At 37.5% G+C, this 60,347-nt stretch overlaps 1 protein-coding gene across 5 annotated transcripts; it reads right to left on the reverse strand.

Annotated features, from left to right (window-relative positions):
* Positions 1-2,394: 2,394 nt before the first annotated feature.
* Positions 2,395-54,646, reverse strand: STIL (STIL centriolar assembly protein). 5 transcript variants are annotated; one of them, XM_065877426.1, is made up of 17 exons: positions 54,603-54,646; positions 50,892-50,999; positions 48,389-48,501; positions 47,881-48,068; positions 46,887-46,929; positions 46,682-46,745; positions 44,075-44,158; positions 42,457-42,543; positions 36,105-36,255; positions 33,479-33,588; positions 27,284-27,398; positions 25,169-26,137; positions 19,421-19,586; positions 17,985-18,209; positions 13,418-13,581; positions 11,882-12,132; positions 3,108-3,897 (listed from the first exon to the last, which is right to left on the reverse strand). In XM_065877426.1, exons 1-17 carry the CDS (start codon positions 54,644-54,646, stop codon positions 3,108-3,110), a joined length of 3,672 nt encoding a protein of 1,223 aa, XP_065733498.1. The 5 variants fall into 5 exon arrangements, with proteins under 5 accessions (XP_065733463.1, XP_065733498.1, XP_065733489.1 ...); XM_065877417.1 differs by having other exon boundaries at positions 13,418-13,631; positions 17,981-18,209; XM_065877391.1 differs by having other exon boundaries at positions 2,395-3,897; positions 13,418-13,631; positions 17,981-18,209; positions 46,682-46,929.
* Positions 54,647-60,347: the final 5,701 nt, after the last annotated feature.

The following is a 60,347-nucleotide window of genomic DNA, read 5'->3' on the forward strand; positions in this document are numbered from 1 at the left end:
GCAACGAGGACCCAACGCAGCCAATAAATAAATATATTAATCTTAAAAAAAAAAAGAGAGAAATGTCTAGAAAACAAGGGCACAGAAAACTCTTGCTCCACTAACTTCCTGGAGCCGTTACAGTATCTCAGTAGAGGTTACCACGATGTAAAATCATTGACGTGAACTCTTTAATATTAACAGAGCTGGGGTTCCCTTCTTTAGGACTATTGACTAAAAAACCAGTAGTTTCTGGTCTTGGCTAAAGGGCAGGGGGACTTCTTGGCAGAAAATAAGGCCGGCAGCTTGGAGGACAGCACATACCTGAAATAGCACTGACTGTAGTATTCAAAATCATTCATTCAGCTCAAGATCTGTGTCTCGTAGGCATGTGAAGTGCTCTGCACAGCGCCCTGTGAGCATGTAGTTAAGTCTTAAAAGATGGAAGCTATCGTGATTACACTGTTGTGGCTCCTCATAGTCCGAATCACTCGTTTTGGCTTTTCATCATACACTGTCTCATACGGTTGTGCCACTGTTTCCAGTGTGTATGTTTTCCCTAGAGCCTTTACAGCTGGCAAAGGCAAGACTTATGTCTAACATGTCTACATCCACTTCTCTGGAGCTTATTTAGCACAGGCAGGGTAAGGCAGAGGACAAGTGAGCATAGAGTAATTAACCATCAAGGGGCTCAGAGGTTGAGTGAAGGGACATTTGATGAAGGGTGTGGAGGTGCCGACTGGCCAGGACCTAGACTAACAGGTTTCTTTCCCAGGTAATAGAAGCTCCATCATTTCCTTATTCCATTTGACGTAGCACCCACATATCTATAAACAGTATTCTGTGGGACTGGATGAAAAAAAAAATTCAGACAAACGTCACTTGAGAGGCAATCATCTCCAAAGTCTTTTCATCCAACTTTTCCTCTATTAATGCTGTTTCCAAAGATGCCGAAAAGCTATTGTAGATACTAATTTGTCAGATAACTTCCAGAGTGAGTTATCTTCTTAGAGAACTTCTAGAGAGGCTTCAGTGATGGTCCCTCTTCTCTGGATGTTAGTAGGAGACATGTTTTGTTGAATTAATCTACAGTCTAAATTCAGTCTCCAAAACTGCTTAAGTGTCTTATCAGAGGCCTTGAATTAGATGTGCTAACAGCAGTGATGGAATTAAAAGCCTTGGGTTCAGTTTTTATTGCTCAGATAGAGAGCTTCTTGTTTAGTGTGAAAATTACAGGATTCCCAGAGATAATGGTGTAGTTAATGAGGCTGTCAGTGAATCAGCATTCTCTCAGTTTTTTAAATAATATGCAATATAAATTGTACTTACACTCACTTCCTGGGTGAAACACTGAGGGCTAAAGTTAAACAGAACACACTTGAAGTGGCGATGACAATTCCATTACTTAAAAATTTACTCCAATGAAAGCTATAAGTGGATTTTAAAAATATTTATTAAAATAACCGAAGCCCCAGACGTTGCCAATGGGAACAAAGGTAAACACAGAGAATCACCATCAGTGACACTTCTATATCTTGATTTTAACCTGAAAGGGCAATGTAACAGGGAGGTGTACACTAACTGGTGCCTAGCTCCAGTGGGGAACAGCAGAGAGCATCATGTTGCCATACTTTGGCTGGCTAAGTATAAATTGTTTCATCAGATTATTACCTTAGAAGGCCCCAGCTGGGTATTTAGAGACCCAAAGTCCATTTCTCTCCAGTTTACATATCAAATTTTGATATAAGGCAACGACGTCTTAATTTAACTTCAGCAGAAGAGCTTTCTCTCTCAAGTGAATGAGGACTTTTTCATTTACATTCAGAAATAACAATTTAAAACTTATTTTTTAAGAAGGTGAGGAAAGGAAGCAACTACTGATGCACTAAACAAGTTGGATGGATCTCAAGGATATTATGCTGAGTGAAAACCAATTTCAAGAAATTACACACTATGATTCCATTTATATTAGCATTCTCAAAATGACAAAACTTCAGTGATAGAGAACAGATCATTGGTTGTCAGGAGTTAGTGTTGGAGGGAGGCTGTATTTTAAAGGAGTAGAACTAGGGAGTTTCTTTGTGATGATGGGACAGTTCTGTATGCTGATTGTAGTGGTGGTTATGCAAATCTATAAGTGATAAATTTTCATAGTTATACACCAAAAAGTAAATAAATGAGTGCAGCAACTTGTGAAACCTGAAGTCTGTGGTTTAGTTACGAATATTGTACCCAATGTCAATTGCTTGGTTTTGATCATTTACTATGGTTATATAAGATATTATCATTGGGGGTTGCTGGATAAAGGGTACACCTGAACACTCTGTATCATTTTTGTAATTTTTGGGGAGTCTAAAAAGTTTTTTTTTTAAAAGTGGAGAAGGATATGCTACAGCAGAGGACAAAGGAAAGGAGTCCATCTAGACATTTTTATTAAGTTCCATTAAAAAATATTAAAACATCTGAAAAACTCACAAAGTTTATAAAACACACTCATACTCAGTAATTTTCTTATTATGTGATAGCTAGTGTTATATGTTGAAAATGTTACATTAACACCAACCCACAAGAGTGCAAAAGTTTTACTTCCACAGTATTTAACAAACATGCATCTTAAGACAACATCTATACTCCTTGTATAAAAGATCTTAAGTTACTTTTAAAAATAAAACTTTCCCCTTAAATTCAATAGGGGTTGATTTAGCTAATTTACTCAGGGTCATGATAACTTTATATTCTTTTGGTGATACTGGGTAGATGCAAAATGCTAGGAAAACAGACTCACTTTTCAAAATGTACAGTATAAAAGAGCAATTCAGATTCATAGTTGGATAGCATCTGCTTATCTAAATTTGTTGAAATAACTGATCTTAGGATTTGTTTAAAAAAAAAAAAATCCAGTGATGCTGAACGCCACTATTTGAACAAAGGGCATTTAGCCCTCCTAATAGCCAGCCATCTCATAGACAATCAGGTCACTTGTTCAGCTCTTTGCCATCAGCTGCTACCAAGAAAGAGTGATCCCTAGAATGACTAGGAATTCCAAAACTATCAAAAGGCTCTGGCTTCCATAAGTATCTTCAGGAGACATCCCATCCTCATATCAGGAAGGCGGGGGAATTAAAAGTTTAAAATAATTTTGGCAACTGTCTGAGACGCTTCACGTCTAAGAAGGTGCCTACTGAATTCATACTATTCATTTGCTTTAAAGTGTCAGAAGGTTTCAAGCTTTCAGGAAAAATCGGAGTGTCCCTTACATTTTCTTTCTCAGGATGTTGGATGAACTCTGCTTTTCCAGTTCGGAGTTTCACTGCAGGACTTGATTTAAGGTTCTTTAACAAGAAATCTGGGTTTTCATTCAACTGTGGTGTTGCTTTTGGCTGAACAACTTCATTTGTAATATTTCTCAATACTGGCATATCTGTGTGGGTGCCCATGGAGTCACAGTTACAACAAGTAGTTACCTCACAAGCATTGCTAGAAGGCTCTTTCTGACAATCAAGTTGTTCAGCTATGCATGTAAGGTTTTGATTCACTAAGTGTTCACTCTTGGTATCTGTATTGTTTGGAGGCTCCTCTTCATCTTCACTATTGTCACTGCTTTGAATCAGTCCATATCTCTTCATGTATTTTTTGGTTGCAAATGACATGTTGTTTGGTGAAATTAAACTAAGGCCCACTGTGTTTCTGTCTGTATTAATATGTAGAAGACTAAAAGATGAGTCACAGTTATTTTGGTTTGATCGAGTGAGAGACAGTTGTGACAGCTGATTTTCATTTAAATATTTCAGAGCTATAGCATTTGCCTCCATGCTCAAATCCACACCGTTGGGGCTTAAGCCACTCATGCCAACGTTAGCAAATGACATGCAGTTTAATCCAGAGATCACTGCTTCAGGGCTGATGCATGCCAACACACTGAAAGACAGAACAGAGCAAGCCATCATTTATCTTATTTTGAGTACTAAACAGTGTAATTGTAAATATGTTCCATTCTATGAAGGTAACAGTAAGTCTTCAGCTTTAAGCTTGATGGTGCTTTTTATCTGAGAGCTCAGACATCTAAGTCTTGATGATCCAGATACATTCAAGGGGTAACTATGATAACCTAGAAGGTAATCCATGATGCAAAGACTGAAAGTGGAACACAAATTAATTTTCCTAAATTTATATCAGTTATGGTTTTAAGACCAAATATAAGACCCCAAAATGTAAAGCTTTTTAATATTGGTAAAATAAAAATAAATAAAATCAAACAGAAAACACATCTGATAATATAACATTACAAGATTTGGTGAGTAGCTCAGAATGTTACATTGTTCATAGTTGAAGAGATTCCATTTGTAATGAATGAAAAATATCAACCAGTCTCTGGATATGGACATGTGTGCGTGTGTGTGTGTATACACCAATTTTCTTTTGTTAGATATAATCCTCACTCACTTTGGTTGGTTTAACTCATTAACAGTAATCAACTGACTTGCCTTTTCCTGTATATCACATATACAATAATAGCTGCTAAGTTTTATTGATGCCTTATTATGTGCCAGGCACTCTGCTAAACATTCAGTGCCTTATTTAATTCTTGCAGAAACCTTTCTCTGGGAGGTTGTCCCTATCATGTATTTCAACCTTATTCTCCATTACAACAATTCACATTTCTCTTCCCCTACTCTTCTGTTTTCTCCTTGGCACTTATGGCTACCTATATATTTAACTCACAGTTCTTATTTATAGTCTAGCTCCCTCATGAAAATCCATGAGGGCAAGGGATTTTTTGTCTCCTTCCCCCACCACTGCAGTATCCTTGGTGCCTGGAACAGTGCCTCGCACAGGGTAGGCATTCAATAAATATTTACTGAATGAATAGGTATTATTTTACAGTTGAGAAAACTAAGGAATAGAGATTTTAACTAATTTCCCTAAGTTGAACAGCTAGTAACTGGCAAGCTGAGCCCAGGTCTGCCTTACTCTCTGGGACTCTATAACCACTGTTTCACTACACTGTATTCAGCAATTTGTATTTTGCTATCAGAGTTTTTCTATTCCCTAAAAATCAGAGTCCTCTGTGTACTATTATATTATATATATAATACATATATAATATACAATATATTATTATTATATTCCAGTCAAACAATATGCTATGACTTTCCATACCATCCAACGAAGAAATTCAGCTGTTTTATACATGCCAGCCACTGCCTGCATCCCTACCCTCACAAAACCCAAATAACTATCAAGTATTTTTATTCTCAAAAGTACCTGAAATTCTGAAGAAACTATTTTCAACCATCAATATCCCCTAAAACCAGTGATGTCATTACCAAACAATGGAAGAATGTGCTTAATAATGCTGTTCTTTATAACTACCTTGGAATTCTTCCTCAACCTTCTTGGTATTTACTGCTTTGGAGACTGTCTTAATAAGATGGAAGAGATAGTACCAATCTATCTAGATATTATTCTTTTATGATATATTCATAGTGCTAATATCTTCTGAATATAAAGTCATTTTTCTACTTTCTTTGCCTATTTCCTCAAAATTATAAGCAATTTGCATATTAAATCAGACTTGTACATATTAAAAATATATATCTATAGATAATATTAATGTAAATAATATGAAGGCAAATAAAAACTTCTAATTCAAAATGTTAAATATTAAGAAAAAGTAGATCTAATTTGAATTAGATCTTTTTTTTAAAACCATTTTTAAAAATTGAAGTATAGCTAATTTACAATGTTGTGTTATTTTCAGGTGTACAGCAAAGTGATTCAGTTATTTATATATATATATTCTTTTTCAGAGTCTTTTCCATTATAGGTTATCATAAGATATTGAATATAGTTGCCTGAGCTGTACAGTAGGTCCTTGTTGTTTATCTATTTTATATGCAGTAATATGTATACGTTAATCCCAAACTCCTAATTTATCTCCTCCCCCCAACCCCTTTGGTAACCATAAGTTTATTTTCTATGTCTGTGAGTCTATTTCTGTTTTATAAGTAAGTTCATTTCTATCATTTTTTTTAGATTCCACATATAGGTGATATCATACGACGTTTGTTTTTCTCTGTCTTACTTCACTTAATATGATAACCTCTAAGTCCATCCATGTTGCTACAAATGGCATTATTTCATTCTTTTTTTATGGCTGAGTAATAATAGATCTTTTATAGAACGGTTAAAAGATCCATATAAATCCATGAAAACAATCAGTATCAGTTCAAAAGGTTCTTCAAGTTTCATTGTCTAACACAGCTAGCTAGTTTCGATTTGGGGTCTGGAGGAAACACCATTACTTTGAAAACAAAACAAATCAATAATACTCAGGACAAATGCATATAAACACTAGGGTTATTAAGATGAAAAGCAAAAGTAGGCCATCCCACTGATCAAATCCTAAAAGCCTTGATCACAGATATACTATATTAGAATCTCATTAGATATACAGTCACAAAAGGATGATGAGAGTCCATTTATGTTTAAATATGAGAGTCACATGCCATCAATTAAGGGAATTATTCCAGCTTACTTAAAGATGAAAACCAACCCTGACTACTGTCCTGTTTGAATCCCAATTAGTTACCTCCTACTTATCCTACATAGGGTTTTCAACTAGAGAAAACATACCATTTTCAAGTAGAGAGCAAGGAAATAACTAGAGAGACTGCTAAGGATCTGTTTTGAATTCAAAAGGTCACTCCAATTGGGAATATGCCTGTAGAGGCTGCTGCCAGTCCTCCATCTTCCCTACAATTTCTAGGTATGTCTGGGACCTTCTTTCATTGTTTTCCTGTTTTTGGACCTTCTTAATCTGCAGTGTTACGGAACAGGAAAACAGAAAGGAAATCTTCCTTTCCCTGTCTCAGCTACTCTTCTGGCTAGAAGATATGCTCCTGCAGTCCAGAACTGGAACGTGAAATAAGTTTTCACATAGCTACAATGACAAAGGTAGCTGGTTTATAGAACTAGGACAACAACAGGCATTACAAGGATTACAAAGATTACTTTTCTGGAATACCAAACTACAATTTATACACTATTTCTATAGGAAAAATGGGTCTTAAATTCTAAACAACTGCCTTATGAACTTTCAGCACACCAACTATATTATACCAATATCTGTTAAAAGATAGCAACACAAGGCCATAAATACTGACAATAAGTATTACAGAGGAACTTATAAAAATAAGGCATTCATTGTAAACTTCAGTGATGACCCGAGTAGTTTGGATTTCCTTCCTTTATCAATCCATGAAGACCCACCAAATGTGGTAGAGGCAATGAGGATTCACAGATAAAACACAATCTTGCTGGAAAGGCTATCACAAGAACATGCTATATAATTTATTAGAAACAAGGTACTCTGAGAGTACAAAACATCAATATTCTGGTGAGAGGTCCCAGAAACATTGACAAAGGAGGTGACGTCTGAGTTCAGCTTTGAAGGATAAGGATTCTGGCAAGCAGAAAGATAAAAAAGAGCATCCCAGGTAAAACTAACAGCAAGGAACTTTGCAAATGCCAAAGATGGGTAAACTGGAATTTGGTAGTAGAGAGTGGTAGGAGATTATACTAAAAGAACTAAGTTCAAGACAAACTGTGAAACAACGTGAATTAATTAGGTAGGCTTTAGATAGTCTTATGCTTGGAATCTCCTCTCAGCCTAAGACTACTGACAACAAAATATGACTTATATGTGTTAGAGAAATAGTTTCAGTGCAGTTTCATTTTTAATCACAGTAATATAGAGAATCCATTAATAATGCATAAAATATAAATTAAAGATAATTTAAGAATTTTTGGTCTAATTTAGCACAGATCTTTAAAATGGTCAATTTTAATATAGGGTAATTATAATACAGTATGAAAATATGCTAGGTACCTCTCCTATGTGCTTCCATGATATACTATATCCTTCCTTTTCATAGCGGGTATCAGAGTATTTTATAATTGACTATTTATTTGTGCATCTTCTCCACTGAACTATAAGATCTATGAGGGGAAAGATGTCTTTCCTAGGTTATCTTGTATACCATGATATTTCTCATAGCTGGCTCACAGTAGCAGCTCATTATATATTTATTGAAGTAAAATGAGTAAAAGTATTGGTGAACTACTAACACATATAGCTGGTAGGAAGGTAAAAATCTTACTCTTTCAGAAAGCAATGTAGTGACGGCCTTAAAATTTTCCTACCATTTGACTTAGTCTTTCTACTTCTGAGATTCTAGTCTAAGGAAATAATCCTAAACCTAAAAAATGCAATCTTGGCAAAAGGATGTTTATCATAGCAATATTTAAAATAGTAAGACATTGAAAACAATTTGACTCAGTTCTGACAAGAGGGGAAGGGTTAAGTAAACAAATACTATGCCCTACTTACTGGTTTATTAGTTCCCCACTAAAGATGATGCTTAGAAGACGTTACAACAACTTTGAAAACATGATTATTTTCCAGTGTAAAACCAAAAACACTTTTTTGGGAGGGTATGTACAGTATGGTCAAAACACAAAGCAGCAAAATATACACCACCGTTAAGACCCCACCAAAAAATTAAACAAGCAATAAGCATAGAGCAAAATAGTAAAAAAACAAAACAAAACAAAAAAACTATGGACTTTGGAGTTAGAAGAGTAAGTTTAAAATTACAGGTGTGGGGTCTTGAGTAAACTGGTACTTAATTTCCTCATCTATAACACATGTATAATAATAGTATCTATCACATAGATTATTGCAAGGATTAACTGAAATAATGTTGCATAAAACTTCAGCACAGTTCCTCATACATTATGAGCATTCAATAAATGGTTGCTGTTAAAATTATTTTAGAAAAATAAAAGGAAATACAAAAGCAAAATTTTTAATAATAAATGAAGTTGGTTGGTATGAATATGTTTTGTTTTGGTTTTTTTTGGCCTCGCGGCTTGTGGGATCTTAGCTCCCCGACCAGGGATCGAACCCAGGTCCTCAGCAGGGAAAGCACATAGTATTGTTTTTGTTTTGTTTTGTTTTGTTTTTTTTTTGGCGGTACACGGGCCTCTCACCGTTGTGGCCTCTCCCGTTGCGGAGCACAGGCTCCGGACGCTCAGGCTCAGCGGCCATGGCTCACGGGCCCAGCCGCTCCGCGGCATGTGGGATCCTCCCGGACCAGGGCACGAACCCGTGTCCCCTGCATCGGCAGGCGGACTCTCAACCACTGCGCCACCAGGGAAGCCCCGAAAGCACATAGTATTAACCACTGGACCACCAGGGAATTCCCCTGAATATGAGTTTTCCGTGTCTACTTTTCTAATTTTTCCAAGGTTTCCAAAATAAACATATTACTTTGACAATGGAAACAAAACAAATATCAAACTCTATTTCCAAAGCTCTACAATATTTTACACAATTTATAACATAAAATAAAGCTTTTTTTAAAAGTTTTCATCTGAAGATATAGCTATATCATTGTAAAATTTAGCCAGTTTACCCGTCTATGGAAATGATTAATTTAATATATTGTTTTGAACTGAAAACAATTTTTTTCACATCAGCTTTTACTTCCTTGAGAAAATCATCTTACATGAAACTAAAATCCTATCTATGAATGTATATCTATGGATTTTTCAACTCATATAGGTAATTGAATATTAAAAATGGGAATAGCCCACAATATTAAATGAAAACGTCTATTTTGTAATGGTAAGTAAAGAAAAATAAACAAAATTATATATATAGTAAAACAGCAACTTTGTTTCCTAATTTTCTTTGGGTGTTATTAGTTCAGATGACATTTTCTTCACTTTGTAAAATTCCAACCCCGAGCATGTACTATTTTTATAGCATAAATATATAATATAAACTGTCCTTTAAATAAAGAGAAGAATGTGACTACTCCACACTGATACATCAAAAAGGCTTTACTTTCCATTTCATTATAGGCATTTAAAAACAGAATCAAGTTCATTATATACTGAAAATTTATTCATTTCAATGTTTCACACTTAAGAGATTAAAACAGGGTGGCCACTATGAAGAAATACATTACTTAGAAACTATTCCCGGGCTTCCCTGGTGGCGCAGTGGTTGAGAGTCTGCCTGCCGATGCAGGGGACATGGGTTCGTGCCCCGGTCTGGGAGGATCCCACATGGCGCGGAGCGGCTGGGCCCGTGAGCCATGGCCGCTGAGCCTGCGCGTCCGGAGCCTGTGCTCCACAACGGGAGAGGCCATGAGAGTGAGAGGCCCGTGTACAGCAAAAACAAACAAACAAACAAACAAAAAAACTATTCCCTACAGGCAGCCATACCAAAACGTAAGGGCTCCACACAGATGACAGGGTGATTTATGCATTTTAACAGATGTATATAGCCTCTATCCCAAGAGTATTGAAATAAAACCTTCAGAAATGCTAGACTCATTCCTACACTGGTGGTAGGCGTATAAACTAGTAAAACTATTTTGGTGGGCAATGGCAACATCTACCAAAGCTTCAGATGCACATATCCTTTGATCCTGCCTATTTCCAGGAATTTATCCTACAAAGACACTTGCACAAGTATATGTAGAATGATGTTCACTTAGCATTGTTTGAGATAAGAAATAAGAGATTCAGCCTCAAAGTCCAATAACAGAGAACTTGGGTTCACTATATTATAGTACATGGGCACAACAGAATATTATCCAGCTGTTTAAATGCATGAGAAAGAACTGCATATACCTATAAAGAAAAGTACCTAAGATATAACGTTAAGCAAAAACCCCAAATTGCAACACTTATCACACAGATACATACTTGAACATGCCTAGAGCATTTCTAGAAGAATACCAAATTAACAGTTAAGAGAAATAACCTAGGAGGAGTCAGACTGAGGAGTCTGGGACGTGGGGGCTTTTGCATTCTATCTGATATTCTTGCATGTTATTTGATATTTTTTTAAATCATGAAATTGTATTATTTTTATAACTAGAAAATGACATCAAAAATAATTAATAGAAAGCACACTAGCCTTAATAACATAATTTCCAGATTTTATCCTCTTTAAAACAAGTATGTGTTGAGGTGATCTTTGATGAAGAGGAATCTAAACAGAGGAACATGGCCAGTTGGAACTGGTGAGCAATAAGTAAGGTTCATATAACTATATTCTTCAAAACACATTTCTACAAAAAGGAATTTTTTTTAAAGGAAATAATCTTTTTTTAAAATTTATTTATTTTTGGCTGCGTTGGGTCTTCGTTGCTACGTGCAGGCTTTCTCTCTAGTTGCGGCGAGAGGGGGCTACTCTGTGTTGTGGTGCGTGGGCTTCTCATTGCAGTGGCTTCTCTTGTTGCAGAGCATGGGCTCTAGGCGTGCAGGCTTCGGTAGTTGTAGCACACAGGCTCAGTAGTTGTGGCTCGTGGGCTCTAGAGCACAGGCTCAGTAGTTGTGGTGCACGGGCTTAGCTGCTCCGCGGCATGTGGGATCTTCCCGGTCCAGGGCTCGAAGCTGTGTCCCCTGCATTGGCAGGCGGATTCTTAACCACTGCGCCACCAGGGGAGTCGCACAAAAAGGAATGTTTTTGCCTTTTAGATGGCACAACTGCATTAACTGTACATCCAGTAGCTGGCGCAGACTCCATCACCTCCAGGAAAACTTTTCCAGACATCAAAAATGAGCAAAAGCTCATTTCTCTTTCTATAAGACTCCCAGAGCATATTGTTGGCCAATATCCCTCAAATTACTTAGGTATATAACCTTCTCCTCTACTAGAAAAATCTAAAGGGTAGAAACAATCTCTTATATTCATCATATAGTAGACCCTGAAAAAAGGATAAGCCAATTGAATTGAGTGGCAAGCTTATACCTTTTTTCATGAGACAGCTGCAATACATTTAAATTTTTCTTTATCTTTTAAAACAAATTTTAAAGTTACCTGGCATGATCCACTTTATGTACATTTTTCTTCATTTTAGTAGGAGAGTCAATTTTTACTCCAAGGCTTCTTAGTTGCTTAAGGGTTGCATTAAGAACACAATCTTTGTCCACTGGTTCTGAATCATGGTTTTTTTTTTTAGTATGGTAAACATTCTGCATTCTGGTGCATTCGTGACTGATGATTACTGCTTTGGTAGATGGCTGCTCAGTTTCCTTGTGGGAGTTATTCAATAGGTGGTTCCCTTGACCCTGATGAAAAAAGAAAAAGGACATATTTGAAAAATCACTATTAACAGTCTTAGGAAACAAAAATGCAAATAATAGTGGTAAGTAATGCCAGAGAAGAGCAAAATATTATCCTGCTAAATTCTACAAAATATCAAATACATTTGCCAAGTTTTATGGAGTTTTTATAAAAGAAGCCCATCTTAATGAATGAATGATTTCATCAGATCCTACAGAAAACTTAGAATGTTTGTTCAGAATTTGTTCATTTTAAAACCAAAAGATTTAAAATCATTTGAGTAACATTTCAAGTATTTTTAAGGATTTATAGTAAATTCTTTACAAACAAAAGTTTAAAATCATGCCTTCATTTGAAAAATGATAATGTTTCAGAGTTATAAGTTTGATCTTTATGTTACTTTGAGAATTTGACTCCTCTCTTTTCTCGCTTTGAATGAGAATGACCTGTGATCCTATCTCTGCCTTCCTGACATTAAATCATATTTCATTCCCTTGAGCACACGGCTGCTAGCACCAGTCTAGGACCTAGCAGGCAAATAACAAATATGTGTTAACTCATGAATACTTAGGGCCCTATGACGTATGTTTAATTAGCCTTCAATTATAAATGGAGAAATCAAATGTTCCAAAGTCTACAATTGGTAAGTGACAGCCACGGTCATTCGACCTTCAAGTCCCAGTTTACATTCTAGCTTTTCCAAGATGACTATTTCCTCCAACCAGAATTACCCCTTTTTATTGTGTATTGCCTTTGCTTACAGCACTTCTCAGCCTGTCCTATAGTTATTTGTTACTGGTATCCATGGGCTATTTCCCATAGGTTTTCAAAGGCAGAGATGGTCATATTCATCTGTATATTATCCACTTAGTTCATTTTCTTACACTAAGCTAAGTATTCAATAAAAATCTGCTTATCTGAACTAAAGTCAGTAAATATTATCATAAATATTCTACTACTTTCCAATTTTCAAGTTTCCTGCAAACTCTCGCTTATTTTTCTGGTACTAACTTTAGTTTGAATTTGGCATAATGTCAACATACTTTTAAAACAAGACATTTTTTTCCTGGCTATCTAAGTATCTGATGACTGGCATGCTTACAATGAGTTACTGAATTTAGGTTATCATAATTTATGAAAAGCTAAAAGAAATAAGTGACATATCATTAATTTGGGGAAAAACTTTTTATATCAAGGTCCCAATCAGTTTAAGGATAGGAAAGGCTTAACTCACATACCCCAGACTAAATAACCATCACGCAAAAGATGAAATGCTTTACATTTTCTTACCAACACATCCTGGAATCGTTTCTGGTTATCAGATGGTTGATGAGGCAAGGGTTGCATTACTTGCTCAGTTTTGGGTTCCCCTGATGTTACAGAGCTATTAGTGGCGCCCTCTGTTGGTCCATTTTGGAAGCACATGCTTACACTCTCCGCCAGCAGAGGATTTGGAAAGAATACAGGCACATCAGGTTCTTTTCTCACAAGTGGAGAAGAGCTGCTTGAAAGGACATACATATATAAAGTAAGTGTTAGTTATCAAGGTATCTTTAATGTATATTTGAAGTGCAGTAACTTTGGGAGAACGGGGTAAGACTTGGCAGCATTCTGGTTTGTACCGTCAGCTCTCAGTGGTACTAGATAAGCATTTCATCTTGATTGGCTGTATATAAATGGTTAAGATGGTAAATTCTATGTTATTTTGTTTTACAACAACAACAAAAAAAAACAAGCAAAAACCTTAAAAGGTTTATTAAAACAAACACAATTCCTTATACTGTCAGTCAAAGCTCTCTGAAATTTGGTAGTCAACTTGGCTTTTCAGCCAATCTCTTTCAATGCCTGTTTTATTTTATATTCTGAACAAGCTGGATTACTAACAGTACTCTGAATTCTGCCCATAAATTTTGTCTACAACAGAACAGTTCTCAATCTTGGCTACACATCAATATCACTTGTAAAGTTTTAAAAAATACAACTGTTTGGACTTCTCCCTTCAGAGATTCTGAAGTGGTGAAGGGCCCCAATTTACCTGTATTTTCAAGTGCCACTGAGCCAAGACTTACTGTTCTAATGCCTTTAAATTGGCACACTCTCACCAAAATCCTGTCTACTGCTCGAGGGACATTTTAAAACTTTGCTTCCTCTATGATGTTCTAAAACCTTAACTGGGTATGTCCTCTTGCTTCTTTCAACCCCCATTAGCACTTCCTTTTATCTCTTAGGTCACATATATTCTCATTTATAATATAGTTTGTTCATTGTGTCTGGGGCAAATTTCTTAATCTCTCTGGGCCTCAGTTTCCTCATTCATCAAATGCGAAAAATGATATCCACCTCCCTGGGTTGAAAAACATGAGACAGGATTAAAGGAGATACAAAGTACCTAGCATAGTACCAGATAAACATAGTGGGTGGTCCATAACTGCTAGTTCTCTTCATCTCCTGCTGCTATCCCCTTGCTTCCTAAATATCACATTGAACCTTTATCTTCAACCATGTTAACTAATTTCACTTTAGTGAAAATACCAAAACGCAAATGTAGAAGCAGAAATCCAGCCTTTAGAGATTTTATGGCTTTTTGGGAAAGTACTTGTACTGAGCAGGATTTTTATCATGCAGACATTTGCAAAAGCACTTTATAAGGAGAGTCCATGTCAGTTACTGAGTTTGCCTTATTCTACCTTTAGTTAAATGATGACAATAATTAGGTACTAATTCTGGTACTATTCTATGTGTTTTAAATACATTAACTCATCTAATCTTTACAACAATGCTGATAGGTACTACTTTCACCGTCTCCATTTATAGACAGGAAAACAGAGTCATCCAGACATTATGAGACCTGCCCATGGTCACACTGCTGTTATTCAAATCCAGGCAGTTTGGCACCATGCTCTTAATCACTCTACTATATTGCATTTTCAAGAATTTAAAAATATGTGTCTTGGTGTCTAACCTATCAAACAAAAATAAAAGCTAAAAAAGAAGACAAGAACCAAAACATTAAAGATTTCAAATTAAAAAAAATTGTTTAAAGATGATTCTAATATGGCAAGTATTAGTAGGTATGTCCAAAGCACGACTTCTTAAAAAAAAAAAGCAAGCTTGTGTCAAAAGAAATATCATCTACCACTCTCCCCTGGGAAAAAGCAGCCAATTACCATATATACTGCAAGCCAAAAACTTTATCTGTCACAAACTGCTTTAACATTAGACTGATTCAGCAAGACATCCAAAGAGGGCAGGGAACCCAAGTGGCCAGGTGCCATGTATGAATACTTAGCACTGGGAACCACAGCATGAATCAGACCAGATGTTTGGGAAGAATCTCCTAAAGAAGCACCCAAACCACCACATACAACACTGGAGATACTATTTAATCCAAGTCATATATTATGCTGAACAAAGATCAGATTTACATCTGTTATATGTTGGAATCAACAGAGTTCGTTAATTGCCCTGAAAAAGCAATTAACTGCATTCTATCAATGAACTCAGATCTGTTTCTGAAGTTAAAAACCACAATGGCTTGGAGATTTTTTTTTTGATGTGGATCATTTTTAAAGTCTTTGTTGAATTTGTTACAACATTGCTTCTGTTTTATGTTTTGTTTTTTTGTCCAAGAGGCATGTGAGCTCTTAGCTCCCCAACCAGGGATCAAACCCACACTCCGTACATTGGAAGGCAAAGTCTTAACAAGTGGACTGTCAAGGAAGTCCCTGGATTGGAGACTTTTTAAAGTTCTGACTTAAAAACTATTTCAGGGGTAAAACCTCCTAATTCCTGATAGTCTACAGTTTACAGAAGTTAGGGAGAATAAATAAGGCTAACCACAGTTCATGCCTCTTTGTTCTCAGTTTCTATAATTATTCCAAATAAAATGTGGACTTATTTTGGGGCTCACCCCAAATTGCTCTTCCTATCACTGAACGTTTATGAAGGAGCTAACATGGGGAACCAGACACTGGGTCAAGTCCTAAAGATATAGAAATGAGTAGGATCCCTATCCTGTAGGAATTCAGTCTAGTCGGGGAGACACATATACAGATCTTTTTAATACACTTGTGGTACATACTATGAGTACTTAATTGAATTGTAAGGTTAAGACATATACTCTACTGAGCAAAGCAGATAAATATTTCTAGTTTTCTGGAGGGGTGTATTTATTGTTTTAATCATTATTGTAACCAGAATAATTTAAAATGTCAAATATTATCAAAAGGCTTATAATTTTAAAAAGTAATCAACTGCCTGCCCCATGCCCCCCCCACCACTGAATTCACCTCTTTTAAAACTGTTTCATGTGATATTACCCTGTAGTGTTTTAACTTACATTATTGCTCTACCTTTAACATTTATTCTACACCTGATCCCTTCCACCACAGTCAATTCCAAGGCACCTTCACCTCACTTGGTCTTTAGTCTATTAACGAGTCTCCCTACTTCCACTCTTAATCCTCATCAGTTCACTTGCCACAAAACAGCTAGAATGGCCTTTAAAAAATGAAAATCAGATCATACCAGCCCATTATTTAAAATCCTCCCTGGTTCTAACGAACACAAAATAAATTCAGAACTCCTTTTTACAACCTACAAAGCCCTACATAATTTGGTTCCTGCCTGTTATCTCTGACCATATTTCCTGTGCTCTCTCAGTCACTAAGTTCAGCCACAATGGCTTTCCTGCTTGTTTCTGGAACTCTCAAGCTCAGGCACACCTCAGGATCTACACTTGCCATTTCCTCCACCTGGAACACTCTTTGCCAGATATTGTCATGGTTGGCTTCTTCTCATCATTCAAGCCACTGCTCGAATGTTACCCCCTCAGGGAAGGCTTCTTTCACCACCCTACTTAATAATGCTCCCTCACTCCCATGCCACTATCCCAGTTACACTCCACTTGGTCACCCTGGTTTATTTTCTTCAGGCAGTTGTCATTATATGATTTCCTGCCGATGTAGTTACTGTTTGTCTCTACAACTCATGGAAATTCCATGATGTCAGGAGCTTTGTCTGACCTACAGCTCAATCTCTAGGGCCTAGTTCTGTGGCAGCACATACCAGAAACTCAAAGAATATTTGTTGAATTTATTTCCAAATTTGCTAAGGATCTAAATTACTTCACAACCCTTATCTTTTTTTAATGAAAATTTCATAATGAAAAATTTCAGACACAAGAGGGAATAGTTTAACAAATCACTATGTACCATCACTTTTAAAAATTACCTACTCAGTCTACCTTACTTCAACTATACCCCTAGCCATTTCATCCCCACCAGCTTATTCTGAAGTATATCTCAGGTAACAGGTTGTATCTCTCAGAAATAAAGACTTAGCTATACATATATAATTGCAATATGGTAAATCTTTAAAAATTTACAAAATTCAGGACCCCAGCTCCAACTGGGATCTAGTGTTATCAGAATCTCTACAGTGAGGCCTGAGCATACATATTTTTGAAATTTTCTTCAAATGTTCTGATTCAGCCAGACTGTTTTACACATCCAATGAGCGACATCTGGGAATGGTTCTAGAAGGCTCAGAATTATCTGTTACAGGGAATTCCCTGATGGTCCAGTGGTTAGGACTCCTCGATTCCACCGAAGGGGACACAGGTTCAATCCCTGGTCAGGGAACTAAGATCCCGCATGCCACGCAATGCGGCCAAAAAAGAAAATTCAAAAAAAAGAGAAAAGAATTGTCTGTTACATAGGAATCACATTAGGAAAGACACCAATGAAAATACTTTTAGAAAACAAACAGTTTCTGAGTTAGAGTACCAGAAGAATATTAGAATTTAAAAAGAAAAAAAGAGGTAAGATGAATACTGAATCAAAGAGATCTTACTTGGATATAGAAAGTTGCTGATTAAATTCTTCCACAGCAGTGTTGCTCTCTTCAAAACTGGGAATATCAACAGCTTTTAATGAAGATGCACTACCAGGAGTACTTGTGACTTCATTATTAATATCGACAGAAAAATTCATGTCCTCACTGGAAATCTTGGTATCATCTTGTCTCAGCTGAGATTCAGGCTCTTGATCATCACCTGCCGCATTCCAAAACAAGCTGGCACCTAGACGTTAGATGATTTAACAGATACTGAAACAAACATTCACTTATAAAAATAATTCTCTGACAAACCTTTGTTAAGTAACACTAGCTATATTAGTTTAACACAATTACCCAGAACTGTTTTCAGATTATATTTTCTCAGAAATGCCATGAAGAGGTAAGTGAAAGGTGAAAAGAGAGAAAACTGGGGTACAAAGGGAAAGAGGACATTCTGGGCCCTACCTCTTCAAGAGGTGTGGCTCTCAAATAATGTGTTTTACCTATCAAGGTTCTAAATACGATTTGGGGTGTATATGTGTTTTGAAAACTGCTGTTCTGAAAAACAGGAGAAAAGATATAAAATGCAAATCCCTAGGCTCTCTGATTTTGATTCTTAAATACAATATTTATGATACTATATTAGAGATGTATCAGACATACATAATATCAGGCGAGTATTTAAAAATCAAATGTCGGGACTTCCCTGGTGGCACAGTGGTTAAGAATCCACCTGCCAATGTAGGGGACACGGGTTTAAGCCCTGGTCCGGGAAGATCCCACATGCTGCGGAGCAACTAAGCCTGTGCGCCACAACTACTGATCCTGCGTGCCACAACTACTGAAGCTCGCGCGCCTAGAGCCCGTGCTCCACAACAAGAGAAACCACCGCAATGAGAAGCCTACACACCGCAATGAAGAGTAGCCCCCACTCGCCGAAGCTAGAGAAAGCCCGCGTGCTGCAACAAAGACCCAACACAGCCAAAAATAAATTTTTTAAAAAAAGGCCTTCTATTTTGCTTACCAAATGAAGTAGACATGGCTTTGTGAAATATGCAGTAAAGCCTCTCCATGACATAGTAATGTGTAGAGTACTAGACAACTCAGAACTCTGTGTTTTCCCACTGAGCCCTATTTTCTCTATCATCTGTTCTGCCATCTCTCAATTCCACCAACTAAGATTCTACATTCCCTTCAAAGCCCAGAATCAATAACACTGCATAGATGAAACCTTCCCTGATCCCTCAAAACCACAGATGACTTCTCTCATTAGAACTGGGGGTTCATCTTGAGAAAGCAGCAAAAACAAACAATATATTATGTTATATGGTTTCCAATCTGTTTTCAGGTATAGTTTTCAGAAAGAGTAAAATTACACAAAGACTTAAGTTATACTCTCATCACCTTGGTTTTGACATTATGTGTACCATGTACAAATTTAAAAAATGAAATTACCTGTGCTTACAGCAATGCTTACACTTTTTCTCATGTGCAAAGCAGGGGGAGACTGTGCTTCCATGGAAACCAACTCCGTTTGTCTGGCAGCTTGCACTGTGTCTTCAACAGTGGTTGTCTTAGGGGAACAGGGCTGCAGAGACTGTGCTTCCAACAAACGCTGAATCTGTATCAATTAAAAACATACTTTACACTGACAGTGAAGTAATCAACCAAACTGGCATAAGAGTTTAAAAATGAATTACAAAGTGACCCCGTTATAAATAACTGACTTTTAACTATATTTTCTCACATTTCAACTACATTATACCATAAAACTTACTCAATGTCGAAAATCATTGTCATTAGTTATTAAGAACTTAAGTGGGCTATCTATAAATTTAAAAATAAAAACATACAGGTGTTTAGATTAGCATTCATAAATTGACACTCACATAGAAAAGCCTTAATGTTAACACTTCAAACATTTTATGCCTATTTCACTTACAAACCAAAAGTAAGATAGGAGGCATACTCTAACTCCATATACCAAATTTGAACAATTTTTTACAGAAGATTCATCTTATAAAAGTTAACCAGAATTGCCCGCATTTGGTCATGCTGAAACTGGAAATATTAATAACAGTCTCTAACACTGAATGCTTCCTGTTTACAAGACACTACAATAAGAGCTCTTATGTATGATTTTTACAATGACCCCATGAAGAATGTACTACTATTAAGCACACTTTACACAGAAAAAAACTTGAGGCACTAAAAATAAAGTTACTTGCCCAGATCACATAACTAACAAGTAGCAAAGCTGAAGTTCAAACACCAAAAGCTTCCCCTCCTCCTTTTAAAATTGAGATGTGATTCACATACAATAAAACTTATCCCTTTGAAGTATACAATTCCATCGTTTTTAGGATATTCACAAAGTCTGCATCCATCACCACCATCTAACTCTACAATATTTTCATCAACCCCTGAAAAATCTCTGCACCCACTAGCTGTCACTCTCCATGGCCCCAGAACCTAGCCTTTGGCAGCAACTAATCTACTTTCTGTCTCTGTAGATTTGCCTATTCTGGACATTTGATATAAATGAAACCAAACAATATGTGGCCTTACATCTTGCTTCTTTCACTTAGCATAACGTTTTCAAAGTTCATCTGTGCTGTAGTACCTACCAGTACTTCATTCCTTTTGATGACTGAAATATTCCATTGTATAGATAATGTCACACTGTGTTCATCTATTCATCAGTTGATGGACTTTGGATTATTTCATCCTTGGCTATTATAAATAATGTTGCTATGAACATGTGTATACAAGTTTTTGCGTGAACATATTTTTTCATTTCACCTGGATATACACCTAGGAGTGGAAAAGCCTCCCTTTTTAAACACTGTAATTTTCCATTTCCCTGTAAGTTATACTGTTGTGTTCAACTCATTAACTTTAGTAGATTAACTTTATTAATATAGGAAAATAAGTATTATCAATAATTGTTGAGATCAATAGAAATACGACCTGCATTAATAATACAAAGTGGCATATGTACTTATAGTGGTTTGGAGCGTGGGCTTTAGTGTCATGAGGATATAAGTTTAAATCCTACTCTGTTACCTTTTGGAAAAGCTATTTAGCTACTATGAGCTTCAACATTACCTAAAACTAAGGTTGTTATGAGGACTAAGAGATAAACAAAATAACTGTAATTTGTTGAGTGTTGACTATAGCCTCATCCTACAGTAAGCACTTTATCTAGACAGACAGGTGTGTGTGTGTGTGAATATATATACATATACATATAAATTCATTTAACCATCAAATCTACATATAATACCAATCACTGCCCTCAATTTACAGCTGAGAAAAGTGAGGTTTAGAGAGACTGCCTAGGAAGTACTCGATAAGAGATTTATTATAAAGCTATAGAGATTAAACTGAATGGTAATAGTGCTGGAATAGACAGGCAGATCAATGGGGAACACAGTACAGAAACAGATACAAACACATGATACTTTAATTAGACAATAAAAAATGCATTTCTAAATCATTAACAAAAAGATATATTACTCAGTAAATATATGGAGTCAGTCATCTAAGGATTAAAAATAAAAAAATCTTTTATCTTATATACCAAAATAAAGCAACAAATATAATCCTGGGGGCGTGGTGGTAATGAAGACTAAATTTTTTATGATCTTAAAGGGAAGAGGCTCTTCTAAACATAATACAAAACCCAAAAAGAAAATGACTGATAAATCTAATTATGTCTAAGCTGGAATATTCTGTACAAATGATTAAAACACAAAACACTTAAGACAAACTGTAAGAAATACCACATACAGATGATAAAGAACCAATTTCCTTAATATACAATAAGCTCTTATAAATTGATTAGAAAAGGACTTAATAGAAAAATGGGTAAATAGCAGAGACTTTATAGTAAGAAAATACAAATGGCCAATAAACAATAAAATGATCACTCATAATAATACAATGCAAATCAAAAGTTTCTATTAATAAAGACTGATAACAATTTAAGAGTAGATATGTCCAGTATTAGAGACATGGGAAAATTTTTGAAGTATTAAATTGGTATAGCCTTTCTGGTGGCCTTTTTCACTCATTCAAGTTACAAAATATGTATTAAACAACTGTTTTTTTTTTTGCAGTACGCGGGCCTCTCACTGTTGTGGCCTCTCCCGTTGCGGAGCACAGGCTCTGGACACGCAGGCTCAGCGGCCATGGCTCACGGGCCCAGCCGCTCTGCGGCATGTGGGATCTTCCCGAACCGGGGCATGAACCCGTGTCCCCCGCATCGGCAGGCGGACTCTCAACCACTGCGCCACCAGGGAAGCCCTAAACAACTGTTTTAAGTGAAGTACTATTCAAGGTGCTAAAGAATACAGTGACGAATCTTTTAAAGAATACAGTGATGAAGCTCCCTGCCTAGAGCTCCCTAGAGACAAAAAACTAACACATGTAATTAAGGCCTGACTGAATGATGAGAAAGAGCTAGCCATTAGTAGAATTAGAAGAATGTTTCAGGCAAAGGGGACTAGAAGCTTAAGCACATAAAGTGGAAAGATGTTTGTGTTTTTGAAGAACAAAAAGCATACCACTGCAGCTGAAGTGTAGTCAACATGGAAGACAGTGGCAAGAGATGAGCGAGGAGAGGGAGACAGAAGATGAACCCAAAGGGTTTTGAGGGTCAAGGTAAGAAATTTTGATTTTATTTTAATTGCAATGGAAAACCATTGTGTTTTAAGCAGGATCCCTATGATCTGACTTGGGCTTTAAAAAGATGGCTCTCATGTTTCCAACTGCAGGAAAACATGAGGGAACAGTACTGGAAGCAGCATGTATGGAGAAGAGAAAATGATGGTTTGAATTAGAGTGGTAGCAGGAAAGATGGTAAAGAATAGTTAAGTTCAGGATACAGCTAGAAAAGTAAAAGCCTTGGTTTTTATGCATAGGATTTTGGCCTGAGCAGCAGGATGAGAAGTGATGTCATTAACTGAGATAATAACGATAATGAAAATAATAATAATAGTTAACATTTACTGAGCACTATATGCCAGGCACTATTCTTGGCCCCTACCCAGTAACTCATTCAGCCCTTAGAACTCCATACACTTATGTATATTCCTCTTTTGTGGATGAGAAAACTTAAGTCAGACACATAAAGTAACTTGCCCAAGATTGTATAACTTATGTCACACCAAAATTGGATTAGAACCCAAGGAGCTCACTCTCTTTAACCACTACACCAAAATAAGACTTTGAATATTAGAAGAGGAGCAAGTTTGGGTACCGTTGAACATTTAAATGTGTGTTCCCTTTGACTTCAAAATTTTACTTCTAGAGATCTATGCCACAGTGGTACATGCATATATACAGAAGATACAAGTATAAGGGTGTTCACTGCTGCACTGTTTGCAAAAGCAGAAACTTCAAGCTGCTGAAATAATTGATGAGACCAATTAGACGATTTCTTGTACATAACAAGGGAAGCCTATGCAGAATAAGAAAGTTCTATAGAAACGTATATAGAAAATGTTATGATACTCTCAAAAAATTTAAATAGGGACTTCCCTGGCAGTCCAGTGGTTAAGACTTTGCCTTCCAACGTAGGGAGTGCAGGTTTGATCCCTGGTCAGGGAGCTAAGATTCCACATGCCTCGTGGCCAAAAAACCAAAACATAAAACAGAAGCAATACTGTAAGAAATTCAATAAAGACTTTAAAAATTGTCCATATCAAAAACATCTTAAAAAAAAAAAGTTAAATAAGATGTTACCGTAAAAAAGTTTTAAAAAATATGTTAGCAAAATACTATGTGAATTTATCATAGAAGCATTTTCTACATCATCTTTTGTGTTCTCCAAGTATGACTCATAATCTACACCAGAGCCAGCAGTCTATAATTTATATTTTAAGTATATAAATCCCAAGTATTAAGATTTCTAAATAGCTTAGAAGACCTTTTTAGCCGCTATTATCTTTTTTAAAAAAACAAGATCAAGGGCTTCCCTGGTGGCGCAGTGGTTGAGAGTCCGCCTGCCGATGCAGGGGATGTGGGTTCGTGCTCTGGTCCGGGAAGATCCCACATGCCGTGGAGCGGCTGGGCCCGTGAGCCATGGCCGCTGAGCCTGCACGTCGAGAGCCTGTGCTCCGCAATGGGAGAGGCCACAACAGTGAGAGGCCTGCGTACCGCAAAAAAAAAAGACCAGAAAGAAAGAAAAATTTCTTTTCAACGTGAAATATTTAGCCACATTAAAAATTCTGCCAAATGTTTATAATCTTTTGTTACATTTTACAATTTCAGAGGATATACCTGGGTTCAAAAAAACAGCTAAGCTGAATTTTTCTTGGGTGTCTTAATCTAAAGCATTTTTAAGCAGAATTTGAAAAATGTCATTATCTTGTTTTTGCAAAATGCGAACACTATGACCCCAATTTTATAAAAGACTTTTTTAAAAAAAAATCACACATGTATATATGTCCATTTTACATATATTAGTATAGTTATAGGGTCATGGAAAAAACTATGAAAGTATCTACTTCAGGTTGTTTCCATTGGTACCAGGGGGAAAGGAAGGAGTGGGGGGTTTGCGGTAGGTATGTGGAAGAAGGGTGTCAGTTAGCAAAGAAAGAAAAAGACACAATACAATAAAGACTAAACTGTGCAAGCATATAATTAAAAGATTAAGAACTTTGTCATAAAGGCCTGAAGAAAGGAAGCATTTCAGAATAAAATGAGTAGAACAAGCCTAGTATAGATACACAGAGGAGGCACTACATGTACTCTGTAAGGGTACACTGGCTAAAGGTTAGTTTACACACTATAGGGTTGACAAACTACGGAGTATCAGAACCTACTGTGCAGGCTTTATATTTAGTTGTATATAAAGTTTAGTAAATTATACAGACTTCTCATTAGAGGCAAAAAGTGAAAGAAAAATACAGTTATGTTGTAGGTTAGGATATGCACAAGACAGAGAAGAGAGGATTTGCTTTCTAGGCCTAGTTCTACTCCTAACTAGCAATGTGTCATTGGGTAAATTATTCTTTCTCTCTAATCCTCATTTTACTTACCTGTAAAACAACAGGGACTAGAATTCAGTTTCCAAGGTCTCTTCTAGTTCTGACATTCTACAATTCTACTCCATAAACTATAATTACTGAAGAGTTGCCAGTTATTTTTTCAAAACCCTATTAATACCAAGAATTTAACAGAAGAAAGCTAGCAAACCTGTGCCTGAAGTAGTCGCAGCTGTCTGTCTTGCTCTGTGACGAACCTGTACGCATCCGGAGATAGTCCCATCATTCCATTATCTGACCCAGTCTTGGGTGTGTGCACGCATACTGCACAAGGCCATGGGTTACATGAGTCCACGTGTGGAGGTAGTCTTGCCACAGGCGATGGTTCTACATTGCTGTGGGAAGAACAACCCCCCATGTTTCCCTGAGGTCTCAAGGCTACAGGACTACTTGAGGAACAGAATGCATTATGATCCTGAGCTGGACATCCACTTGGATGAAATAATGAATGTTTTTGAAGGGCTTCAGACTGGAGGTCTTGAGTGGATCCTACTGTATTCATTCCTTGCCAAGAATTTATTGGGCTATATTGAATACGGCCATGATGCTGAAAACAATTGCAAACACTTGTGGAATAGTAAGATGGTGGTGGGGGAGTAGGTATCTGAAATTCCATTGGTCTTCCTGAATTATGGGGTGAAAAACCAAAATTGTGTGGGTGGGACTGTGGGGCAAAGGAAGACTGCCTGGAATTAAATGTGGAGGATCTTACAGGATACTCTTCTTTGTGTACATTTCCAGCAGAAACTGTTTGAAGCTTTTCAGATGCCTCAAGAGATGGTCCATTAAAAGAAGATGGTTTAACACTGCTCCTGATATGGGGGTTCCCTTTCTTACAGGTAGATGGCCGTCTTACTTTGCAGTGTCTCAAAGGAGCAGTGTCCTGGTTTAATTGATTTGGTAGCCCTCTCAAGGAAGGCTCTCCAGCTTCAACTTCTGGGCTGTGTTTCTCATCATAAAGCTGCGGCTGCAATGGCTCAAAGTGTTCAGAATGGTTAATCAATAAAGGAGGATTTTCATTATTCACCATTTCCAGTGGGTTAGGCACAGGGTTTGATTCTATGAAGTTGCCATCCAATACAAGTGAAAGTTCAGGAACTGATGGCTGGATCTTAGAAACCTGTAAGTGGGAAAGAAATTAAAGAGGAAAAAGTACCTTTTAGGATAATGATATATGCTTCATTTTCCTTTGATTAGTATTTTCCAAATTACATCCAGTTATTTATTAAAAAGTGTTTATTCTTTATTTAGACAGTTAACAAATATTTTCTGGGCATCCATGTGCTAGTACTAGAAATGCAACTGTGAACAAAATAAATAAGGTCCTTGCCCTCACAAACTTATTTAACAATGAAACTCCTTTCATTGGAACACTGATTAATGTTGCTTAGATCACAGAACACAATATGAGAAACTATGTTATAACAGACTTCTTTTTACCCTCTCTGAAAAAAAAATTATCAGACCTGATGCTTCAACACATCTAGTAAAGAATAATGTTTCTGCATCTTAAATAAGGGTCTTCCAATAAGTATTCAGAATATTCTACTAAGTGAAATTATTCACTGCTATTCTTTTTACTGATACCAACTGAAAGAGTTGGAAGAGAGCCAAAAAGAATAAACAAAATACTAGCTGTGGCGAATTTGGTTATAATTTAATATTAATTTTAAAAAGCCTTTCTCATTCCTTTTCTTCTAATAAGTAATTAAGACACAACAATTCTAAAATAACCCACTAGTTGGCCTCAATAAAAAAATTATGGCAGGTTATTAGCAATCTCCAAAAGGAAATAGAATGTTTTCTCAGAATATGGTAATAAGAAACGATGTTGAGCTCTGGTTAATGTACAGAATGTTGAGTCTATATGGGTTAAAAGCACCAGATTCTGAAACTAAACCTCCTAAATCACTAGGTTTACCAAATCCCAAACTTCCTGAATTCCAGCTTTACTACTTAATAGTTATATAATCCTAGGTAGGTAACTTAACCAATCTGTTCCTCAGTTTTCTCTGGGAATAATAATTATATATACTTATTACAATATGTGCACATATTCATATATATTATTACATATAATAATTACATGTACCTGTGAGGAATATATATATATCTTTTTATATACAGTCAAAGCCATATACATATAGATAGCTATAGATATCTTAGAATGAACTTAAGGAAGTTTTAGGTAATATTATTGAGTGCTTTAACATGAAGAGACTTCTAGGTTTCTAATCACAAAGGTGAGTTCTAAGATCAGTGATACCTTCTGACTCACTGGATGAGGACTAGGAATTGGTCTTGGAGAAACATCTTCATCTTCAACACCAGAGTCATGATCACTTATTGGCATTTTCCCTGGAGGTAACTTTTGAGAAGACCTAAAGAACAGAGGGGAGAAAATATAAATCTTCAGTAATTTAGTTTTCATTTGTTCTTTCTTTCTGAAGCTGAATAAAGTCCTTTAATAAGCCACAATAGTATCTGGATCATTTAATTTAGTATCTGACAACCAAAAATTATTTTATTTTTTCAGGCCAGTGCCAGATGATCAGGAAAGCTGAGCCAGTCAGACTCATGCTTAATAATCTACCCTCTTCTCCTGATCATGGCAAGTTTAACCCAGTTATTCTTTTTTTTAAATTTATTTTTAATTGAAGTATAGTTGAATTACAATGTTGTTAATTACTGCTGTACATCAAAGTGACTCAGTTATCTATCTATCTATCTATCTATATATACACACACACACACACACACGCACACACACACGCACTTGCGGGCACACATACATTCTTTTCCATTATAGTTTATCACAGGATACTGAATGTATTTCCCTGTGCTATACACAGTAGGATCTTGTTGTTTATCCATTCTATATATACCAGTTTGCACTGATAATCCCAAACTCCTAACCCAACCTTCTCCCGCCCCCCTCCCCCTTGGCAACAAGAAGTCTGTTCTCTACGTCCCTGATTTTGTTTCTGTTTCACAGGTAGGTTCATTTGTGTCATATTTTAGATTCCACATATAAGTGGCATCATACGGTATTTGTCTTTCTCTTTCTGACTTACTTCACTTAGTATGATTATCTCTAGTTGCATCCATAACCCAGTTAATCTTAATGTCATAATAAAGCAATAGTTACTGAGCATTTTCTGATTAACCACTTAGGGGAGTATAGAAATTAATAAGATACAGAGCTTGCCATCAAAAATTTATTATCTGATAAGAGAGATGTATACTCACTGTATTAAACATACTGCATTAAACACTGTGTTAGAAAGAAAAATCCAGTAAGGAATTACATTTTCCTATGTACTTATATCTGTGATGGTAAAAAACTCTGAGACATTAATTGAAATACCTCCTTCCATTTAGTCAGTTGAAGTTATTGTGTCACAGGTGCCATGTCCCAATAGAACACAGAAAAATTTTAAGTGCTGGTACTGAGTTTCAAAAGCTGAAATTAGAGTTTAAGACTAAAATTTGAAAGACTATATGCATCCAGTTTTTTTCCATCCTAAACTAAATAAAATCTCAGTAGATGAGGTAAGGAAGACAAAAGAAAAGCCAGAAGGAAGCTAAGAGAGCTTAGACATCAATGGAACTCCTAAGAAAGGGTCCTGTCTCCTTAGCAGGAGAACAACAGAAACCCCCAAGTAGATATGGAAGATTTGACAGCAGAATAGACCTTAGTCCCAAACCCTGATAGTCTGTAGAGGCAAACACAGAGTTCTTTCTGTGCCAAGGTGCTGCAAGGAAACAATCTTACAAAGCTCTCCTCCCACACCCAAGAAGGACATGGAGAACACAGAGTGATATTCCATATGCCTCAGTGCAGCATGGGATTGAGCCAGAGAGCCAGTGACCTGAATAGGGTAAGGAGGTTGCAGCAGGATCCTGCACAAACCAACTGCTAAAAACCAGATGCAAATGAAGACACCTCAGGGACTTCCCTGGTGGCGCAGTGGTAAGACTCCACGCTCCCAATGCAGGGGGCCTGGGTTTGATCCCTGGTCAGGGAACTAGATCCCACATATATGCCTCAACTAAGGAGCCAGCAAGCGGCAACTAAAGAGCCCACAAGCCAGAACTAAGGAGTCTGCCTGCTGCAACTAAGACCTGGTGCAACCAAAGAAAGAAAGAAAGAAAGAAAACACCTCAGCAGATGGCTGAGTGGTGTGGATGGATGATAATCATGTCACCCCACATCACCAGTAGTGGCAGAGCATTAGTCCCCTCTAAATTACATATAATCTCAGAAGAAACAGACCTTGAATTAACTGAAATTTGGCTTCTATAACTAAGCAAAATGAATAGGGGCTCAAAATAGAAATTAATTTCAATTACTTTTTTTTTTGGCTGTGGCACCACGCGGCTTGTGGGATCTTAGTTCTCCAACCAGGGATCAAACCCAGGCCCCAGCAGTGAAAGCACGCTGTCCTAACCACTAGACCGCCAGGGAATTCCCTCAATTACTTTTAAAAAGAAAAAAAGTAGGGGACTTCTCTGGTGGTCGACTGGTTAAGACTCTGCACTTCCAATGCCGGGGAATCGGGCTCGATCCCTGGTTGGGGAACTAAGATCCCACATGCTGCACCAAAAAAGAGAAAAGAATAAAAACAAAAAAAGTTACATTTTGGGTACACCTGAGTTTGTGGCAAGGAATCAATATTTGCTACATACTTACTTATGATAAACATATACAAATATACACATAGATACACACATATAAAATTTCCCAACGCTGAGCAATAAAATCCATTTCTGAGGGACTTCCCTGGCCATCCAGTGGTTAAGACTGCGCTTTCACTATAAGGGGTGCAGGTTCAATCCCTGGTCAGGGAACTAAGATCCTACATGCTGCGTGGCACAGCCAAAAAAACACAAAATATTCATTTCTGAGCTTTTTTAGCACCCAAGACAAAAAGAAAAAAATGTTGTATAATTTTAATACCAGTTATCTAGGTAAGATAAACATTTTATTAAAATTAAAATCTAAAAATAAGTGATCCTTGGGGCTTCTCTGGTGGCGCAGTGGTTGAGAGTCCGCCTGCCAATGCAGGGGACACGGGTTCGTGCCCTGGTCCGGGAAGATCCCACATGCCGCAGAGCGGCTGGGTCCGGGAGCCATGGCCGCTGAACCTGCGTGTCCGGAGCCTGTGCTCCGCAACGGGAGAGGCCACAACAGTGAGAGGCCCGTGTACCGCAAAAAAAAAGAAAGAGTAAAAATAACTGATCCTTATCAAAGCTTTGGTCAGAGTTGAAAATAGACATGGCTGGACTTCCCTGGTGGTGCAGTGGTTAAGAATCCACCTGCCAATGCAGGGGACACAGGTTTGAGCCCTGGTCCCAGAAGATCCCACATGCCGCGGAGCAGCTAAGCCTGTGCACCACAACTACTAAGCCTGCGCTCTAGAGCCCAAGAGCCACAACTACTGAGTCCATGTGCTACAACTACTGAAGCCCGTGGGCCTAGAGCCTGTGCTTGACCACAACAGAAGCCACCGCAATGAAGAGCAACCCCCACTCGCTGCAACTAGAGAAAGCCCATGCGCAGCAATGAAGACTCAATGCAGCCAAACATAAATAAGTAAATTAATAAATTTAAAAAAAGAAAATAGACACGGTTTTTCAACAATGTTAAAGAAATTCCAAGTGTCCCCTTAATTTGGCTTTTTCTTCCATAAACATTCAATAAAAGCTTGAATAAAACCTTAAACCTTAAGACAATGAAGGTGGTCCTGCAAGTCTGTAAGAATATAGTTTTCTGCTGATCTAACCCGCTTCAAGAATAACTTAAGGGCTTCCCTGGTGGCGCAGTGGTTGAGAACTGCCTGCTAATGCAGGGGACACGGGTTCGAGCCCTGGTCTGGGAGGATCCCACATGCCGTGGAGCAACTAGGCCTGTGAGCCCCAACTACTGAGCCCGCGCGTCTGGAGCCTGTGCTCCGCAACAAGAGAGGCCGCGATAGTGAGAGGCCCGCGCACTGCGATGAAGAGTGGCCCCCACTTGCCGCAACTAGAGAAAGCCCTCGCAGAGAAACGAAGACCCAACACAGCAAAAATAAATAAATAAATAAACTCCTACCCTCAACATCTTCTTAAAAAAAAAAAAGAATAACTTAAAATGCCCAAAGATAGCATATACCTCAGACATCTTTCTAATCCCCAGAACCTGTGAATATGTTAGTGTAAAAGGAAAAAGGGAGTTTGCCGATATGATTAAGTATCTTGAGATGTGGAGGCTCAATGTAATCACAATGGTCCTTATAAGTTGGAGGCAAGATGGTCAGGCAGAGAAGGAGATATGAGGAGGATAGAAGAAGTCAGAGAGAGATTTGAAGATGCTATGCTGCTAGCTTTGAAGATGGAGTAAGACAAGGAATGCAGGTGGCCTCTAGAAGCTGGAAAAGGGAATATGGATTCACCACTAAAGCTTCCAAAAGGAATGCAGCCCTACCATCACTTTGATTTTAGCCCCAAAGATCCATTTTGGACTCCTGACCCCCAGAACTAGAAGATAATAACTTTGTATTGTTTGAAGTCACTTAAGTTTGTGGTACTTCGTTAGAATAGCAATAGGAAACCAATATGGATATAGTCATAATTCCCATTTTACAGATGGGATAGTGATGTTTACAACCAAGACTTGAACACATATATGTCTTATACCATAACCTGAACTCACAACTATTATGTTATGTAGCCTCTATAAGTAGTTGGCATAGCTGGCACTTATTTTAAAACTGTATCATAGTTAACTTCCACCTACAGAATCAAGTGTTAAGGACAGATGAATGAATGCTATTTAAAAAAGGTCAAGGGGCTTCCCTGCTGGCGCAGTGGTTGAGAGTCCGCCTGCCGATGCGGGGGACACGGGTTCGTGCCCCGGTCCGGGAAGATCCCACATGCCACGGAGCGGCTGGGCCCGTGAGTCATGGCCACTGAGCCTGCGCGTCCGGAGCCTGTGCTCCGCAACGGGAGAGGCCACAACAGTGAGAGGCCCGCGTACCGCAAAAAAAAAAAAAAAAAGGTCAAGCTAGGGACTTCCCTGGTGGTCCAGTGGTTAAGACACAGTGCTCCCAATGCAGGGGGCACGGGTCTGATCGCTGTTCGGGGAATTAAGATCTTGCGTGCCAGGCGGCACGGCCAAAAAAACAAAGCTATTTTCTCAATAATTGCAATAATCTATAATGAACCTTATACCTGCTTGTTTCTCATACAAGATACTAAACAGATAGTATTAAAGAGGCCCAAAGATAGGTTAAGGTTATAATGAAAAAGTTGAGAAAAGGACAAATCAGTTGTAAGTGCAAGTTAAAAATAACAATAGTTTCTGAGCTACAGAATCAAAGAATAAACCAGCATTCCAAAGTAACTTTTAAATGAGGTTATTAAATACTTGGCAAATATTAACTTAATTTAATGGACCTCTCAAATAATACAGAGAATTCAACACTACATTACTGAACTATAAATTCCATGAGGAAAGGGATCGTGTCTGCATCTGTTTTTAATACCACTATATCCCCAGCTCTTAGCACATTATCAGGCACATAGTAAAATAAATGAGAAAGCTAGAATAGGGATATGAAGGGTTAATTTTATGTGTCAACTTGGCTAGGCCACAGTAGCCAGATTTTTGGTCATACATTATTCTAGATGTTTCTGTGAAGGTGTTTTTAAGATGAGATTAACATTTAAATCGGTAGACTCTGAGTAAAGCATATAATCCTCCATAATGTGGGTGGGTCTCATCCAATCAGCTGAATGCCTTAATAGAACAAAGACTGACCTCCCCAAGAGGAGGGAATTCTGTCAGTTGACTACCTTTGGACTCTAACTGCAACTTTTCTCAGGCTGCCAGCCTACCCTGCAGAATTTGGCCCTGACAAGCCTCCCCAACTGCACAAATCAATTCCTTAAAACAAATCTCTCTATGTATATATATCCTGTCGCTTCTGTTTCTCTGGAGAACCCTAATACAAAGGAAATATCTACTTTACCACAAAAGGTATATATGGACCCAAAAATTCACAACCATTATTTAATATTCTCCAAGTGCATTTGCTTTAAAAGTTTTTTTAGGTAGAGGAGTTATTTTTTATAGTAGTTTATCAGATAGGCCTAGGTTTAATACTACAAGGAAGGGAAGAAGAGAAGGCAAACTAAACAAAAACAGGATGCTTCTTCTTAAACAAGATAATGTCTCGACAAATACTTTTGTTCCCCTATGTAATAAATCAACTCAAGTGAGAACCATATTAGAGTTGTCACTTCATTAAAATTATCATCCAACTTCTGAGTATGAAGCAATGCATTTAAAGCAATGATACCTATGGTAAAAGATTTACAAATAGTTTCCTCAGAAATATTTAGGGAGTTACTTTAATTACTCACCAAAAAACTAATAAAATTAATTTAAAAAGTACACATGACAATAAATATCTTTTACCTCTTAATTGAAAGATTCTTGGAAACTTTGTTAAAAAACTCTCTTTCTGCATTCTGGCCTTCAGCACTCAGTTCAAAATAGACTGGGTTTTTGTCAGAAGGTTCAACATTCTGAAATAAAGTACGTCATACTTTGAGATGTGACTTACATAGACACCAGAGAATTCTATTTAGATGACAAGTAGCTCTGAAACACTGGGGGGAAGGCGACTTCTGATTTCTGAAACTATAATCTTTTTAAAAAAAAATCATTCTTTCAACTGAGATATAATTGACATATGACATAATACTTTCAGGTGAACAACGTAATGATTCAATATTTGAATATACTGTGAAACACACACTACAATAAATCTAGTTAACCATCCATCACCATGCAGAATGATAAATATTTTCTTATAAGAACTTTCAAGGACTTCCCTGGTGGCGCAGTAGTTGGGACTCCATCTGCCAATGCAGGGGACACGGGTTCGACCCGTGGTCCTGGGGGTATCCCACATGCTGCAGAGCAACTGGGCTCATGCGCCACAGCTACTGAGCCTGTGCTCTGAAGCCCACGAGCCACAGCTTCTTGGCCCCTGTGCCACAACTGCTGGAGCCCGTGCGCTGGGAGCCTGAGCTCTGCAACGGCAGAGGCCACCACAATGAGAGGCCTGCACAACGCAACGAGGGGTGGCCCCTGCTCGCTGCAACTAGAGAGCCTGCGCACAGCAACGAATACCCAACGCATCCAAAAAGTAAATCAAATAAATAAATTAAAAAAAAAAGAACTTTCAAAATACAATATAGCATTATTAACTATACTCACCATGCTGTATATTACATCCCCATTACTTATTTACTTTATAACTGGAAGTTTGTACCTTTTGACCACCTTTGGCCATTTTGGCCACCCTCAAACACTGCCCCCCCCAACCTCTTGCAAACCACCAATCTGTTCTCTGTTGTCTGTGAGTTCAATGAAATGCTTTTTTTTTGTTGTTTAAATACTGCACATATAAGTGACATACGGTATTTGTCTTTCTGTTTTATTTATTTCACTTAGCACAATGCCCTCAAGGTCCATGTATGTTGTCACAAATGGCAGGATTTCCTTCCTTTTTTTACAGCTGAATATTTTCTCATTATATTAATATGATATAATGTAATATAATATAAGATAAATTACATTTTCTTTATCCATTCACCCATCCATGGACACTTAGGTTGCTTTAATATCTTGGCTATTGTAAATAATGCTGCAATTAACATGGTGGTACACATATTTTTTTGAATTAGTGTTCTTGTTTCCTTTGGATAAATACCCAGAAGTGGAATTGCTGAATCATATGGTTCTATTTTTATGCAACCTTTTTAAAAAACTATCCGTCTCCCTACTACATAAATGAAAGTAAAAACCTAATTATCTTTACTATGTAACTTACTCAGTAACCAGGGATTCAGTTAAAATAGTAACTTTGAACTGAACATACAATCTGAAGAATAAAATGAGTGATATATATGTGAGTTATGTCTCTAAAATGGAAATAGACCTCATTTAAGATGATTATGTTTATAATTTAAACACAAAAACTTGATTCATGAATCAATACAACCTATAAATGAAATTAAAGGCACAAAATAAGATCTGAGTGGTAACACATGGTTATTTAGGGCTAGTAAAATTTTTTTTTAATTTAATTTATTTATTTTTGGCTGCGTTGGGTCTTTGTTGCTGTGCGTGGTCTTTCGCTAGTTGCAGCGAGCGGGGGCTACTCTTTGTTGCAGTGCACGGGCTTCTCATTGCGATGGCTTCTCTTGTTGTGGAGCATGGGCTCTAGGCACGTGGGCTTCAGTAGCTGCGTCACATGGGCTCAGTAGTTGTGGCTCATGGTGTCTAGAGCACAGGCTCAGTAGTTGTGCAACATGGGCTTAGTTGCTCCGCAGCATGTGCGATCTTCTGGGACCAGGGCTTGAACCCGTGTCCCCTGCACTGGCAAGTAGATTCTTAACCAATGAGCCACCAGGGAAGCCCGGGATAGTCAATATTTTTGTAAAAAAAAAAAAGCAGAATTATTGTTCATTTGTGGCCTTAGAATATTTTTACATAATGACATTTACGGTTTCAAAGATCTACTTTTTCTGCGACCATCACCTAAATGTATTGGGTTTGGGTTAGCCAAAAAGTTCTTTCAGGTTTTTCCATAAGATCTTACAGAAAAACCCAAACGAATATTTTTGCCAGTCATATTAATCTATTCTGATTCCTAGGGTTATATATTATAGACACTGACTTTTAAGTAAGAGAAACCATTTGTTATACCCATACATTTAAAAATTAACAATCAGGACAAAGAAAACACTAAGATCACAAATTAACTCTCAATATCATAAAATGATACAACATATACATTAAATTCTTGATATAGTCTTCAAAGGTTTTAGGAAAACATGGGAAAGTTACTCTGTAGATAACGTTTGATCCTGCATTAGAATTTGGTTCTGGAGGTATGGCCTAAAATTTACAAAACAAAATTAATCATAAATGAATAAAGTTAATATTTAGTAAGATTGATTATAAATAAAGCCTAATAATTTGAGTACAACCCTGAATAGTCATAAGTGTGCTAGGAAATCAAATCACTTACTTTGAAAAGATGTAATGTTTCCTTACTAGTTAGTAGCTGGAATCGAAGGTCAGGTAACCTGCCATCACAAGGGAGGCATTCATAAAACTCAGGATCCTTATGTGTCACAGAATAGAGAACTATAATGAAATTTCCAGATTCTGAAAAAACCCTGGATAAAAAAATGCCATTTAATTAAAATTTACTGAGAATAACAAGAATACACTCAAAGAATTCTATGTGAGTCCCTCAATCTAGTTAATAGACTAACTAAACAGTCCAATTTTTGGAAGAAAACTGAGGGGCAAATTTATGCTTACTTTTTCCCTGACCAGGGATCGAACCCATGCTCCCTTTAATGGAAGTGTGGAGCCTAACCACTGGACCACCAGGGAATTCCCTATGCTTACTTTTTAATGTTACTAATTTTTAATTTTTAAAATACATTTATTATAGAATACATATTCCTTGTAAATACTTTAAACAAAAACAGGAATGTATAAAATAGAAAATGAAAACATCCCATTCCACTCTCCAGTTGACAGTATTTACTTCCAGAATTTTCCCCTAGGCATATGCAAACATTTTATACAATTTAACAAAAACAAGGTACTATACACACTATTTGCATTTGTTCCTTTTTTTTTTTTTGAGGGAAAAGAGAAATAACATTTAATTAAAAGCACACAACATGATTACTAGTGTATTTCTAAACCACATATTCAATAGGTCTGTGATATAGTTTTTTTTTTAATTATTTTTTATTGGAGTATAGTTGCTTTACAATGTTGTGTTAGTTTCTGCTGTACAGCAGAGTGAATCAGTTATACGTATACATATATCCCCTTTTTTTAGATTTCCTACCCATTTAGGTCACCACAAAGCACTGAGTAGAATTCCCTGTGCTCTACAGTAGGTTCTCATTAGTTATCTATTTTATACATAGTAGTGTATACATGTTGATCCCAATCTCCCAATTCATCCCATCCTCTCCTTCCCCCCTTGGTATCTTTAAGTTTGTTCTCTACAACTGTGTCTCTATTTCTGCTTTGCGAATAAGTTCATCTGTACCATTTTTCTAGATTCCACATATAAGCGATATTATACAATATTTGTTTTTCTTTTTCTGACTTACTTCACTCTGTATGACAGTTTCTAGGTCCATCCACGTCTCTGCAAATGGCACTATTTCGTTCCTTTTTATGGCTGAGTAATAGTCCATTGTATATATGTACCACATCTTCTTTATCCATTCATCTGTCGATGGACATTTAGGTTGCTTCCATGTCCTGGCTATTGTAAATACTGCTGCAATGAACACTGGGGTGTATGTATCTTTTTGAATTATGACTTTCTTCAGGTATATGCCCAGGAATGGGATTGCTGGGTCATATGGTAGTTCTATTTTTAGTTTTTTAAGGAACCTCCATACTGTTCTCCATAGTGGCTCTACCAATTTACATTCCCACCAATAGTGTAGGAGGGTTCCCTTTTCTCCACACCGTCTCCAGCATTTATTGTTGTAGATTTTTTGATGATGGCCATTCTGACTGGTGTGAGGTGATACCTCATGGTAGTTGTGATTTGCATTTCTCTAATAATTAGTGATGTTGAGCATCTTTTCATGTGCCTCTTGGCCACCTGTATGTCTTCTTTGGAGAGATGTCTATTTAGGTCTTCTGCCCATTTTCTGATTGTTTGGGTTTTTTTTGTTATTGAGCTGCATGAGCTGTTTGTATATTTTGGAGATTAATCCCTTGTCAGTTGCTTCATTTGCAAATATTTTCTCCCATTCTGAGGGTTGTCTTTTCATATTGTTTATGGTTTCCTTTGCTGTGTAAAAACTTTAAAGTTTCATTAGGTCCCATTTATTTTTCTTTTTATTTTTATCACTCTAGCAGATGGGTCAAAAAAGATCTTGCTGTGATTTATGTCAAGGAGTGTTCTGCTTATGTTTTTTCCTCTAACAGTTTAATAGTGTCCGTCCTTACACTTAGGTCTTTAATCCATTTTGAGTTTGTTTTTGTATATGGTTTTAGGAAGTGTTCTAATTTCATTCCTTTACATGTAGCTGTTCAGTTTTCCCAGCACAACGTATTGAAAAGACAGTCTTTTCTCCATTATATATTCTTGCCTTCTTTGTCACAGATTAGGTGACCACAGGTGCATGGGTTTATCTCTGGGCTTTCTATCCTGTGCCATTGATCTATATTTCTGTTTTTGTGCCAGTACCATACTGTCTTGATTACTGTAGCTTTGATGTACAGTCTGAAGTCAGGGAGCCTGATTTCTCCAGCTGTTTTTCTTTCTCAAGATTGCCTTGGCTATCCGGGGTCTTTTGTTTCCATACCAACTGTACAATTTTTTGTTCTAATTCTGTGAAAAATGCCATTGGTAATTTGATAGGGATTGTACTGAATCTGTAGATTGCTGTGGGTAGTATAGCCATCTTCACAATATTGATTCTTCCAGTCCAAGAACATGGTATATATCTCTCCATCTGTTTCAACTTTGATTTCTTTCATCAGCATCTTACAGTTTTCTGAGTACAGGTTTTTTACCTCCTTAGGTAGGTTTATTCCTAGGTATTTTATTCTTTTTGTTGCAATGGTAAATGGGATTGTTTCCTTAATTGCATTTTCTATTTATTATTTGACAATCTTGGATTTCTTTCCATGTCACTGTTCTATATTATACCTTAGACCTCCCTATTCTTTTTTAGTGACTATCCAGTATTACAATTTATAGATGTGCTATTATTGATTCACCTAGACTTTTAAAAGTGGATATTTAAATTATTCACAATAGTTCACTACTATAAGCACTGATAAAATGAACATTCATTTTATTATTCACTACATGACTCAACAAATATCTGTAAAGTAATCAAGAGTCCTTAAAATACACACCAAAACTCACTATTTAAAAATGCTTTTAGGGCTTCCCTGGTGGCGCAGTGGTTGAGAGTCCGCCTGCCGATGCAGGGGACACGGGTTCGTGCCCCGGTCCGGGAAGATCCCACATGCCGTGGAGCGGCTAGGCCCGTGAGCCATGGCCGCTGAGTCTGCACGTCCGGAGCCTATGCTCCGCAACGGGAGAGGCCACAACAGTGAGAGGCCCGTGAACCCAAAAAAAAAAAAAAAAAAAAACTTTTAGTAGTTGTCTCTACTTTGTAAAATGTTGAATGAAAGATAATTTGGGGATATATTACACTATTAACAAAACAAAGCAGTGAGGGTTTAGGAGGCAGAATGCCTATTCTGCTCAATTCCTCTCTCTAGGGTCAGACAAGACCACTGATCAGAATGCTGTAAAGTACTAACCTAAGCTATGCCAAGCAGTGCCGATACCTCCCTGGTTAAAGGCCGGCAGTAATTAAAGAGTCCAGGTATCAAAGAAATTCCCTAACCTTCATTTTAACAGAGAGAGCTTCAAAACTAACTTCACCAAGCATTTACTATCAATAAATAATTAAAGCAAGACCAGTCACTGATAATAAAACTTAATATTACTAATACGTTAAAATGAATATTTAATTTCTCTTTTATTGCAAATAAAACTATATTATATAATTAAAATAAAATGTAAAAAGTAGAACTGTAGCTTCTGGAGAAAAAACAAGAGATTTTCATTTCAATAAAAATCCTTTCTAAGCAAAATAGAAAAAAAAAAGATGGATAAATCGGACTTTAAAAAAAGTCTGGGGGCTTCCCTGGTGGCGCAGCAGTTGAGAGTCTGCCTGCTAATGCAGGGGACACGGGTTCGAGCCCTGGTCTGGGAAGGTCCCACATGCCGTGGAGCGACTGGGCCCGTGAGCCACAACTACTGAGCCTGCGTGTCTGGAGCCCTGTGCTCCGCAGTGGGAGAGGCCGCGATAGTGAGAGGCCCGTGCACCGCAATGAAGAGTGGCCGCCGCTTGCCACAACTAGAGAAAGCACTCACACAGAAACGAAGACCCAACACAGCAAAAATAAATAAATAAATTAATACACACGTATTCACACAAACACAGTGGGATATTGGCTTAGAATGTATTGAACATATAATTAAAAGAAAAAAAAAGTCTGGGAAAAAATATTAACCAAAGTGAAATGAAATGACAATCTGGGGGAAATAAATTTTTGCCACATATCTATACCAATACAAATACATATATGTATGTACACACACACATTTTTATAACATATTTATATACACATATATAAAATACTTGCAGCATATAACACATATTTTAAGAAATATATACTTTACATATTATATAAATGTATATATACAGAGAGTGAAAAAGAAAAAGAGAGCTTTTACAAAGCAATGTGAAAAAGATACACAACCCAACAGAATAATGGCAAGAGACATGATTAGGAGGTTCCCAGAAGATGAGATTATAAAACATCAGATTTGCAAAGATCAAAAGTCTAATAATGGGGGCATCCCTGATGGCGCAGTGGTTAAGGATCTGCCTGCCAGTGCAGGGGGCAAGGGTTCGATCCCTGGTCCAGGGAGATCCCACATGCCATGGAGCAACTAAGCCTGTGCGCCACAATTACTAAGCCTGCACTCTAGAGCCTGCGAGCCACAATTACTGAGCTCACACGCCACAACTACTGAACCCTGCGCACCTAGAGCCCATGCTCTGCAATAAGAGAAGCCACTGCAATGAGAAGCCTGCGCACCACAATGAAGAGTAGCCCCGGCTCCCCGCAACTAGAGGAAGCCCACGCCCCAACAAAGACCCAACGCAGACAAAAATTTTTTTTAAAAAGTCTAATAATGGCCTTCCAGTTACTTCTCTAAGGTTTTGTTGTTTTTCCCTTCCCTCACTCCTCTCCAGGCACACTACTTCCTTGCTGTTCCTTGAAGATGCAAGGTGATCTTTCACCCACAGCTTTGTACCCATCATCCTGTGATACTGCCCCAGACAGCCACATGGCTTACTCCCCCATCTCAAGTCTTTGCCTGCCTGACTGCCCTATTTAAAACTGCAACCCTACCTGCCACTACCATAGACACAACATCCACCTCCCCTGCTTATTTCTCCACAGCACTCATCACCTTGTAAAATACTATTTATTTTACTTATTTTTTCTGTTTACTGCCTATCTCTGCAGGGTCTTTATTTTGTTTACTGTTTATTGCCAATATCATGAATAGTGCTTGGTACATAGTAGGTGCTCAACAAATACTTGTTCCACAGTGTTAGTGAGGGGATGGAGAAAACAGGCACTCTCAAACACTGTTGGAAAGATTACAAACTGATAGTCTTTGAAGCACAAATTGGCAATATCTACCAAAATTTAAAGTGATATACTATTTGACCCAGAAAAACCACTTTTAGGAATTTATTCCACAAATATACTAGTATATACACACAAAGATGAATACACAAAGTTGTCCGCAAGCAAAAGTAGTTTTTAAAATATAGTATATATTATTTACTATTCAGTTGTAAAATATGTGTATTAAATCTGTATGTGCCAAGATTTAGTAATGATTTCCAAGGTATAATGATATAAAGAAAAAAGCAACAGAGAATGGTAGAACGGTTTGATCCCATTTGTGATTTAACTTTTACAGACCAGGGAAGGGTGTTATTTGTCTATGCATTGGTATTTCAAGAAGGAAGCACAAGATACTCCTTTAACAGTGATTGTCTCTGGGGATAGGATCTGGGGAAATGTGATGGAAGAGACATTTTTATTATGTATCTTTATATATATCTGATTTATTGCCATGTACTTATACTGCCTTTTCATTAAAGTTTTTTTAAAAAAGTGTATTATAGCCACCAAAGTAGACAGAAACAGACTCGAATTTTCATTTAATAGATGAAGAAAGTAAGAGGCAAATAATGGCAACATGTACAAAATAACAAAATTAAATGAGGAGTTGAGGTTAGAAATAAAGTTTCCCTATTAGTTCCAATGCTTGTGCTTTAGTTCCAAGAACATTAAACTTCATCCCAAGTGTTTGTTAAGGTACTATCAGCAGCACAGGGTAACAATAAAACACTTGAAACAAATTCAAACTCATTTTCAGTCACTTCCATGAAAATTAATCTTTTTTATAAAATAGAATGCTAGAGTAGATGATCCCTAGGGTTTTTTTCCCACTCATAAAAAGTATGTCTTTTGTGTTACAGTACTGTCATTAGGCAAGTAAATTCCTTCACATTTCCAAGTATAGCACAATGTCACCTTTTTTGTCTGGTTTTATTCCCATTTAATATAATGTTTGACTTCCTTAGTGTGCCTGTTCTTCTGGTTTCTAAGTATTATAAAAGGTTAAGGCATTGCATGAACTTTAAATAACACCAGTAAAACATGAATGGAGGTAAAGATCAAAATAAAACCCTACAGAAAAAAATATCACTTACCTTTCTTGAATAGAAGAACTGAACATGTATCGCAAGCAGCAAGCCCACACCTGAGGACTATAGATATGTATAATTCCAGACAGCCAGCTAAAACAAAAAATAGAAATTAAAAACTATAGTCATTTTATAAATTAGTACTTAACATCCTTTAGATTATGCTCTTCTCAAGGTAATGTGGCAGAAATTCTTGGCATTCATCAGGAACAGATTAAAGGGCTCATAAATAAGAAATCTATGAACATTAAACCATGCTGATAATTAAGAGGGAGACTATAGACATACATATAACCATAGACAGATTCAGAGACAGAGCACTACTTTGTCCTCTTCCACTGAAATGATGGTAAAACTGTGGGAAAGAAAATGGTTAACAATGGAGGTGAAAGCAGAGATCAATTAGAATCAATTAGCCTGCACTAGAAAGAATAGGCTGAATTAGGGGAGAAAGAAGTTAGCAGCCTAAAACCATAGAGTTATTGAGAGGATTTAAGTCTATAATTATACAGGTAAGCTGAAAAACAGAAAACCCTTTAAAAAAATTTTTTTTTATTATTTTCTTAAGTATTTATTCATTTATTTTGGCTGCACTGGCTCTTAGTTGCAGCATGCAAACTCTTAGTTGTGGCATGCATGCAGAATCTAGCTTCCCGACCAGGGATTGAACCCCGTCCCCTGCATTGGGAGCACGGGGTCTTACTCACTGGACCGCCAGGGAAGTCTCAGAAAACTCTTAATCGATATTCACTTAGCAGCAATAACACACAGCCACTACCAGGACCAGAGCAAAAAGACTGTAAGGAGATTTCATGGTCCACAGAACATTTCTGTACTCTCATTTTTTGTCTGCACATACCATTCCCACATATGGGTTCCCTTCCCAGTCAATTCTCTCTTCTATTATCTATACACTTAAAGGTCCAGCTCAAGTTTGCCTTCTCTAAGAAAATGTCCCCTATCATCTCTCTTGCAAACAGTTATAGTGCTCACTGTCTAAATTGTTTATTTCATAGTAAATCATATACTTTCTTATTATTTATCTTTCTATGTGGGAATATTTGAATATTTTATCGCCTCACCTTTAATTATTAATTCCTTGAGGAGCTTTAAATCCCAACACAGTATGAAACATAATACTATTTATAGGGTAAGCACTCATTAAATACTGAATTAGTATAAATTTCTGACTGAATAATCTATCTAAATGTCATTAACCACCAACTCGAAAAGAGATCGCCATAAACACTAAAGAGAATTTCTGCAAAATTGCCTGGCAGTGAATTTTAAACAGTGTTATCCTGAGTCCTGAGTTCTTCAAGATGCCTTAAGGACAGGGGTAGTGAATAAGGTTAAAGAAACAGGACTCTAAGGCTTCAACTTCAACCAGAAGAATTCAGTTTTGTTTTATATACTGGAATTCTTCCTAAGATTGGACAAAAATCTTGTTTTAACCGATTCAGCTGTTAAAATAAGAAAGCTTAAGCATCATTAGCATTTATGGTTTTATAAGGTGATCCAAATATTAATGACATATTCATAGTACAAATGATTCACATGCTTATAATATACATTTGAATACATATATGGCTGAAAAGGTTTTCATAAGTAATGCAATACTTACATTCCCACTAATGGGAGAGAAAAAATCTTGGGATCAGATTCCAGCAAAAGTAACAATTTGCGTGTCTCATCCATGGTAAGATATCTAAACAGAAGACATTCATGTAAAAACAATTGGAAATATGCACTTTTACCTAAAAGAGATAATCTGAGTGCTGAAGAAGTATATTTTAGGCAGAGGAGAGGATTCAAATGAATAATTTCTTTTACATACACATGCACACAAAGAAAACAGTTCAAAGTGTAGAAAAATATTCTACTAATTATGAGGATGACATGGAAGAGATTTAATATCTTAAAATTTCTATGTATTAAAATGGTCATTGAAGATTACATACCTTTTGAAAAAGTTTGCTCTAAAAAGTATCAAATTTTAAATCAAAAGTATTAAAATCAAGGCTAACAAGTGCAGAACCAAATAGGTTTCCCTGGGAGAAATGAATTTCCTGTTGCTGGAAGTATTCAAGCATGCAGGTGACTTGACAAGATTGCAACAGATGTGACTTCTCACTGAAGAAGGCTGAATTAGGTGAGGGATATTCAATCTTCCATGTACTATATTCCTCCAACCGCTATCAAAGAATTTTGCAACCATCATGATAGAACCCCAAAGCTCACTTTTCCCTAAAAGGACATTATACTACACATTTATACTTTGTTAATATAATATATTTATTACTGACAATAAGTTTTAAGAATTTGATAAGTACAGTACAACTGTCAAGAGTTTACTGTTATGGCTTTAAAACACAAAAGTAAAAACAATGCCATTTGTGATATAAAGTCTTAATAGTATCACTGAGGATACGTTTTATTGCTATAATAACCCTAAAACACAAAGATGATGAATTTATCAAGCCATGTGACAATATGATTAAGCCTGAGTTGGCACGAGATTCATGTATCAACAATGACCCTTACACCTGCTTTGAGAGCTCTTCTGCCTTGACAACCTGATAAACCAGCTTAGGCTTTCCATGATTTTCCCAGGCAATTTGGACACACCTTCCTGCTTTCCCTGCACTATATATAAAACCCTATTACGTTTATCCACATCGTGTTTACATGATAATATACTTAGTGGACAGTAAGTACGGTTTTTTTATATATTTAATGCCAGTGTATAACACAATACTATTCCACAATGGATCCTAATAAATATTAGGGTAAACAATTGAATGTGGTCAAAGAAAAAGGCAAACGTCATAAATAATTCTAGGTAGAAAGGGGCAAGAGGAATAGGTGATTAGATAGAATACTGAACATCCTGGGTTACTACTGGCATGCCGAGGGGTCACAAAGGAATAATTCAAAGAAAGGTAAATTCATGCTTCACTAGATGGACTCAGGTACTAAGGAAAATAAATTAATTTTTTGGTTAATTTTAACACAAATTTCTATGTACCAATTGAGAAGTATTTTATTACTCCAAGAGAATTAAATGTTCAATTTAATTCAAACACTTTTTAATCACTATCACCTTTGACCATTCCATGATTTTGGAATATAGCAACGCTTTTTCTTTTGTGCCACCCCAACCAGAAAGGTGCTGTGATCAGCATGTGGGAACTTTCTTGCTGTTCCAGGGACACTCTGAAAAGAAAATCCTTTTTCTTATCCTCTTTTGAAGAGGCATATTTGGTAGACAAGACTTGAAGTTGAGTTTACTTTGCCAAACATTTTGAGCTCTAGAGACCTAACAGGAACTAGGGTGGAGTCAGTGGGAAAGGAAGCCAGAAGTGAACTGCTTAGACTTTAAAGCAGTTGGTGCTTACATTGTCTGACTTAGCTCAGTAGACAATGGATAAAGAAAGTGGATGAGGATTCAGGGAAGCAGCCCTGCTGAGGATCAGAAAGCAAGCAATTTGGCTTACATTTCCTAAGAAACTAAGAGTGTTAATAGGAAGCTAGAGAGGATGCTGCTTCAGCTATGTGAGGAAACTCCACCCTCAAGTGGTTGACAATTTGGTAAGCAGGAGTATCATACATTATAATTTAATAATCTCCTTTATCTGCAGTGCTCATTATTCACAATTAAAACTGCATATTATAGGACTTCCCTGGTGGTGCAGTGGCTGAGAATCTGCCCGCCAATGCAAGGGACACGGGTTCGAGCTCTGGCCCAGGAAGATCCCACATGCCGCGGAGCAACTAAGCCCGTGCACCACACTACTGAGCCTGAGCTCTAGGGCCTGCAAGCCACAACTACTGAAGCCTGCGTGCCTGGAGCCCGTGCTCCGCAACGAGAAGCCACGACAATGAGAAGCCCGTGTACCGCAACAAAGAGTAGCCCCCGCTCACCGCAACTAGAGAAAGCCCGTGCACAGCAATGAAGACCCAACACAGCCAATAAATAAATTAATTAATTAATTATTTTAAAACCCCTGCATATTATAGATAATTCTCCAGCCTCCATTAGGCTCATTATCAGAAAACTATATTCAGCAAAAATTAACAATTTTTTCACCTTCCTTGGTTATTTATCTAGCTGCCACAGATCTCAGGCATGTAAACTGACCAAACAATTATTTCATATTATGTGAATAACATGAAAATATACTAATGTGACAAATATTTAAAATTTTGGATGAATAGGTCTTTTACTTACCCATATTTATAGGTACCTTGAACTTGAGAAATATTCAGATTACTGCTCAAGTTTCTTGCCAGAGCTGTTGGAATAATGGGGATGGGCTTCACAGGTGTGCATTTAAAGGTATTTGCTAGAGTTACTGCTGCCCAATCCAAGTCAAAATCCACAGTGTCCAAACTCTCCCTGGAAGTGATATGAGCTCTTAGGGAAAGCAGTTTACCACAATCCAAGGAATCTTTGCTACACACATGATGCTGCAGAGCCTAAGGAATCAATATTATACAATTATTTTAAAGCTTTGAAATTTGTCCTTATCTCTGAAGGTTTTGTTTCATATATCTTATATTAATAAAATTAAACAATTTCTGATTTGCAACATTTCAATTCTCTTATTTCTTCCATGTGACCAAAAGGTTACATGAATCATTATGTTAAAGCAAAAAAGATTTATATACCAAGCTCCATCATATATTTCCAACCTATATGTCCCAGCAGCATTTTAAATTCTTACTGGAGAATGTCGCTTTCAATAAATATTTATTACGTGGGTAAAAATGGACATAAATTAACTTTGACTCAGTCTCAGAGAATCTAAGGTCCATTCCTCTCCGATTCTTTTCTATTACTCCAAATTGTCAAGTTAGTTCTTCCTCTGTAGTTGCTCATGCAGACTGTGCCCTTTCTGGTCTCACTGCCACCACTCTGCTATAGGCTAATACACCCCCCTCTAATACACACCTGACTACTGCAATGGCCTAACTATTCTGACTTCAGTCAGCCCTCCCTATCATATTAACCATCCCTGATTTAACAGTATTTCCTCTTTTCAGAAATTTTCAATGAAAAACATGGCCCATTAGATAAAGTTCAAATTCCGTAGCCTGGCAGACAAGGCTCTCTATGATCTAAACAAACTAATATTCAAGTCTGACTGCCCACAAATCCAGCAAAAATCTCCACCCTCAATGTTACCCTGAGCACATGTTGCACTTTGCTATCTTGGTCATGTTGCTTCCTCTTCTGGAATGCTACCCATATTACCTACCTAGGATTTCTGTCCTCAGAAACCATATCTAATTGCATTTTAGGTCAACATCATTTAGTGAGAAATTAAATGAATACCTATTAAATATGGGTTTATTAAAATATAACACAGTACACATAGTTTGATTCTTGTGTTGGATAAGGAATAATCACATATCAACAAATCTCACCTTAAAAGCTGAATTGAAGTCATCTGCATTGTGCACTATTATTTCTCTTGAACAAAGTCCTTGAGTGTGAATTGTGCAAGGGATCACAAAGTCCCCAGGAAGAGAAGCAGTAGGGGTTCTTTCTAAGCATTCAGGTACCTCTCGACCAGGATCAAAACGATCTATTGTCAATGTCACACTTTCTTCATCTGAAGAACAAAAATAGCAGTTATTATATAGCACGCCAATTATGAAATGTGAAATTAACCAAGCAAGCCTAGATTACAGGAAAGTATTTTGTTCATACATTAAAGTACATTAAACTTTAATTAGAAAAAAATGACTTACATATATATTTATCCACCTGACCAAACTGTAAAGTCTATGATGAGTAGTGTCAACTTTTACTCATCTTCATAACATTGGTATACAGTAAAGAAAATTAGCCAAAGTACATTACAGTAATTGACTGAAACAGTAAACATAAAATCTATTATACTCATAAAAATAATTTTTCAAAGTATATTACCTTCATCTACTGTGAGAGAACCAAGTAAAAAGCATGGCAAGTTTTCTTTATTCTGCTTAGCATGACGACAAGCAAGTCGGATGGTCTTTTCAGTTACCACAAGCTTTGGATTTCTGAAAAATAACAAATGTCTTTTACGAATGTGGTGGATCTGACAGCTTAAAAAACCTTCCTGCCATGAAATGTTGCCTAAGATATAATACACATCTTTTAAAATGTACAGAAAGATCACTGTTGGGAAATCCTAGGGTCAAAGGCAGCGGGTAAGGAGGGCTACCTGGAAAGCAGAATTGCAATAAGCAGACACTGAAGTTATAGTTGTTCTCCAGGCATTCATAAAATTCTTAATTTTATGAATTTTAGGATCAAGAACCTATGAGGCCTCCTGTTTTTGTAAACAAAGTTTGATTGAAATAGTCCCATCCATTTGTTTACATATGATCTATGGACTTCAGATACTAGCATTACTGAATACAGAATATAAATACAATTCACATGTTTAAAGAAATACAAAAAGGACTCTAAAATATGACTAAGGAACAAGATACTATGAAAAAAGACCAGACAAATTTATTATTCTATAAACTGTGTGTATATATTATAAATAATCTTTCACACATATAGCATACTCCCACATTTAAAAACCTAAATGAGGGCTTCCCTGGTGGCACAGTGGTTGAGAATCTGCCTGCCAATGCAGGGGACACAGGTTCAAGCCCTGGTCTGGGAAGATCCCACATGCCACGGAGCAGCTGGGCCCGTGAGCCACAACTACTGAGCCTGCGCGTCTGGAGCCTGTGCTCCACAACAAGAGATGCTGTGACAGTGAGAGGCCCACGCACCGCGATGAAGAGTGGCCCCCGCTCGCCGCAAGTAGAGTAAGCCCTCACACAGAAACGAAGACCCAACACACCCAAAAATAAAAATAAACCCAACCAAATATTTTTTTAAAATCAAATTAAGGTATATGTTCTAAACTACCCCAGGGGAAAAAAAAAACCTAAATGAACACATTAGATGGCAACTAAGCACAGCTAAAGATAAAATTAGAAGAGCTGAAGAGCAAAAGAAATTACTCAAAATGAAGTAGAGAAAGATGGCAATAGAAAATATAGGTTAACAGACATGTAGAAAATGAACAAGTCTGACAAATATTTAAACTTCCACAAGACACTCTCTGTTTTTGTCAATGATACCACCCTTCTCTGAGAATTTAAATACTTTTTTTTTTTTTAATTTATTTTTGGCTGTATTGGGTCTTTGTTGCTGCGCGCAGGCTTGCCTCTAGCTGTGGTGAGTGGGGGCTACTCTTCGTTGAGGAGCACGGGCTTCTCGTTGCGGTGGCTTCTCTTGTTGTGGAGCACGGGCTCTAGGCATACAGGCTCAGTAGTTGTGGCACGAAGTCTCAGTAGTTGTGGCTCGCAGGCTCTAGAGCGCAGGCTCAGTAGTTGTGGCGCATGGGCGTAGTTGCTCCGTGGCATGTGGGATCTTCCTGTACCAGGGCTTGAGCCTGTGTCCCCTGCATTGGTAGGTGGATTCTTAACCACTGCACCATGAGGGAGGCCCTTAAATACTTTTTGACTTGTAATTTTCCTTTAGTTCCTCTATTCAGTTGATCATCAAATGCTATACATTTCTTCAAAACACCTTGTTTCATTCTTTCCTCTTGGTCTCAACACTGCTACACTGCTCTAAACCCTTATAAGAGCTAGCCTTTATTGACTACCTCCTATGTCCAGGCACTGTGCCAACTGCTGCTTTACAGCCTGTCTCATTTAATCCTTACAAAAGTACTATGAAACAGGTGTCATATCCCCATTTTATAAATAAGGAAACTGATCCTTGGCTACTTTACTGAGGTCACTTAAATAAGAAAGGGTAAAATCAGGATTTGACCCTCCAGGAAGTCTGACTCCAGTTACACCACCTTAAACCACTACAGAATAAATCTACGTTCCTTGGATTACAGAAAACCATCTTGCATTAGGCTGACTCTAGGGTCTCCCCACTATGATCCATCCTTCTTAGAACTCTGCTTTTAGCAAGTAACTTTCTTAAATATAAAATCTCAGTGGATCTCTATTTTCTATTACTTGAAGACTAAGCTTCTATGTCTTTCTTTCACAATCCTGGCCATAACCAAAATATTTTATGTTCCTTCTAATATGGTCTATTCAACTCAAAATCAATCTTCTCAGTGTTCTTCAAAGACACCATGTGGAAACATGACGAAAAACTCAGTTTTTATTATATTTTGTCTCTTTTGAATTCCTATAATACTTAGAACTTTAGATTTGCAGAATATTTTAACTGTGAAATTAAGATTACTTCTCAAAAGCACAAGGAACAGATTTAAGAAGCAGCAGAAAGAATACTTTGTATGAGGGGAGCTCCTGAATAGAAAAGTTAAAAAAAAAAAATTGGGTCACTGTAATCATTGCCTTACATATTCTTTGGACTCCTGTTTAACCTGGTTTGATTTGGAAAGAGAAACATTTTATACCTGTGGTAATTGAGATGTAAGTAGATATAATCTCCAATTGGCATTGGGTTCCAAAGCGCACATTTTGATGGAGGAAAATAGAAAGGCACCATCCTGCTTGAAGAAAACCTTAAAAAAAAAATTTTTTTTAAATCAAAGCACAATGAAAAACAGTAGAAATTTTACAAGAAACAGTTTAACTGTAAATGATAGGGTTTTCAGATTACTTTTGTAATTTTAGAAGACTTGAAAAATATTTTTAAAAAGTAAAAAGGAAAGAAAAATCACTTGTAACTCTACTATCAAGAGAATAAGCACTCAAAATTTAGGTATGACTTTCTGTCCTTTTTATCCTATCCATATATATATTTACATACACGCGAGTCTTTTTAAAAAGAACCGGGAATATCAATTCTATATAATCTTCTTTAAGTAACTGAAAAATGAATATAAACCATGTATTTACATTTAAATTTAAAATTAATATCCATCCTTCTGAACTGATTTCTAGATAACACTTAAAAAATCATGAAAAGCACAAAAACTTTTCAGGGTTTTCAAATTTGGTATCTTGGGCCCTATCACATGAGTTTTTTATGTTATTGTTCTGTGTTTTTTGGGGGTTTTTTTGGCAGTGCCACGTGGCATCAGGCACCAGGGATCGAACCTGTGCCCCCTGCAGTGTAAGCGTAGAGTCTCAACCACTGGATGGACAGGGAAGTCCCACACATAAATTTAATTAGTGAAGCATCAAAAGGACATCATTAATAATCCCTCCACAAAGATCACGCAAGCAATGTAAAGCAAGGTTTCAATGTTAAATCATATAGGATATCAACACAGTTTTTAATCACATGTAATTAAAGCAAGAAAGCTCTGACAGTGAGCTACCTACAAAAGTGCATTTGCATGGTAGTAGATTATGAAATAGTTGAACTGAAAAAATATTTATCATATCATGCACTAAGAATATCTTGTTCTAGATCTTACTTTCATGTTTCATCTGATAAAACTTCTCAACTAAAATATTAGCCCCAGGGACTTTCCTAATGGTCCAGTGGTTAAGAATCCGCCTTCCGATGCAGGGGATGCAGGTTCGATCTCTGGGTTGGGGAACTAAGATCCCCCATGCCTCGGGGCAACTAAGCTCCCATGCCCTCAACTAATGAGCACTCGGGCCACAACTAGAGAGAAGCCCGTGCACTGCAGCGGAGGATCCCGCGTGCCGCAACTAAGACTCAGCACAGCCAAATAAATAAATAAATAAATTTTTTTTTTTTTTAAAAAAAGAAGTCAATTGCAGTAAAAAATATACATATATTAGCCCATTTACTGATCACCTACTATGTACCAGGCATCCTACTGGCCACTTTACATATACAATATTTCTCACTAAAACTGTTCCAAAAACACTTTATTGTCCACTTTATAGATAACAAACTGTAGCTTTTATAACTTGATACAGCAACTAAGTAGCAGAGCTGGAATTTGAATCTAAGTGTGGCTGATTTCAAAGCTTATACTAGTAGAAACTGAATGATGTAGTGCTTTATCCACCACATTCTTAGCTATTTGCTTTCAAATCTTTGTCTGATTTGAGCTCATATCTATAAGGATTTTTAATCTCCCTTTTTTGAAATGAGGACACAGTCTGAAATTAAGAAATGTATTCAAGGTCACAAAGGTAGTAAGTGACCAACTGTCAAGTTATCTATGCCTCTATATCTAATATATTTATTATTTACCAATTGGTGAGAGGCGGTATGATATAAGGGTTAAAAGCAAAGCCTGGAAATCAGCTGCTTAGGTCTGAAACCTGGCTTCAGAATTTGCTGGCTGTGTGACCTTGATCAAGTTATTTAATGTCTCCGTGCCTCAGTTTCCTCAGCTGTTAAACAGAATAACATCAGTATCTCCTGGTAGAGCTATACTGAATATGAGTCAATATATGTAAAATGCCTAGAAAAATTCCTGGCTTATTTTAAGTGCTCAATGTTAGCTATTTCTTTTTGCTCTAAGTAGTCCATTGTACCTTTAACGCCCAACCTACACTACTTCAGGTTTACTTCCTTGCAGTACAGAGTAGAAATCATTTCAGGTTTAAATATTGGCTATACCATTTACCAACTATATAACTTTGGGTTGGTTCATCTCTCTATGCTAGTTTCCTCATTTAAAAAAAAAAAGAGGGGGGGCTTCCCTGGTGGCGCAGTGGTTGAGAGTCCGCCTGCCGATGCAGGGGACAGGGGTTCGTGCCCCGGTACGGGAGGATCCCACGTGCCGCGGAGCGGCTGAGCCTGTGAGCCATGGCCGCTGAGCCTGCGCGTCCGGAGCCTGTGCTCTGCAACGGGAGAGGCCACAGCAGTGAGAGGCCCATGTACCGCAAAAAAAAAAAAAAAAAAAAAAAGAGGGGGATAATAATAGTACCTACTCCTCATGGGTTTGTTGTGAGGATTAAATAAAAACAATGTGTGCAAAGTGCTTAGCACAAAACCTGGCAGAGCAAGATTTTAATAAATGCCATTATTAGTCTTTTTCTTAATGTAAGGTATACAGGTAGACTTCAGAGGCAAGAGAGACACAAATGCCCTGAAATTGGGTGCAAAATGTTGCATGTATGTATAAAAGTATTTTTCCTTATAGGGAATGAGATTCATGGCTATCAGATATTCAAAGGGGTCTGTAACCAAAAATAATTCAAAACTGCTGCCCTAAAGCCCACAGATTACTGAAAACCAGAGTTCAATAAATGAATTAAAAAACTAGAGTTGAATATACCAGGCATAATCAGTTTAAATCACACGAGTATATTAACTTCCCTAGAATGTAAGGAATGGATTTGACCCAATAATAAAATTAAAGAGAAGAACAGAGGTTGACAAATTTTCAAAGAATAAGAGGTAGCAACAGGACAGAACAGAAGGGCCAAAATTAAGCAAAAGGAATATGAGAGCCTCTTTGGGTCATGCTTCCCATTGTCTTCATCAGGAACATCTGGCACAAAGAAAAATAATACAGAAAATAAAGGTAACTCATGGATGCAATTCTAGTTTAGAAGAAAAAAATTCACACGTCAGCATTAATTGTTCTTCTCTGGGGGAGAAAAGAACAATAAATGATCCAAAGAGCCAAATAACACAAGCCAATTTGCCTGGTCCTCACAGTAATGACAAATTGAGAAAATCAGGAGACAGCTGGCAAGCTCCTCCTTCCTACACCACTTGAGTGGGCAAAGGCTTAGGGACATGTAGGAAACTTGATACATCCAATGTGAAATTTTTCCCATCAAGGAATTAGGGTTTAGAAGAAGGAACTCAACCACTTTCCCATTTGTCTAGGATGTAAATAAATATGTATGTGATCTTTAGCCTCAAAAGTTCAGGTACTATTTCATCAATAAAAAGACCCTCTGTGAAACTAAAATAAGGGAAGGAGGAAATAAGACTAATATTTACTGAGTGCCTACTATGTCTCAGATCCTTTAGTTTAGTAATCTTATTTAACCCTTCACAATTATCTTCTGTTAGAGATTACTGTCCCCAATTTACAGATGAGGAAACTGAGGCTTAGAGAAGTTAAATAACTTGAACACGGTCATCCACCTAATAAGGGGTAGAGCTGGGATATGGACCCAGATTTTCCTGGTTCTAAAGATTATTTTTTCCCTTCTATTCCAACCCAAGTTATATGAGCAGCTGTGAAAGAAAACATTTTGTAAAAATATTTCTATACCTGGTATTCATCTGGGTCCCTGTGAGAGGATACGTAGGCTCCATGATAGTTGGTGAATGATTGACTCAATTTCACATGCTCAGGATCCTAAAGAAGTAAAAAGAATATTACTAATGAGTGACAAAAACGAAAAACAAAAGGAAACATGATTTAACCACATATCAAGAAAATAACAGACAAAGTTAGGTTACTTAAGTGAAGTGTCTTCATCCATAATTAATAAGATAAAGTGCCTGTGGATTCTGATCATTTTCATACTTTACAGTATTCAGTATAATTAATGTTAATATTTATTCTAGGCAGCAAAACCCACCAATATATCTATTCATTAAAGAAAGTACAGATTCTTCCCCAAGATCCTTGTATGAATTTAGTGAGCAGGGTAGGGCAGTCATATTTTGGGCATGAGATTTTGACCAAAAGCCTCGTAATATTCAGAAAACCACAAAGAAGCAAATAGGAACAATTTGGGCCAGATGTTTATTAGGTCTATAATAAAGTCAATGAATCTTCAGTCTTGTGGAGATGGGAGGCAAATGCTGCATACCCACAAACTAACTTGTATCAGTGCCAAGTCAGTGGTGTTTCTTTGGCTCCACATACCTTCTCTGGGTAATCTCATCCACTCTCAATTGTTTCCACACCTATCTGTATATACCAAACTTTCGGCTTCTGCCTCTCTTTTGAGTTTCAAGCCCATATTTCTAATTGCCCACTGGATATCTAAATCTAGATATTATCTAAGCAAAATACAAACCTCAAAGTCCTTTCTTTACAGTTCATTATTTGCTATGTCTTTTTATTAAATCTTAGAGTTAATCTTTAGGCCCTGTACATTCTACTTCAATTCTAGCAAAAATGAATTGTTTAAAGCAAGATAAGGAAGGAGAGAGTTATTCATGCTGGTGCAGAAGTCATTTAGAAGAATTTTTTAGTTAAAGTCAGAAGTTGGAAATATTTACAAGAACAAAATCCTATTGAAAGTGCCCTTGTAAGGTTGATAAAAAAAAGTCCCTCTTAGAGGTATCTGGACGTCACACAGCTTCCAGGCAATGCATGTTTTAAACTCTAAAGTCCTTCTATGCTACTTGGTTGTCATGGATAACAATATTCAGATTGATAGTTGTAACTCTAGGAAGTAATAAAGTGCCGTTTTTCTTCATTAAACAAAAGAGTCTTAAAACTCCGTATTTGTCTGCTCTTCCTTTATGCATTAGGGTAAAAAGATAATGTTGACCTACTTCTCATTGTAAAAAAACACACGAGACAGTTTATTCTGACAGTAACACACAAGCAATTAAAGCTAGCGAAACATAACACATATACCTAGCAAAACAGATTCTCCCTGGATAATAGAAAGCATCAAGTCATCCTTACCTCTTCCTTCCTCCCTCTTCCCCGATGTAAATTCTGTCTTTCCATCTCTGCTACCTGAGTTCCTGACTTCATCAGCTCTCACCAGATTTACTGAAATGTCCCCACAGTGCTGCTAGAAGGGTTATTTCTATATAAATCTGATCAAGTTATTCTGCTTGAAGAGTTGATGGCTCTTCTTTATGTACAGAATAAAGGACCTTCAAAATCTGGCCCCATCCTATTATTCCAAACTTAACCCCTATTCACTCCTCCAACACAATCAAAGTGAACTACTTGCAGTTCGCGAGTATCTTTGCATACAGGCTGTCCCCTTTATTTGGAAAGTTCTGGTAAACCCCCAGCATCCTTCACAATCCAATCCGAATGTCAACTCCTCTGTGAAACCATTTCCTAGGCACCATGGTGGTGTTACTACCGCCTGTGTTCACATACACAGCATTTTCACGCTTTGTTGTTTATACATTACTTCCAGTAGACCACGAACTTCAAACGTTAACTGATTCCTTACTATGTAGCTGTCCGAGCACACAGGGCTTTAGTCAAGAAATTTTCACAGTAAAAACTTTAAACGGCACGTTATCGATTACAAACCACGTTCACACACCTACGTACAAACGATTCCCAAGGAATTCATGGTCCGCTTGTTTCTCCTACTAGCTTCCCTTCACTTCATTAGTCCAGGCTCGTGGAGGCCTGAACCCACCACTGGGCCCTGAGTGTTGCCCACCCTCCTTCCTCCCGTCCTGCTGCTGCTCCTCAGGGGAACCGAAGCACATATCCCCACTCACCTCAACCTCCGCCGAGTCGAGGTTTGTTTGTTGGGCCGGAACAGAGGTCGGCCCCAAAGAGCGCCTCCGCCGACTCCGCCCCGCCTCTGGGACGTTGAGGTCGCGGGAACCAAGGCGGCAAACAGAAGCTCGCGAAACCGAAGTCCGCGCCGCGCCTGCTGACTGGTCAGAAGCCCAACCCGTCAGGGAGCAAGGGCGGTGCCGAAGGCGTCACGCACGGTCGCCGCGACACCCTGGCGCTCCAGCCAACCAGCGCCCCGCACCGGTCCCATGCCGACCAATCCCAAGCTTCCGTGGAGAAAGGAGGGCGCCACCCGCGATCCAGGATTAGATTCCGGAGGATTTAAACACTTCAATTTCGTCAACGGTTAAGTTCCGGGGTGGGGCGGGCTTTGCGCACGCGCAGTGAAAAGCCCAGCCTGGCGGATGAGATGGCAGAGGAAACCGGAAGTGCTCGTTGCCCTGGTCCTCGCTCGGCGACTAGAAGCGTACCAAATCCCTTGATTGGACAAAAAGAGAGGGGAAGTTAGATTTCTTCCAGTTTCTTTCCTAAGAATCGTCCTTTCCTCTCAATAACATAAAAAAATTTTAGTTCCTTCCTGTTTGAGCAGAAAAGAACGTGACAAATTTATAAGCCATTTATACTTATCTCCACAACGAAAACTGGTATTATGTATGATGTATGGTATTGGTATTATATATAGTATTGTTATTATATATATACCATATGGTATTAGTATTAGTGTGATGATTTATAGTTATCTCCACAAGTATCGTTGGTAATTGAGCCTTCTCCTTTATCGTATTTGACTGTCCTAACAGTCAACGTAGGTATTACTATCCCTATTCAACAAGGGATCACACAGCTAGTTATTGCAGAGTCCAGATTCGAAATGTCAAATGTCACTTACGTTTCTCTAGACTTTTGTTAGTTTCTTGAGCAACGTGGGAGTGTCTTGAAGTCTGTGCTGCATTTGTAGGCTGTCTTGTTCTGAATATGCATCCACCCTTTTGACAGAGTGAAAACACCATCCTGAAAAATGTATCAAACGAGCCAAGAAGTACATGCTCCATAGAGTGTCATTCTCTGCTTTCCCGGAAAAATTCCTAGAATCTAGGGCACACATTTTAAGAGAAATGCTGGTGAGTTCTTCAGCTCTGGTGTGAGAACAGGAAGAGCCTTAGCCAGTGATGCATGTCTGACAAAGTTGGCTGACCCAGTGGGGAACTCTGGAGCAAATATTGCCCATTGGAGGAGTCCCACATTAGGCAGAAATGACTAGAACCCTTGCTGTGCTCAGTCATTGCCTGGAGCTTCCCATAAAGAGCAAGCACAAAATTAAGGCAGATCCAGAAGACCATAACAAGAGGCTAAGTGTACTCTGCGCAGCTAATTGTCAAGTTCTTTCTAGAGAGAGATACAGGTGGCACACTTTGATGGCTGCCATGCTTTACATTAAGTGCAAAGGCCCTGGGGTGAGAGTTTCCTGGCATCTTCAAGGAAGAGCAGGAGGCCAGTATGTGCCGAGCAAAGTGGGTTAGAAGAATATCAACAGCTGAAGAGGGAGGAGGTGTTGATAGATCAAATAAGGCATTATAAGGACTTACCTGCACTCTTCAGTTAGACTGGAAGCCAATGGAAGATTTTAAATAGGAGAATGACAAGATCTGATTTTAGGTTTTAAAAGCATTACTATGGTTGCCACATAGAGAATAAACTGCAGGGAGCAAAGGCAGAAGCAAGGAGACCAGTCAGAAGGTTGCTGCAATAATGTAAGGGAGAGATTGATGGCTTGAACCGCAATGGAGGTGGTGAGAGGTTGCTGGATTCTGTGTATATTTTGAAGGTAAAGTCAACAGAATTTGATTACAGAGTGAATTTAGGATGTAAAAGAAAAAAACTTTGTGTGGGCCCCTCATGATTTATGTTTTCTTTTAAGAACTACTTTAAAATATCTGAAAGAGAAATGTAAGATGATATGAATTAGACAAAAAGGAAGAGGCAAGCATAACACACAACTCTCTACTCCTTAGGTGTAGGCTGGGCATATTGACATCTTTCCAAGGTGTACAGTATGTAAAGGAGTGGGGAAAAGAGTAACTTTACAGTGGAGAAACCTGACCATCAGTATTTCAGCCAGGTGATCAAGGCCAATAGTATGTATACTTGATATGCTATGATGAAAATAGCACTTTACCTCTGTGGTCTTCCTTCCAATAATCTATAAATCCAGACTTATCCTGAGAAAAACATCAGACAAATTCCAACAGTGGGGAATCCTATTAAGTATCTGAATTGTACTTCTCAAAACTGTAAAAGTTATCAAAACAAGGAGAGTCTGAGAAACTAGCTAAGAGGAGCCTAAAGAGATAACTAAATGTAATGGGCTATCATGGAACAGAAAAATAAGACTGGGTTAAAAACTAAGAGAATGTAAATAAACTATGGATCTTAATAATAGTGACCAATATTGGATAGTTAATTGTAACAATGTACCATACTAAATATAAGATGTTAATAATAGGGGAAACTGGGTGGCGGTGGGGGGTGGTATGAGGAGACTCTACTATATTCTCAATTTTCCTGTTAGTGTAAAACTGTTCTTAAAAATAAACTCTGGGGCTTCCCTGGTGGCGCAGTGGTTGGGAGTCCGCCTGCCGATGCAGGGGACCCGGGTTCGTGCCCCGGTGCGGGAAGATCCCACATGCCGCAGGAGCGGCTGGGCCCGTGAGCCATGGCCGCTGGCGTCCGGAGCCTGTGCTCCACGGCGGGAGGGACCACAGCAGTGAGAGCCCCGCGTAAAAACTCTGTTTAAAAAAAAAGAAAGGAGGGGGCAAGAGGAGAGTTGAAGTATATGCTAATTTTTTGAACAACAGCAATAAAATAAGATAAATGCCTTCTCTTTTGCTTAATAGTAACTCAAAAAGACTTCAATTAAACATTTTATTACCACTGGACTTCTAAGCAGGATATACGTTAAATGCTATGGATAGAGTAGATATTTTTTGAATTGAATGAAAAGTAATTACTGACTTCATTTTTGGATTGGAATGACTCAGCCTCATATTTAGGACAACGTGGAGGAGTCCAAAGGGCTTATTCCTTAGGTATTGAAAATTTTTTTTTGAAATATGGTATGATGTAACAAGCATTGGCTTTGGGCATCTGGCCCCAATTCTGCCACTTAAACTCTGTAAGATTGATTTTCCTCATTTGTATATTGTACATTATCATAAAAGAGTTAATTCATAATAAATGTGAAAGTTAATTAAAAAGCTGCCCATATATTATTAGTCCAGGTATACTGACAACTGCCAGTGTTAATAAATGAGCAACACATTGCTGTACATACATAGAGATTAAGGGAATTGATTTGTTAAATTAGAGAATAAGCTTAGTGAAATAAACTCTACAAATTTTCTACCAAGGATCTACTACACATTAAGCTTTGTGCTAGATGGCATGGGGAATTGGAAGGACATGACAAGCAAAGAACAAGGAAGGCACAATTTTATGGGGGAGTAATAAGAGGTAATTATCCAAAGCAAATATGAATTATTGTTAGATTACAGGCCAGTT

This window comes from Phocoena phocoena, chromosome 1, assembly GCF_963924675.1.
Source record: "Phocoena phocoena chromosome 1, mPhoPho1.1, whole genome shotgun sequence".
In the NCBI taxonomy this organism is placed as follows: Eukaryota; Metazoa; Chordata; class Mammalia; order Artiodactyla; family Phocoenidae; genus Phocoena; species Phocoena phocoena.

Bases quoted from the DNA above. Each gene is read 5' to 3' on its own strand.
- STIL (XM_065877391.1), bottom strand. From the start codon at position 54,646: ATGGAGCCTACGTATCCTCTCACAGGGACCCAGATGAATACCAG. The intron at 36,256-42,456 runs GTAAGTGATATT...TTTTTTATCCAG, and splicing joins AGTTCTTCTATTCAAGAAAG to GGTTTTTTCAGAATCTGGAA. The intron at 12,133-13,417 runs GTAAGAAAATGT...TTTTTTCATCAG, and splicing joins AACGATTCCAGGATGTGTTG to GGTCAAGGGAACCACCTATT.